We start from the raw sequence: 59180 nt of genomic DNA on the forward strand, positions 1-59180 counted from the left end.
TTCTCGAGTGTTAAATTCAGATGGGTTACCATGTGTTAATATATCTCCAAGTTCTTCGTCTTCTGGTTTATCAACATCTTCACGTCCCTGATCTATTCGTTCCAATCTAAAGCCATAGTAACAGTAGGGTAATATACTCCAGAAAATTCAACAGTAGCTGTATGAAATTTATGTAAAAATTTAACAACATCATTAATGGCCTCCCAAGTATTAGTTGTTAACATACGGTTTGGATCAGTACAATGCGCATTAGCAACTTTAGTTATCGGCAATCTATATTTGTAGCAACATTTTAAAAATAAGTATGTATAATTCCATCTAGTAATAATTTCATCTGGCATGAATATGGGGTTAAGGTTATGCTCAGTACACTTAGCCTTAAATTTCCTAATTCTAGATTGTCTATTATTTTCTTGAATAACACCAACTGCTCTTCTAACATGAGTAATCTCAGTCGAAAATAAATCAAGGCCACTTTTAATAATTAAATTATAAACATGACATGCACACCTAACATGAAAGATTTCGTCAAGTGGTGGTTTCAAATGCAGCCTTAATATTGAAATAGCGGCATTATTGTTAGAAGCGTTATCAAAAGATACACACAATACTTTTTTATTAAGATTATAAAATGCAACAACTTCGCAAATAGTAGTACTTATAAAAATAGCAGTATGACTTTGATCTTCATCATATTTAAAAGCGATAATACGTTTTTGCATACAATAATTATTATCTATCCAATGACATGTAATTGTCAAATAATCATTTCCATTAACAGCATGGCAAATATCAGAGTTAAGGAAACTCTACAAGGAAGATGGTCAAACAAATAACACATGTATGTCTGATATTGTCCATGAAGTCTAAAGATATCAGATCTACAAGTACTTCTAGGGATATCTTTAAATAAAGGATTATAAATCCTTTGAATATACATAATAGGATATGATGAAGAAGCAAAAGAAAAAGGTAGACAACCCAAAGCAATCATTTTTGCTAACTCCTCACGATCCTTCATTTTATCATATTTCATAAGTCCTCCAGTACTAGGGTTTAGAGTTCCTTGATTTTCATCTAAATCAGAGCCCCATTCTATAGGATGAGTAATTCTCATATGTCTACTAAGTATCCCAGTCCTCCCCTAAACTTTCTCCAGTCTTATGTTTAAAATCACATTTACAAATTTTGCATCTAACTCTATCAGAATTCTCTATTTTCTCAAAATATTTCCAAACTTTACTTCTCCTTCTCCGATTACTAGTCGGGGCCACAAGTGGTCTACTTCTAGCATGACGACTACCACCCCTGCTACCAACTCTAACACTACTAGGTGTAAGTAGTACCTATTTTTCTATTTCCTCGATTACCAACATTATTACAAACTCTTTTTGCAGCATTAAACATATTGTGAAAATTTAACTATTAATAAAAATTAAATATGCAAATAAAATAGTAAATAAGAGAAAGAGTTGGAGCGAGTACACCGAATTCCGCAATAAATTGAACAGTTGATGATTTTTGAAGTCTTGAAATTGAATTTCCCAACTCTGATGTTACCACGAAGAAACGTCAATTGTTCAAAGTTCAAACTTCAAATAATACCATAAATAAAATTCCAAAAAAAATGAGAGCCAAATAGTTGATTGCAATTTAGGTGAAGAATGAGAGAATGACAATTGAGAATTTGGGTTTGAGAATTGAGAGATGAGTGAAAAATGAAGAAGAGGGGGGTATATTTATAGTTTTTCAAAGGGCTAAATTAGTAAATACTAAAAGTGTTATATTTGAAAAAAATGATCAAAAAAGGGTATTCTTGCAAAATAGACGTTAGGCAACGGTCAAAATGGCAGCTGACCGTTGCCAACGATCAACTTAATTAAAAAAATCTGAAATAATCATTGAACCGGTCTGGGCCGGTCCGGTTAACCGGTTCGACTTTGACTTGACAGTACCGGTTTTGACCGGTCCGGTTAACCAGTACTTCGAACCTACCCGGCACAATCTATTTCCCGTCTCAACCCAGCCCTGCCCCTACCTACCAGAGTGGTCCGGTCCGGTCTATAAACTGTCTGGGCCGGTCCAGAACCGGGTCAACCCGGCCCGTTAGACACCCTTAAATGTCACCCCTCCAACTTCTTCTTTTTCACGGGTCTTAACAACGATTTCAACCATACATCAGCTTTGCCCAGATTTTCTCAACAAATTCCCACCTTCGGGGATTTCAATAACAACTTTTTTCATATCCCGCCTGCTGCTAGAAGGCTAAGCTTCTACATGAGGAGCAATAGCGGGAGCAACCATTGGAGGAACACCATGTAAAGACACATGGGGGCTAAAAGTGAGTAAAACTAGAATGGAAGCGAGAGGCAGTTCTTTAGAAACGGGCTCGAGGCCTTCCTCACCCTCAAAGCTATGGGCGAATAACCTTTCAAAAGGACTTGGGCGGGATTGGCTGAGTTACCAGCATCTTCATCATAAATTTCTAAAGGAGCACTCTATAGATCATCAATGAGTCTGAAGGGAATCGAACTTGATGGGGGATCATGAGAGACATGGGTTTATGGGTTTCATCATCTGAAATCACAAGTCTTCTGACACGCGGTTTTCTCACTAAGGAACCTTTTTCGGCATCCTTTTCATCATCAGACCCACGGGCTTCAACAGTTTTTCTCTTGGAGGAAGAAGCACTCAAAATCCATTCTTGAGCAAGACTTACAGAAAGCCTGGTTGAGGGAACAGATGCAGGATTGATGCCACGAATAGCAAACCCTATGTCACAACCCAAACTCCATTAAAGATCGTGATGGCGCCAGACGCCGCTGTCAGGCAAGCCAAAAATAAATATTGATTTGGTTCTTATTTAATATTTTTAAAATCATATTTCCTTAAATTAAATAGTAAAAGATGGGATTTTCAGAGTAAATAATAATATTTTTAACAATTTCAGTATAGAATAACCCATAATCACCCCAAAATCCGGTGTAACAAGTGCATGAGCATCAATTAAGAATATAAAATAAAATACAGCATCTGTCCGGAATACAAATTTGGACAGGAAAAATATAAATACCACTGAAGGAGACTCTGCCGGTTGCGGGTCGTAATATGGAATGCAGCTCACGTAAGTCCCCGCATGCATACACGGCTCTGCTCTCACCAAACCACAAGTCACATATGTGCCTGCACAAAAGTGTGCAGCATGTGTAGTATGAGTACGTAATCAACGTGTACCCAGTAAGTATCTTGCCTAACCCCGGAGGAGTAGTGACGAGGGGTCGACATCGACACTTACTAGTGGTCTAATAATATCATGTACAGTAAAGAGGTAAGTAAATATGAGGCAGCGTAAATAAGTGAGATAAACAAGTATAGATCATGTGGTATCAATACCCCTCTTAACGAGGAACTCAAGCTCTCCATTAGAAATTCCCTCCTTAACCGGAGCATATATATGAATATAGTGGATCTCATCAGATAGATTTTCATAACCCAAATCGAGAAAACTTACAGATACTCTGGCTTCTTGCTAAATATTACGCACGATTCCATGAGGATATGATATAGGAAATGCCGAGGCGTACGACCCGCTCCAACATAAAATTTAAATTGTGCACTGCCGAGGGTTGAACGACGCGAACCATAGATGCATCTATTAAACTGCCTAGGCGAACGACCCGCTCCCCTGAGAGTGTGGTACATAAATCCTGCCGAGGCGAACGGCCCGATCCCATTAGAATAAAAAGTTTTGACGGGTCTTTGACCACACTCACAAATAAACGTGTGAGTTGTAATTTCTTTTAACCAAAAACCTTTCAATGAAGTGTGTGTGTATATATATATATATATCATGAAAACATGCCGTAAGGGGAATAAAGTTATTCGGTGACTAATCATGAACTCGTGAAATCTCTACAATAGCAAGTCTAGTCTCAACTAGAAGTGTAAAGCAGCGGAATTTAATAGGCGAGAAAATGCTCAAATAGTGCAGCTACATCATGATGTGAACCTAAGCCTACCTGGACAATAACATGAATGTAGCTACGTACGGGCTCTCGTCACCTCGCGCGTACGTAGCCCCCACAACAAGTAGCACACATCAATATACAACACCTAGGGGTAATTTCTCCCTCACAGAGTTAGACAGGAGACTTACCTCGCTCCGAAATTCCATAACCGGCTCCAAAGCCTCTCTAACACCTCAAACCGATGCCCGACGCTCCAAACTAGTCATTTAAGATGCAACCCAATCAAAATGTACTCTAATACTCATAATTAATCAATTTATAACAATTTTCAATTCCGCTCGAAAAATCGATAAAGCAACCCTCGGGCCCATGTGCCCGGATTCCGAAAATTTTCGAAGACAAACACTACTCATAGCACTACGAACTCAAATATATAATTATTTCTCAATTTCATGCTCAAATTCGTGATCAAAATCAAAGAATACCAATTTCTAGGTTTTTCTTCAAAATCTCAAATTTCTACCAAATTTCCATGCTTGAATCCACATAAAAACCATGTATTTGACTCAAAATAGGTGGGAGTTACTTACCTCATATTAGATGATGAAATCTCCTCTTCAAAAGCTCTACTAATGGCCCAACCAAAATGAAAAATGGGTGAAATGAACCCAAACCCCGCTTAAAAGCATTCTGCCCAGCCCGACTTTCGCACCTGCGGCCTCTTCGCCGCATCTGCGGTCTCGCAGGTGTGGCCAAAACCTCGCACCTGCGCATTCCCTCTGCCTAGCACGACTCCGCACCTGCTCCTTTCCTTTCGCATCTGCGCCTTCGCAGGTGCGGACATCCCCTCGCACCTGCGCTCCAAGACTCTTTTCTCACTCTCGCACCTGCGACGCACCTCAGCATCTGCGACCTCGAGGTACGGTCAACCCTTCGCACATGCGGTCAATGCCCAGCTTTTCCCAAACCACACCTGCGACCATTGGCTCGCACCTGCGTCCATTTTTGCACAGGTGCGATCACACCAGATATCAACTGCCCCATTTTTTCTTCCAATTCCAAACTCGATCCGTTAACCATCCAGAATCCACCCGAGGCCCTCGGGACCTCAACCAATTACACCAACACATCCCAAAATACATTACAAACTTAGTCGAGCCTTTAAATCACATCCAACAACATTGAAACTACGAATCACCCTCCAATTCAAACTCAATGAACTTTAGAACTTCAAACTCCTACAATTGATGCCGAAACCTACCAAATCACGTCCAATTGACCTCAACTTTTGCACACAAGTCATAATTGGCATTATAGACCTATTCCAGCTTCCGAAATCGGAATCCGACCCCGATATCAAAAAGTCCACTCCCGGTCAAACTCTCCAAAAACCTTCAAATTTCTAACTTTCACCAAATGACCCCCTAAATGACCTACGAACCTCCAAATCCACTTCCGGACGCGCTCCCAATACCGGAATCACCATACGGAGCTATTCCCAGACTCGGAATCCCAAACGGACATTGATAACATTGAAATGCACTTCAACTTAAATTAATGATTTCTTTCAAAATGCCAACTTCCATAATAGGCGCTGAAACGCTCTCGGGTCATCCAAAACCCGATCCGAACATACGCCCAAGTCTAAAATCATCATACGAACCTGTTGGAACCTTTAAATCCCGATTCCGAGGTCATTTACTCAAAAATCACACCTTAGTCACTCTTTCCAACTTAAAGCTTCCGAAATGTGAATTTTCTTTCCAAATCAAGTCCGAACTTTCAGAAATTAAATTCCGACCACGCGTACAAGTCGTAATACCTGAAGTGAAGCTGCTCAGGGCCTCAAACTGCCAAACGACATGCTAGAGTTAAAAAAAACCCAGTCGGGTCGTTACATTCTCTCCCACTTAAACATACATTCATCCTCGAACGTGCTAAGAACTGTTCCGGAGTTGTCCAAAATTATTGTTTAGCACCTCGTGCACCTAACCGTGCTACCACAACCCAGTTGAGCATATTAGCTTGAGCCAGTTTGAAGATCCTCCCTTTTATTTAGTCAAATAAGCCTTAGAGCCAAATTCCAACATCTGAAATTCTCTAATAGGCCTGTTTCCAACATACAAACACCGTATCAATCACTCCACGATGCACCAATACGAGATTGCATACCTCTGCTGAATTCACACCATGCACCGCATAAGTCACATGACCAAAGTAATATCCTCCGATAACAATAGCCAGAATTTCACGAATCTGATGCCGACAACATACATCAAAACACATATAAGTCTTGTTCCAATTCTTGCAATGCAGCGACGACGGAAGAGATGTGTAAACATTCATGACCAACTGCTGAATCAACAAATCATTGAGTTTTTCTCCTCTTGACAAGAGCCATTATCTTATTATGAACCAAATAATGATATTTGCTTTTTAATATGCTTCATCTAAATCTGATTGCACTAATCCCAAGTCCAATAATCTCGTTTCACCCGGTATAGGCTGCTCAAGCAATAAACCACCTCAGATACTGCCAAAAATCTCACATGATGCCACAATGTGCCAACAAGCTACAAACTCAAATGTGATACATAAGGAAAACGAACTCTGGAAAGAACTACTCAACCCACGTAACTAATTTAAACAACTGAAAAGATGTTATGAACCATCCTCAGGAAGCGAGAAGCAAAACACATAATAATAGCTATGGGAAACTGTACTCAATAACATATTGTTGCGGCGTGCAACCCGATCCACATATGATACTGTTGCGGCGTGCAACCCTATACAACCATGATACTAGTGGCGGCGTGCCACCCGATCCAAACAACATATCCGTGGCGGCGTGCCACTCGATCCAACCATAATAATCTAAAGAAAACACACATCGTGCCGAAACGCTTATACTCATGAAATGCCCGAATATCAACCATAAGCACGCCAAGTGCATAATACAAATCCTGGGGAGACAGGTAGCGTCATACGCTATAAAACTCAAGCACGACTAAGGTGCGATATATGATCTGCATCTCGAGAGCCATCCTGCTCACATAATATCGCCGATACGCGGGACCTCAACACATTGTACGAATAATTAAGCCGTCTCACAACCCATATGGCACAACAGGGTAATTAATGAAATAGCCGGCGATAAAATTAATGCCACATGCCCAAATACTCTTCCATAAGGAATGCTATGCTGAATGAACAAACACAGGCTGGTGTAGAGTACACATCCACATTTGGACCCATGAGCAGACGTCAAACCGATCCTGATCATACCATGCTTGGGCAAATAACCTCTCAAGGATCCACAATGACCATTTTCCCGTGACATGCAAGAACAACCATCGATTCCGAAACAAACTTCCACAACCCACAATTAAATGAACTGAGCGCCTTTCTGGCATAAATTCTCACATTAGCGATAGTACCATAATCTTCATACTTGGTTTTAAATCTTTAATCAATCAGGTGACTATATGTCACACTTATACAATATTCCCGTGGGATGCACTCACACGACCTTCCGCACCAGGTAACAAGTTTGCACCTCCATACTACCGGCCACATTAATGCTGTAAGGCCAATCAAAAATCCGTAAATCAGTACACAAAGCCTCTCACGCAGGACACTGATCCCAGGTGACGCTAAAGACGAGACCAGCTTACTCTAAACATCTGAATCCTTCCCTGCTCATCCGAGCTCGTGACATCCCTGTCGACCTCAACTGCAATATTGATCCTCAACTTTCCAATTCCCATGCCGCTCACTACACCTAACATACCAATACGCAAGAGTACAAGAATTTCATCATAACTCCCGAACCACCAATAGGGTATACACTTCATCATATAGAAACCTTTCATTTAACCTAATCCAGGAGAACCATTGCCACACGTGACTGAATTCCCATAACCGTAGAAAATACAACCCCACGTAGTGGTCTAAACCACTATGTACCTTCTGGGATCTATCTACTCACAATAGGCCATAATAACTGAATACTTCCAAATAAATCAAATTACGGTGGCCGTCAAGCCTCGCACGTAGCGCCACAACCACCTGTAAAACTTAACACGTTGAAGGACCCGATCATTGCCACATCATGCCGATTCAACTATTGCTAACTAATCTGACTTCTTCTAATTTACCCTGGACTTGCCTTAGGAATAATAATAGCTTTATTCAACATATAACGAACCCAATCTGCACTCATCTTGGGTGACCTTATTTCACGAGACCACGTCGTTTCAATACATATGAACCATTTCATGTTCTCCTTAAGCGCACAATAACATCGTCAACCGGTACACCCATTCTGCAAGACCTTTCGCGAATCCGAAGCTACTTCTTCCCTTCCTTCAATACTGCACCGCATACCCAATGATAACATAAAACATTCCAAGCCCCTTTTTCATAATCCACTACCAAAGCCCGATACTTAACCATACCACAGACTCGAAATCCTTAGGCACCGCACTTTAATTTTGAACCTACTAGAACCATTGTTGAGAGCCACCCACTCTGACTTGGTCCCGAATACAATCAATTACCAGGCTCCGTTAGCACATGAATGCCCTCTCAAAGAAGCACTCGGCTTAATCACCTTTCTTGTACATCACATCTACACGAAGCATAATTCTTGAGTCTTCCCAAAGCCTGGACAAATATGGATAAGGCCAATTATAAAACACATTCCTCAAATCCTTTTCTCAAATCACCACCGATGTTCTCTTTCCTTAGCTGTAATAACCCATCAATATGCCAATAACCAGGAACCTCCCAAGTAAACAACCATGCAATCCAATCGTAGGCGGTGGGGCTCTCCCACTTAGCTTGAAGCTACAATTACATAGCCCTGGAGCCCACCAAGATTCCTTCTTCCTCATTGACATAATCTAAAGGTGCGACAATACATTCCAAATCCAAAGTCATGTTGTATCCTTCTTCATACCAAGCAACTCATTTTTCATTGTATCCAACCTTCTTCCGCATAGTGGCCAATATTTACAATCAAGTTCATAGACTTAGTCACTGTTCACCATGAACCCCAAATCACCCTAAAGTTTTCCTCAACGCGTGTAGCTATCCTGCCACAGAACCCATATAATACTCTGCAACTCTCCCACTTTAGTCAAACCCTCCTCCTTTAAGCAATACTCAACTTATGTTTTCTTACACTTGGCCTTCTAGAAGTTTAACCACCGCAAGATACCTCCCACGTGTCCTTCCCCATCCTTCGCTTCCCAATTGTTGCCTTAAATAAAAATTTATCTCTGCAACACCTGAACCAACAGATCGCCTCCAACTCTAAACCTCCCCGAAGATCATCTTCCTTGAGCCATCAACATTAGGATCACCGATTTGATCCTAAACCACAGCACACTGCAACCTCTGACAACCGCTTCCTCGACACCGTTCACAATACTCTGCCCCAAAGGCGATTTGAAGAAGGTCGTAACACCGTCGAACTTAACACATTCAATCAAGGACGACGACACCACATCACGGATGAAGATTCCACCACGCTCAAAAATAATAAGTCTCGTTACTCCATCAATTCAAACCTGAACATCCTTAGTCCGATTACCTTTCCTCCGCTGGTAATAAAATGCCGAACCCCTGAATCATGTACTGAGTAAAACCTCATTTCAAGTTATTCACTGCCTCGATGCATAGGCAAGTGCCCTACCATTCCACAAATACTGTGCGATAACAATTCATGAATATCATAGCAATTGGTGCATAGCCCCAAAACTATCAGAAATACAGCTACTGACGTGAAATGACAGAATATCTTTCCGCAATGCGACGACATTAACCCAACCGAATATGCAGGGAGAAACATCTTGCACTACTGATGTAGTGCCATTAAAATTCCTCGATTTCCAATTTATAACAAGCGCTTCACGTCGCATAAGATTGAATAGGAAGGGAATGAAGGCATAAGCCTCAAAGGTATCAAATCGCATGATGAGGAATCAGGAAGGGAAGTGATCCTAACAGTCCTGTAGCCTCTCGAAGATAAGTCCAGGCGTCTCCGTACCGATCCGCAAGACTCTACTAGACTTGCTCATGACTCGTGAGACCTAAGTGAACCTAGCGCTCTGATACCATGCTGTCACAACCCAAAATCCATTAAAGGTCGTGATGGCGCCGGACGCCGCTGTCAAGCAAGCCAAAAATAAATATTGATTTGGTTCTCATTTTTAATAATTTTGAAATCATATTTCCTTAAATTAAATAGTAAAAGATGGGATTTTCAGAGCAAATAATAATATTTTTAACAATTTCAGTACAGAATAACCCATAATCACCCAGAAACCCGGTGTTACAAGTGTATGAGCATCAACTAAGAATGTAAAATAAAATACAGCATCTGTCCGGAATACAAATTTGGACAGGAGAAATATAAATACTCTGAAGGAGACTCTGCAGACTGGGGGTCGTAATATGGAATGCAGCTCACGTAAGTCCCCGCATGCATACACGCCTCTGCTCTTACCAGACCACAAGTCACATATGTACCTGCACAAAAATATGCAGCAGGTGTAGTATGAGTACGTAATCAACGTGTACCCAGTAAGTATATTGCCTAACCCCAGAAGAGTAGTGACGAGGGATCGACATCGACACTTACTAGTGGTCCAATAATATCATGTACAATAAAGAGGTAAGTAAATGTGAGGCAGCATAAATAAGAGAGACAAACAAGTATAGATCATGTGGTACCAATACCCCTCTTTACGGGGAACTCAAGCTCTCAATTAGAAATTCCCTCCTTAACCAGAGCATATATATGAATATAGTGGATCTCATCAGATAGATTTTCATAACCCAAATCGGGAAAACTTACAGATACTCTGGTTTCTTGCCAAATATTACGCACGATTCCATGAGGATATGATATAGGAAATGCCGAGGCGTACAGCCCGCTCCAACTTAAAATTTAAACTGTGCACTGCCAAGGGTAAAACGACGCTAACGATAGATGCATCTATTAAATTGTCGAGGCGAACGACCCGCTCCCATGAGAGTATGGTACATAAATACTGCCGAGGCGAATGACCCGATCCCATTAGAATAAGAAGTTTTGACGGGTCTTTGACCCCATTCACGAATAAACGTGTGAGTTGTAATTTCTTTTAACCAAAAACCTTTCAATGAAGTATATATAAATCACGGAAACATGCCGTAAGGGGAGTAAAGTTATTCGGTGACTAATCATGAACTCGTGAAGCCTCTACAATAGCAAGTCTAGTCTCAAGTATAAGTGTAAAGCAGAGGAATTTAATAGGCGAGAAAATGCTCAAATAGTGCAGCTACATCATGATGTGAACCTAAGCCTACCTGGACAATAACATGAATGTAGCTACGTACGGGCTCTCGTCACCTCGCGCATACGTAGCCCTCACGACAAGTAGCACACATCAATATACCACACTTACGGGTAATTTTCCCTTCACAGAGTTAGACAGGAGACTTACTTCGCTCCGAAATTCCATAACCAGCTCTAAAGCTTCTCTAACACCTCAAACCGATGTCCGTCGCTCCAAACTAGCTAATTAAGATGCAACCCAATCAAAATATATTCTAATACTCATTATTAATTAATTTATAATAATTTCCAACTCCGCTCGAAAAATTGATAAAGCAACCCTCGGGGCCACGTGCCCGGATTTCGAACATTTTCGAAGACAAACACTACCCATAGCACTACAAACTCAAATATATAATTTTTTCTCAATTTCATGCCCAAATTCGTGATCAAAATTCAAGAATATCAATTTCTAGATTTTTCTTCAAAATCCCAAATTTCTAACAAATTTCCATGCTTGAATCCACATAAAAATCATGTATTTGACTCAACATAGGTGGGAGTTACTTACCTCATAAAAGATAATGAAATCCCCTCTTCAAAAACTCCAAAAATCTCCCAACCAAAATGAAAAATGGGTGAAATGAACCCAAAGCCCTCTTAAAAGCATTCTGCACGGCCCGACTTTCGCACATGCGGCCTCTTCGTCGCATCTGCGGTCTCGCAGGTGCGGCCAAAACCTTGCATCTGCGCATTCCCTCTGCCTAGCACGACTCCGTACCTGAGCCTTTCCTTTCGCATCTGTGCTTTCGCAGGTGCGGACATACCCTCGCACCTGCGCTCCCAGACTCTTCTCTCACTCTCGCACTTGCGACGCACCTCCGCATCTGCGACCTCGCAGGTGCGGACAACCCTTCGCACCTGCGGTCACTGCCCAGCTTCACCCAAACTGCACCTGCGACCATTGGCTCGCACCTGCGACCTCACACCTGCGGCCCTTTTTGCGCAGGTGCGATCACACCAGATATCAACTGCCTCATCTTTTCTTCCAAGTCCAAACTCGATCCGTTAGCTATTCGGAATCGACCCGAGGCCCTCGGGACCTCAACCAATTATTCCAACACATCCCAAAATACATTACGAACTTAGTCGAGCCTTTAAATCACATCCAACAACATCGAAACTACGAATCAACCTCCAATTCAAACTCAATGAACTTTAGAACTTCAAACTCCTACAATTGATGCCGAAACCTACCAAATCATGTCCGATTGACCTCAAATTTTGCACACAAGTCATAATTGGCATTACAGACATATTCCAACTTCCGAAATCAGAATCTGACACCGATAACAAAAAGTCCACTCCTGATCAAACTCCCCAAAAATTTTCAAATTTCTAACTTTCACCAAATGACCCCTGAAATGACCTACGGACCTCCAAATTCACTTTCGGACACGCTCCCAATACTGAAATCACCATACGGAGCTATTCTCAGACTCGGAATCCCAAACGGACATTGATAACATTGAAATGTACTTCAACTCAAATTAATGAAATTCTTTCAAAATGCCAACTTCCATAATAGGCGCCGAAACGCTCCCGGGTCATCCAAAACCCGATCCGAACATATGCACATGTCTAAAATCATCATACGAACCTGTTGGAACCTTCAAATCCCGATTTCGAGGTCATTTACTCAAAAATAATACCTTAGTCACTCTTTCCAACTTAAAACTACCGAAATGAGAATTTGCTTTCCAAATCAACTCCGAACTTTCCGAAATTAAATTCCGACCACGCGTACAAGTCATAATACCTGAAGTGAAGCTGCTCAGGGTCTCAAACCGCCGAACGACGCGCTAGAGCTCAAAACGACCGGTCGGGTCGTTACACCCTAATAAAAAAAAGGGTGATGAAAAAGTGATATATGAACGAGTAAAGAAGGAAAGAAACTGCGAGAATAAAGAGTACAATGAGTTTTCACTTTCCAACCAAATTTCTGTGAAAGAAATTTCTAAGATCTTTTGTCCATGGTGTTGATACCCAATTTTGTCCTACTTTTCTTCTGATTAATTTTTTAGTGCTTCCTAGTCATTAATAATCCAATACTCTATATTTACTAATATTATAATAATTATGGATAGTACTAATATTACTATTGGTATACTACTATTAATTTTATCGTTGTTTACTATTGTAATTACATATTTATTACTAATCATCATGGAAGAATCATATTTTACTCTTGTTTCAAACTAATCAAGTAAATAATATTTTGGTTTCATAAATTTGGCTTTTCTTATATTCCGTAAATTCTAGTATTGTAAAATCTTCATGAAATATAATTCATATAGGAGTAGCGGGCCCATTTTTATTGATTCATGACTACTCTATTTGCTAAATAACAACGAATTATTTTAATTATTATTATTCATATAATTTCTAACTAGAAAGCCCAAAAATTATTTTGAAGAAGAAGAAAAATCGGGGGATTTGCAGTCGTACCCTATATTTGTGCCACCTTTTAACATGTACCCTATTTTTAAAAATTATTGATTTGGTAGCCAGTTGACAAAAAATCCGAAATAATATGACAATTACACCCCTGATAGTATTAGCATTAGCATGCTACTTTGGAGATGACCTCATTTGCATTAGCATATTGTAAAACAAGCCCTGATGAACGTAGCAGCATGCTAACGTTTGGAGATGACGTTGTTTTACAGTACCAGAGGTTATTCATTAGCATGCGAGATGGTGTAAAACTTCAGCCAATTACAATAGCAGCTGAAGTTGTTTTACATTGAAGCTAAAACTTCATGCTAATGGATGCTGAAGTTATTTATCCTGCAGTCAACAGTTTTGTCATGAGTTTTATCCAAAACTTCAGTCTAAACATGCTGAAGTTATTTAGTTCATTTGCTAAAACTTCACATTAAACATGCTGAAGTTATTTAGTTCATTTGCTAAAACTTCAGTTTAAAATGCTGAAGTTATTTAGTTCATTTGCGAAAACTTCAGACTAAACATGCTTAAGTTTTTGTCTTGCAATATGTAATTTTCTAATGAGTTTTTTCTAATGCATGCTGAAGTTATTTAGTTCATTTGCTAAAACTTCAGACTAAGCATGCTTAAGTTATTTAGTTCATTTGCTAAAACTTCAGACTAAACATGGTGAAGTTATTTAGTTCATTTGCTAAAATTTCAGACTAAACATGCTTAAGTTATTTAGTTCATTTGCTAAAATTTCAGACTAAATATGCTTAAGTTATTTAGTTCATTTGCTAAAATTTCAGACTAAACATACTTAAGTTATTTAGTTCATTTGCTAAAATTTTAGACTAAATATGCTGAAGTTATTTAGTTCATTTGCGAAAACTTCAGACTAGACATGCTTAAGTTATTTAGTTCATTTGCTAAAATTTCAGACTAAATATGCTGAAGTTATTTAGTTCATTTGCGAAAACTTCAGACTAAACATGCTTAAGTTTTTATCTTGCAATATATAATTTTCTAATGAGTTTTTGCTAATACATGCTGAAGTTATTTAGTTCATTTGCTAAAACTTCAGACTAAACATGCTTAAGTTATTTAGTTCAATTGCTAAAACTTTAGACTTATCATGCTTATGTTACTTAGTTCATTTGCTAAAATTTCAGACTAAACATACTTAAGTTATTTAGTTCATTTGCTAAAACTTCATGCCAAAATATGCTGAAGTGTTGTCTTGCAATCTACAGTTTTGTCAATAGTCCTGAAGGGCAAAATCGTCTTTTTAAAATACTTTTAACAAAAAATAGGTACGGATGCAAACGGAAAAACAAAACGGGTATAAGTTAAAAGGGGGCGACCGCCCCATGCAATTTTTACAGAAAAGTCACTCTAACGAGCCCAAATTGTTTGACCCATCAGACCAAACCCCAGTCCAATTAGCCTAATCCCTAAAATTCTCCGCCCATCCCATTCTCCTCACTAGCCGCCACCCTTGTCTTCTTCCCATACTTTCCTCTCTTAAACAAAAATCCATTCTCTCTCCAGCCATGGCAGAAGTTTGCCTTTCCAATTTCGAGTAAGCTTCTCATCTCTCTTACTTTTTATCTATCCAAAATATCATGACTTTTCCTATCTCTCAATCCGTAACAAGATTTGTTCACCACAAGAAGCCAAAGAACTTTTAGATTTTGATTCTCTATGGCAGAGATTTAATTTTCAAACGGCTCTCTTGAGGACCAACAAATCCCAACCAGTGACTCCTCTGATTTTGGATTCGAATTTCAGATCAAAAATCTAGATGTTTCACCTATAAATACCTCTCTAAGTCTCATCTGAATTCATCTGGGAAATCCCGAAAAAAACTCAGTTTATATCATACTCTGCTTTCTTTTAATTTCAAGCTTTACAATCTGTGGAAAACTTCTCAATTTTTAGTCTTTATTTTTACATTCTCGACAACTGAGGAGTGGTAGATCTGATCCCTCAAAGTCCTAGTTCACTGCCCCACAAAAGGTAAATTCTACTCCACTCTGTTTATTTTTGTTGTTAAAATACTGTGCTCTAGAAATCGTAGCACCTGGGCTACAGATTTGGATTGTTGGGAGGAAGAAAAAATAGAAAGAAAGAAAATTAAGCAATTTCAAATTCATTGATTCCTTCTTTCTGAATACAAAGTAAGATAAATAGGGGATATTCAGCTAGCTATAACTGTCTTCCTAAAAAATTAGTACTATAATTGGACACTTGTCCTTAATTGAGGCTTATAGCCCTTTAGGGAATAAAGACCAACAAGATAAGAGCTAACTAATAATGGGCTCAATACTGCAATTGACATTGGGCCTTATAATAGGTTAATACTCAGCCTAAAGCAATACAACTGACCCAATGTCACGATTATAATCGTGACATCCCATCCTCCTTCCAAACAGAGCACTTCTTCTTCTGTCAAGGATCAAACTCAGGAAATTGAGACTTCAAGAATGCATAATATTCCCATGTCGCTTCTTCTCTTGAGAGGTTTGCCCATTGAACTAGCACTTATACCACTGCTTTATTTCCTTTTTTGACTATTTTTCTGTCCAGAATTGTAACTGGTTCAGCAAGGATTTGACCATCATCAGAGCAAAATGGAGGTTCTTGGGAGGGAATTACTCTGTCCCCAATCTTCTTCTTCAATTGAGACACATGAAATACTGGATGAATCTTCGAGCTTGGGGGTAATTTTAACTCGTAAGCCACCGGACCCAATTTACGAATTACATCATAAGGACCGTAAAATCTGGCTGCCAATTTCAAATTCCTCCTCATTGCTACTGAAGTTTGACGATATGGTTGCAATTTCAGGAAGACCATGTCTCCTACCACAAATTCTCTCTCACTTCTTTTGGAGTCTACGTACTGTTTCATACGATTTTGTGCCTTGGTCAAATTCTCTTTCAAGCTTTTGTAAGTGATTTGTCATTCCTTCAACAACTGATCTACTGAGTCCAATTTTGACTGAGAAATTAGCTCAAAGGTCGGCAAGGGTGGTTCATAGCCGTACAATACTTTGAATGGAGTCATACCAATAGCTGACACGTAATTGGTATTATACCAAAACTCAGCATGTGAAATTCACTTGCTCCATTCTTTGGGTCTATGATCAGTCATACAACGCAAGTAAGCTTCCACACATTGGTTTAGTCTCTCTGACTGCCCGTCAGATTGTGGATGATACGCCGTGCTGAGTTTTTGTTCAATGCGCAAGCCTTTAAATAGCCCTTTCCATAACAAACTTGTGAAGATGGGATTGTGATCCGACAGAATTGAGCTTGGGACCCCATGAAGCTTGCAAATGTGATCCAAAAATAACTGAGCTACTTGGGTTGCGTTGTAAGGATGAGTCAATGTGAATATGTGAGAATACTTGGTGTACCTGTCAAAGATTACCAGAATAATATCCTTCCCAAATGACCTTGGCAGTCCTTCGATGAAATCCATGGTTAGGTGTTCCCAAGCTATTGAAGGAATTGGAAGAGATTGCAAAAGTCCGGGATAAGGAACATGTCCTGCCTTGTTTCATTGACAAACCTCGCAACTCTTGACCCTCTCTTTTACTTCAGTCAGTAGCCATGGCCAAAAGAATAAGGCCCTTAACCTCTGTTGGGAGCCCAAAATTCCTGAGTGTCCTCCCCAAGGGGTGGAATGCATTTGTTCAATAAACTTCTCTCGTAATTGACCCTTATTCCCCACAAATATCTTGCCATCTATTCTGATCAATCCATTTTGTAAGGTGGTGTTGGGTAGGGCATTGCTATCGACTGCTAGTTGTGTTAGGATGTGTTGAGCCTCAAGGTCACCCTCATAGCTCTCTATTATTTTAGTGGCCCATTTTGGTTGCACAATTGTAAGTGCATTGCACTCTTCAGTGAACTCAAACCTGCGTGACAAAGCATCAACAACTACATTATCTACCCTTTTTCGGTATTGTATTTCATAACTCAGCCCCATTAATTTTGTGATTCCCTTGTGTTGAAGAGCTGTGGTGATTCTATGATCTCTCAAGAATTTAAGGCTGAAATGGTCAGTACGAATGACGAAATGGTGGGGTTGAAGATAGTGCCGCCACTTTTCCACTCTAGCAATAAGGCAATCGATTCTTTCTCGTATGTAGAGAGACCCAAATGCTTTAGGCTAAGAGCTTGACTCATAAAGGTAATTGCCCTGTTATTTTGAATCAGAACAGCCCCCACGCCCGTACCACTCGCATCCACCTCTACTATGAATGGTATGGAGAAGTCAGATAAGTCTAATACTGGGGCTCGGATCATGGCATTTTTCAGTTTATCGAAGGCCTCCACAACTTTTTCATTCCAATTGAATGCTCCTTTCTTTAACAATTCTGTCAGCGGTTTGCTAATGATAGCAAATCCTTTAATGAAATGCCTGTAGTATCCAGTGAGTCCTAAAAACCCACGCAACTCTTTGATTGTGGCAGGATAGGGCCAACTAACCATTGCCTCAATTTTTGTTGGGTCAGTACTTACTCCATGCCCTGAGATAATATGCCCTAAATACTCAACCTGGGCCTCGGCAAAGCTGCATTTAGATAATTTGGCGAACAAATGATTGGCCTGTAACACCTTAAAAGCCACTTCTAGATGCTGGACATGATCATTCAGATTAGTACTATAAATCAGGATGTCGTCGAAGAAAATCAGGACAAATTTACGCAAGTAAGGGCTGAAAACTTCATGCATCAGTGCTTGGAAGGTGGCAGGGGCGTTGGTAAGCCCAAATGGCATTACTTTGAATTTCCAAAGTCCATGATGAGTCCGAAAAGCAGTTTTAAACTCATCCCCTGGCCTCATTCTTATTTGATGGTAGCCCGACCTCAGGTCCAATTTGGAGAATATTTCAGCCCTATTGAGCTCATCCAAAAGATCTTCCACAACTGGAATCGGATACTTGTTTTTTATCGTAATGTCGTTCAACCTACGATAATCCACACAAAATCTCCATGTAGCATCTTTCTTCTTGACCAATATGACTGGGGATGCAAATGAAGAAGTGCTAGGTGAAATTGTTTGAGCTTCCATCATGTCCCTAACTATTTTTTTGATAGTATTTTTCTATTCAAATGAGTATTTGTAAGGGCGAATGTTAACAGGCTTAGATCCTGGTAGCAGCTCTATTGCATGATCACAAGTTCTGTTTGGGGGAAGGCTTTTGGGCTCCTGGAAAATGTCCACAAATCTGGACAATAAGCCTAGGACTGGTTCTGGTGTTCCATCATTTTTGGACACGGCTTCCATTTTTGTTAGTTGGGCTGAAATGATGCATTGGCCCATCCTTAACAACTTCTGAATAACCTTTTCGTCACAAGATTCACTCGGCCCAGAGTTATCATAACCTATAAAGGTAATGATTTTGTCCCCTCTGAAAAAGGAAATACTATGCGGTGTAGTGTGTAAAACAATTGGGGCCATCGTATCTACCCAATCCATGCCCAATATAATATCCGCTCTTCCAGCGTTTAAGAGTCTCAAATCAAAAGAGAACACTTCCTCACTCATTTTCCATTTGAAAATGGGGCACAATTGGGTGCAACTCATAATTTGTCCAATAGCTACCCGTACCTTCATGGGCTTAGTCACGAGCTCCGTTCTCCATTTGAGTTTCTTCACAATGGCTGGGTCTACAAAGCTATGCGTAAACCCACTGTCGATCAAGACTGTAATGGGCTGCTTCTTGACCCATCCTCTAATTCTGATTGTGGAAGGGGCATGATTGAGGCCCAGTAATACATTTAAAGAAATTTTGACCTGGTCCACTTCTTCCACCCTTTCAATCGCCTCTCCTGGTTCCTTCTCCTCTCTTACTGCCTTCTCCTCCTGCCCTTCCATAGCATTTAGTACCTTTGGTTTGCGCTGGTGTCCCAGGAAATATTTATCGTGGCACTTGTAACATAAATTCTGCTCAGAGAGTGTTTGGAGGTTTGGGACCTTTTGGGCTATGGTTTTGTTGAGTAATGCAGCATTTGGGCCTTTGGTTAGTGGAAATGGGGTTTGGGTTGTGGTTTTATAGGAGGGGTTATATGTGGGTGGCTTAGAAAATTTGGCAGAGGAATTTTTTGCTTGGGCATTTAAAGACTGCTTATAGAGTTTTGCCATATTGTAGGCAGCAAGTAGTGTTTGTGGATTTGCGACCTTCACCAATGGGCCAATCTCCTCTCTGAGGCCCCCACGAAACAGGTTATAAAATAGAGCTCATCGAAATGAGGTCTGACTACTTGGGGTCGACAGCGTAAATCCTCAAAACGTTTTTGATAACTTGTTACATCGGCCCATTGTTGTAGCCTATTGAAGCATGCATACAAGTCCACACAAAATTGGTTCCAAAACACCTGCCCTCCATGATCAATGACGTATGAATCAAACCAGCTATCAAATTTATCCTTGACACTCACTGCTACATATTTTATTTTGGCAGCGTCTGGGACTTGGTAACAGTCAAAATAGTACTGGCAACGGCGTATCCAACCCCTAACATTATTTTTATCAAATTCTGGAAAATCCAACTTAGCCTTTAGAAAACGCAAGTTATGGGTCGTAAGGTCAGAGTGGGAAAACAAGGTTAGGAGTGTGAAATCAATGTGTGGGGGGTAATTGGGACATAAACATTGGTGCTTGAGTGGTGAAAATTGGCATTTGTGACATGTGGGCTGATGATAATGGAACAGTAGACGTATAAAGGGGTAATTGGGCTGAAGAAAAAATTAGTGTGTGAGATATGGGAGGTGATTGGGAACCCACATAAGTACCAAAAGTTAAATGATGACTTGATAATAGTGAAGAAGCATACGGCCCACTGAAAGCTGAAAAACTAGTGAAGGGTTGCGAAGCACTGAGGGAAACAAGGATAGTGAAATTTATAGTAGAGTGAAAGGTATGAGAGAAATAGAGATTCATTGGACCATGGGGTTAGTGCCTCAGTGAAGCTCGGAACAGAGCTTACACGAGGAACCATGGGATTAGGCGTACTCAAAACCAGGCCACGACTTGTGTTTGAAAAACTTGGGGTTACCGCCGCTGAGGGGGAGTAAATGGGAGTCGCCGGCGCCGACGCTGGGCGAAATAATCCCCCACCGATGACTGACCAGATTCAACATATGAGCTTCCCTGGGCTGTCGCCATAAACGAACGTGCAGCTGCTCGAGAATCTTCTCGCCGGTGTATATCCTTCACCATCGTTTCCATTTATTCTATCTGTTTCGTCGAAGCTTCCATAAACGACTGAAGCTGAAGCTCGAGAGTCGGAGTTCTTTCCTCTTCAGTAATTTCATGTTGTGGATCCACCATTGGATCGATGCTCTGATACCAAATGTAGCACTTGGGCTACAGATTTGGATTGTTGGGAGGAAGAAAAAATAGAAAGAAAGAAAATTAAGCAATTTTTAATTCATTGATTCTTTTTTTCTGAATACAAAGTAAGATAAATAGGGGATATTCAGCTAGCTACAACTGTCTTCCTAACAAATTAGTACTATAATTGGACACTTGTCCTTAATTGAGGCTTATAGGCCTTTAGGGAATAAAGACCAACAAAATAAGAGCTAACTAATAATGGGCTCAATACTGCAATTGGCATTGGGCCTTATAATAGGCTGATACTCAGCCCAAAGCAATATAGCTGACCCAATGTCACATTATAATGGTGACACGTGTTAGAATCTTTGTATTACAGAATGTTGTTTATGTTTGTAGATTTGCTTCTGTTGTGAATCTTGAATAGCATACCATCATAAAGAAAAAAATATTTTGATTCTTTGAGTTGTCGATGTCTTAGAAACCATGTCTAAAGTCTATCTTAAATAATCTTCATGCCTAGATTTATTCGTGATTGTGTTGATTTGCTGGAACATTCTTTGTCGATGAATACTTCTTTCCATAAAATATTGAGATGCTCATAAAAATTGCTCTATTCTGCCATATTTCTTTTTTCTGTTTTTTAACCCGAGATATATTATCCAGAAACGAAAGTGTTGATTTGGTATTCTTGTTTCCTAGAAACCTTTACTACAGGACAGCAGTTTGGCTTGATTGAATGATAATAAAATAAACAAAAAAAATAGCTTTAGTTTCTTTATCTGGTAGAAGCTCGATTTGCTTATATAATTTTGTAATGATATTATAGACTTAGCTTTCTTAGTCATAAAATTTGAATTAAGTAAAACTTTGTTTAAATAAATTTATTACTTAAGAAGTTAGTTGGCTTCGCTGCTTGTTTAAAGGTAACGCCCCAGTTGCAATGGTATGATCATAGAGTAAAACATTTTGAGTTTTAGTGTATTAGTTTTCAGATAAGTCAAATGGCTTTACTAAAGTTATTTAAAACTGTACATGTGTATGTCAAATAGCATTTTCTTTAGGATATCATTAAACAGGTATATAGCCTATCTCTTTCATGTTTTTTTAATAAAACACTTGTTAATTACAATGCCATTGTTTGAAATACAGCATGTTAAGTTTCTAGGCATATGCAAGTTTCATGATGGGTTTAAGTCGTTTATATATTGATCAAATGTGCATTCTATGAATCTTTTATTTTGGCTTTCATGTATTAATAAGAATTAGGTTCCTTAGTTTCTAATCCTTCTTATTTCTTTTGTCATGTACACCTTTGGAGCAAATTGGAGCCTTCGTAACACCGTCTCGCATTCTCATACTGCCTGAGACAGCTACAAGAAAATTATCCCTTTGGGATGTTGCCAGTCAATTGCTCTTTTGAATTTTCATATTACTTGTTTCCTTTTGTTTGTGTTTCATGATTTTTCCCTCTAAATATATGGTTGTGTTGGGACCTTAATTATTTGATATGTGATACTTTATAGGCATACTTTTATTACATAGGAATATAGCACCGAAGTATGAAAACTTTAAATCAACAATCTGATTATTTCTTCACCCTTTTTACCTTTTTATCACTATGGTATAAAATGACAGCTTAGGATAATAAACTGGTTTGAAATATTTGATTGGGTGGAATTTGATTATCTCAATAAAATAGGCCAACCCAACCAATTTAGAATTCGACCCAGAAGAGACTCAACTCCTTTAAACTTTGTTTTAAGCTAATTATGTCTATCAAATCTGGCATGTTTTGTTAAGTTTGGTTTAACTATGTACAAAATGGTTTTTGGTCTTTATCCTAATATGTTGAGGTTCATTTGCTTCATAAAGATATGATCCACCTCATGATAACTTATTTTGAGTCAAGTTACTGCTATACTAATTTAATCAATTATATTGTAGTTATTCACTTATCCTTAATTAACTTTAGTCCGATCAGTTAATCATTTAATATGGATCTTAAAGGGTGCCTTAAAAACCTTCCTTTTAGATTAATTAAACCCTTACTTAGAATCTTTAGGTAAGTAGATCATTAACAGAGTTATATTTAATTATTTTTATTTTAATCAACTTAAGGTGTCCTAATTCACCACAATTAATTAGGTGGCAATTTTTTAGTTAATAATTAATTCAGGAACCAATCTGTTGTACTCTAATTGTTAAAATGGGGTATAACACATGGGAGCAGCAGTCAACATTTTTTCTACCCAAGCACGGAAGTCGGAAATTTCTTCGAAGACTTCCATGGTTGCTGAAAATATTATATGCGATTATATAAAGGAGCTCACGATATCAAATAAAGAAAAAGAAAAAGAAAAAAAACTTACGTGCAAAGTTACATTTTTCTAGAAAAGGCATATTTTCTTCACCTACTAATCCATCAGTGGGTGCATCAACAAAACGGGCGTACCAGCCACGGCCACGGTCATCCTCGGGACAAACTAAAATCCTTTTACTTTTAGCCACGAGGGAAAAGACACCTTCACTAAACAACTTAGGAGAGTAAAGATGAAGTAAATGACGGAAAGTAAAAGGAGATGAAACTAAATCCGACAAATAGCGAAGGCATACTACTGCCCTCCACAAAATGGGACCAATTGGGCCAAGGCAAATATTAAAATAATGACAGAACTCGATGATCACTGGGTCAATGGGAGGTTTAAACCCTAAAGTGAAAGGGTAGGTATAAACGAAAGAGAAGCCAACATGGTAAGAAGTGATTCTTTGGTTGACACCAGGAATTAAAACTGGAAAATCTTGTTTCCAATGACATTTTCGTCGAACTAAAGAAAGAAGACCAGGAGTGATCAAACTCGGGTAGTGTTCAACAGGGTTAAGGGAAGCTATAGAAGAAACTTGATTTTTCATGGCTTCACACTCTGATACAAAGGAAAACTCTTGAGGAACAATCTCAGAAACAGTAGGCTCACGCTTGGGTTCATTCTGATCCCTATTTTTAGAAGAAGATCTAGGGGTTAAAGGAGCTCTAGGTCTAGAAGAAGATGGTTTGACGTAACTACTTTGAGAAGTAGAACTGCGAGTAAATAACGAACCAAGAATGCGGAGTCTACCACCTTTCCTACTCCTGGTATGGGGAGTAGAACGAGCAAGCTCATCGACTATCATAACTTTGCGAGGGTCTAGTGTTGAAGAAGACATGTTTAACAAAGAAAATACAAAGGAAAGATATAGGAATATGAAGGAAGGTTAAGGTGATGGATACAGAGAAGAAGGAAAAGGGTTTCAACAACTCAAGGGAGATGAAGTATATATAAGGAGATGCAACCGTCATCAAAGTTGATCATTATGAAGTGTCATAATAGAACCGTCACTTTATGATTGATGCAGCCGCACAAAAACTGCAGAACCAATCAGGTGAAAACACGTGGCATAAGCATTAAATGGATGTGACATACGTCACAATCGTTTCTGAAAAGAGCATAATGATACTCGAGAAACGACGGCAAGAATTCCCGCCATAAATATTTATCACTTTCCGTATATTCAGTTGAAAATATTCAGAAAGTGGGGGGACTATTTATATTAGTAGAAAAAAGGAATAACACGTGGTCTATCATCGAGGTGACAGGGCATGTTACGTGGACCATCAATATAGCAACAAGTGGCGTTCCTAATTAGACGAGTTAAAGAATGCGAAAAAGGCACGGGAGGAACACCCTCGGGCTTACACTGAGAAAAGAGTCGAACGTGACTGCTGTAAAAGGAGAAAGAGGAGCGGAATGAATAAAGGCCGTTAAGAAGGGAATATGCATGAACCTGTCATAAATAAGGAAGGGAAATCGATACGGTTAGAGGAAATCTTTAGCCATAAATACTTCTGTTACAATTGTATATGGTAACGGGTGATCAAGACAATTAATGCCATTAGTGAGCCCGAATTAAGTAAGAAAATCGTTACAATTGTATGCTCATTTACAATATCATCGAATATTTATTAAAATTTATGCAATCATTCTTTATTTTATTCTCAAAGTTCTAAACCGTAATTTGGGGAGTGATTATCAATCTGTTTCTTAGTTTCTTTGTCAATTTTTTCCATTCCTTGATTTATTCTTCAAATTATTGGGAAAGTGATATAAATCTTGATTATCAGTAACCCGATTTCTTCTAGATTTTGACTTTGACCGAGAAATCTATTTTTGGGTTAAACAATAGCCTCAACCCAACGTTTGTCTTTTACTGATTCATGAAAAGTGGTTGGTTATACCTCATTGGAAAATTGGGAAAGATAATTGTGGTACTTGGTGGAGATATGATCATATCTAATAACATCAGACAAAGGATACATACAATTGTTGGACTGTCCTTGCTTTTCTGGTCTCATATAATCACTAAGCCATATAGGTGGCTTAGATACTCGAGGGGATTTCCTGACAGTGTCCTGTGGTGCAATGTGCACAGTAGATTCAGTAACAGGCAAAACTCCTTCTGTAGTTGGATGCAGTGTCTGATGAAGAATTGATTGTGTCTGTCAAAGAAACAGATCCAGGAGAAGGAACAAGACAATGCAAGGGAAGAGTGTTCACCATAGGTGCAGGTACATCTGAAGGAACAGAACAAGGTAAGAAAGTATCTCCTGCCCTGGCTGGACTGTCAGTATTAAAGGATATGCTTTGAGTAGCAATCTCAAGAAAGGCATCTTCATAAAAAATCACATCCCTGCTGACAAACAAAGTATTGTGCTCAAGGTTCAGCAGTCTATATTCCTTTTGATTTACACCACACCCAAGTAGAACACATTTCACTGCTCGGGGATGAAACTTATCACACTTAGGCAGAGTTGAGGCAAAGCAAAGATAACCAATGACTCTCATGTGAGAAATAAAGGGTTGCCTCTTGTACAGTAGTTCAAATGGTGATTTGTTTCCAAGAACAGTAGAAGGGATCCTGTTGATTATGTAGACAATTGACTCATTACACCCCCCCCCAGAATTTAGTAGGTAGATGGCCTTGAAATTTGATTGCTCTGGCTATCTCCAAGATGTGTCTATGTCTCCTTTCAATCACCCCATTTTGTTATGGGATGTAGGGATAAGAGCTTTGGTGCAAAATATCATACTGTTGAAACAGGTCTTTACAAGATGTGTTAAAGAATTCACTACCATTGTTAGATCTGAACATTTTAATTATTTTGCCAAATTGAGTCTGAATCATAGTAATGAAATTCTTAAGCAAAAAAATCACATCAGATTTAAGCCTCATAAGAAATACCCAAGTCCACCTTGTATAGTCATCAACTAAGGTAAGAAAAAACTTCATTCCATTACGAGTAGTTTCCTTATCGGGTCCACATACATCCATATTGATCAATTGAAAACTACTTAGTCTTCTACTATGGCTAACTGGAAAAGGAACTCTAGTTTGCCTTGCTAAAGGACAAATCTCACACTTATGTAAAACTTCACATCTACTGAAAGTAGACATTCTTCTAATGACTTGCATAGGCACATGCCCCAACCTTTTATGCCAAATGTCCCCAACTTCCTTCGCTATTGCTGTGAATGCTTGATAAGTCCTCCATTTCTCTTGTTTGGTTGCAGAAAGCATTGTGTATAGACCATCTTCCTCTACTAATCTCTATCATCTTCCCAGACAAGAGATCCTGAAAGACAAAGAATGTGAGAAAGAAAAATGCAAAGCAGTTCAGGTCTTTGTCACCTTTGATACAGACAAAAGATTGAACTTGAATGAAGGTACACAAAGAATATTCTTGTTAGTGTCACCTCCTGTTAGATGACAATCCCCAACACGTGTGACCTTAGCCGAGTCTCCTGTAGGCATTTGTACTTGACCTCCATTACCTACTGACATTCCATTATCCAATAATTTTTTATCCCCTATCATATGATTTGTAGCACATGTGTCCACAATCTATTTAGGAATGTTGACATTGCAGCAGAAAAGAGTACCTGCCATTGCTGCTACATTCTGAGTAGTCTTCTCCCCAAGGGAGGAGTTGTTCAACATTTACAAAATTTGAGCATACTGCTCCCGAGTGAACGCATGTGGTGGTATAACTCTATGCTCAATATCCTGTGTGTTGTTGCCCTGTAGTTGTATTGTATGTACTTTCCTCTTAGACTTAAAGTATGTAGGATAACCAAATATCCTATAACAATTCTCCTTCAAATATCCTGTTTTGTTGCAGTAGTCACACTTCATGAGTTTGTAGCAACCATCTCTAGTGTGCCCCTTCATCTTACAGAAATCACATCTCAATTCATAATTGCTCTTCTGTTTGGGTCTAGCTTGAATTGTGAACATAGCAGTAGGTTCATTATGATTAGGCATTCCAAAACTATTTTCTGTCATCATCCTAGGACTTTTATCTTGAATTACCATTGCATAAGCCTGGTTAATGGTTGGGATTGTGGGCATCATAAGTATTTGGCTTCTAGCTTGCTCAAAATTATTATTTAGTCCCATTAAAAATTGGAATAGGCGTTGGAATTGCAACTGTTCGACATCATCTTTAGCAGGTGGTGGTGGAAAAATTGAGTCATATTCAACCCATAGATCAGTCAATTTAGTAAAATAAACTAATACTGATGAAACTCCTCGAGTAGAAGTAAAAATTTCTTTGTGCAGATAGTAAAGTCTAGATGCGTTTACTTTGTCAAAACGTTTCTTAAATTGTGTCCAAACTGATTGTGCACTTTCAGAAAAGAGAGCTCCCATTAACAAATGCTGACTTACATTGCTCATCAACCATGAGGTCACAATCGCATTACAGCGGTCCCATTGATGTGCTAATGTTGGTCCAAAATATGCTTTGGAAGTGGATCCATCAACTAAACATAATTTGTTCTTCCCTAGCAATGCTACTTTCATTGCTCGATTCCAAATTGTGTAATTGTCCATTCCAGTTAACAGTAGACCCACAGTCATCGATCTTGGTCCATCAGACGGATGGAGATATAATTGATGATTATGATTAAGAATTACCGCTCCGCCACCGGTCATACCTGTTCCGGCAGTCGTGTTTTTCGATTCATCATCAATTGCCATGGAATTTGCACAAACAAAAATCAATTAGGGTTCACAAAAAAAACACAGAAGCAGAGTCGATTCTCTCGATTTTCTCTTTAATTATACGAAGAAATTCCTAGAATCACTCCATTGATAGCTCTGATACCATGTTGAATATGTGAATTGCAGAAATTGTAATGAGAAGAAGAGAAGAGTGATTGGGAAAATTTTCACTATTTTTATTAAGCTTCTAGCTAGACTATTACACGTATATGTAGAATTGCTCCACTAACCGCTACAACTAATTAATTGTTGTACATATAACTAACTAACTCTAATTGACAAACTATAGTTAACTTAACTAACTATGGTTAAGTAAAACTATCCTTTAAATCATCGTTACTCATTGTTTTATATTGTATTGTATCGTATCATATCGTTTTATGAATACAATGTTTGGATAGATTATATTGTTTGTTGTTGTTAAATAACTTTTTGATGTTTGGTTTGACTGTGTCGTACTATACTGTAACTGCTAAGTTTATTAAAATATCCTCAATTATTTAAAAATTATAAATTTATTAAGAATTACACACAAAATAAGTAAAGGGCAAATTAGTGAAGGGCAGAACCCGAAGGCCGATAAAAAAACAAAGAAAGGAACGAAGAAACAGAGAAAAAATGGCATAAAGGAACAAAGGAGCAAAGAAAGGGCCGAACCTATTCTTGTTATCTTTGACCGTGAAGTCGGCAACGGCAAAACCAGTTCTGGAAAAAAAGAGACAAAGTTAAAGTATTATAGATTGGAGGTTTGGAGTTAAAATAAAAAATAAAAAATAAAAAGATAAATGGTAAAATAGAATTATGGAGTAATAAATTAAGGCATAATTGGAAGAGAAAAAAAGAAGAAAAGGAAACAATCCCACCACACCAAATCGGTTGTTTCAAAAAATGGAACTTTTCTTAGTTCCGAAATAATGAATTTCACAATACAATACAATCAATTTTAACTAAACAATCAAAACAAATATTATTTTAAGATAACAATACAATACAATACAATGGGTAACAATTATCCAAACAAGGTGTTAGTGTGGGAAGACTTTTTGTTAAATAGTGGCTGTGAGACATGAATGCAAGACCTTTGTTTGTTGTGATCACCTCATATAAAATCTTAAATCATTAGGAGGTCTTAACGAGCTGAAATAATCATGTTAATTTCTTTCAATTGACTCTTTTTTATTTCCCTACTCTTTTCTGTCAATCCCTATTCAATATTCTTGAGTATCAACAGTTGTAGCATCTTGCAGTATTTGAATATCAACAATATGTACTTATACAGTACCTTGCCCATTCTATGCATCCTTATGCATGGACATTTTAATTAGTGAGGGAGCAACACATGCTCTGGGAATTTCATTATTCATCTAAATAGCAGGCCTTAATTGGATAAATTGCCTATATATGTTGATATAATAACGTAACTCTTCTGTCCTTAGATGCATAATGCATACAATAGGGACGAGTCAACGACAGATTCAATGCAAACCTGAAACGGTAACCATTCAAGTATAACTTTTCAATCACTAAATCCATTGCGAAAAAAGAAACTAGGAAAAAAATACAAAATTCGTGATCACGAGTACCATTATGAGCTTCTGAAACTCTGTCAGATATTTCCGGTATAAGATGTTCAATGTTGAAATATCAGCAATCCTATGTACTGCAGCCAATTTATTGAATCTAGGTGTATAATTCATTTGACAAATGGAGCTATAATTTAATAAGCCCCTGGTAACAAACAAATCATGAATGATATGTCGGGTAATAAGAAAAGCAACAAGCTAAGATCATAACCAGAAAACTCAGTAGAAAAAGAGTGAGCCATTTCCAGTAACCCGTCTGGTAATAGATGTTGTTGGAGGATCAATGGTTAAATGAGCTGCATGGAAGAATGATCTGAAGTACAAAATTCCTGCTAATCTAGAAATGAAATAGAGGAGAAAGAAGAAGGGTCTGGTTTCTGGCCATTACAACTCAGAGTGCCTGTTCTTCTCTATCTCATTCTGGAGCTTCTCGAAAACTTCTTCAAAAGGAGGGTCGCCTGGTCTTCGAAATAGTTGGTCCCCTATTTTAATCTCATATGCTTCTTCTTGTTCTAGCAAAAACTCTTTTAACTGCAAAATGGACAAAAAAAATCTCAAAAACTCCAGCATGCAGAATCTCATGTTCTATCACACGCAACTGAAGACACTTCCAATCATAGGAGAGGGTTAAACCAGCTCAAAACATGCATCAAGCATTTGGAGGGGTAAAATGACCGAATACTTTAATGAGAAAAGAAAATAAAAAGGATTTGCATGTGCAGATGCCACATTAAGCAAAAGTTGAGTCAAGTCAGAATATTACAAAATAGGTTAACCATGACAAACAGCTATAATACGGCACAGATTGTGATCATCCAACAATTAGCAACATTGTCACATTAATGTTACCATCCAAACAATGAGAGAAATGCTTCCTGTCATTCATTCTGTTTTCTTGATGATCATCATAACAACACCAAAAAATTAATTGTAGGAGTAGTTCCCTAGCAGATTTGGAAGTAATAATAAACAAACCACATGTTACAATTTGCATTTGATAGTTCCTCCCTTGAACAAAAGAAAAATGGTTTTATCGGCAGCATGCAATGAAATTGATAAAAAATGCAGGATGCACCTCAAGTTGCTCGACGTAATCTCTAGAATGGAGTAATTCAATACCTTTACAGTTATTCTCTAAACGACTAGTTAATGTTTTCAGTCTAATCTTCCCCTGCTACACCACTTCTGTGTGCATTGAGCTTTGAGGATAAAGGGCTAATAGTTAGAGAGAGTTCAGGGATGACGTGAAGCACGTGTAACAAAGGGAAAGTGTTATCTTTTTCTTGCTTTAATCCTCATATTGTTCTCCTTTCCCTCCGTGTTTCTCTGATGGTTCACTTTTCATTTTCCTCTTTTTGAATTCTCCAAATCTGACGATAGAGTTCCTTCAAGTGATTAAGAAAAGAAACTAAAATAGTAAGGCTACTTTTCTGAAAATTGTCGGGGGAACTTGAGATTCAACCTAAAATCAATCTGTTCTTCATATGTGCTGTGTATTCTCCGCCATCATATTCTTAAGTGGTTAATGTTGAAAAATAGACCAACACTTTACGAAACTCCCTAATAGTTTAAGCCTTTTGAACAAGCTCTCTTCTGGAAGCACCAATAGGCAAATTCAGCAGTTACAGAAGAAGACATCTGATTTAGGAAATAAAACAAACCTGTGTTGTGTCTTGACCTTTTTCCATGGTGAACATGATCGTGCTCAAATCAACACCTATGAACTTTGTCTCAATTGCTCCAGTTCTTGCTAGATTGGTCCACCTCTTGGCAATATCAGAAACCTTATCCTGAAAATGATTTTAATTTAGACTAATAAGTTCTATTACCGTGTACAACAATATGCAACAAGAGAATAACATTGACATATCAATAACTAAAATGTTGAGGAATCTTTTTCAATTAGTGAGACTATTTTGTGTAGCTTGAGATTAGAGTGGTAGCTCAGTCATAAAGCTCCTACCTTCTATGTCCAAGTTTTGATCCTTACCAAGTCCTTCTCTTTACCTCCCTCACAAAAAATCAATTAATCACTATGGCTCAATCCCAAACTTGTAGTGACTATATATAGAAATCCTCTATATCTAGTCTCTGTATTAAGGCATATTTCATCCAATATTGTAGAATTTGTCTATTAAGGTAATTTAAAGGCTCTCTAGAACTAGAGATTCTCAATCGAGATCTCACGTTATCCCTACATCAACACAGAAGTTTCTAACTAGACACAATATAATATACGTGTAACAACAACTAAAGCCTTAAGTACGTGATAATAACAAAACTTGTGTCTTAATCTTAAGTCTTAACTAGTTAGTATCGCCTATTCAGATCCTTTGCTTCCTTTGTGTCCTATTCTTAGCTAAGTACTCCATCATCGAAGCCGAGATATTGTAGCTCTTTGAAAAAGACATTCTTTTATAACCAAAAATCTGAATAGAAAAGAAAGATCTCAGTACCATATTCCACAGCTGATCAAAAGTGTTCAATTTTAGCAAAGCGATTAATTTATCAGCTGATTATTATTCCATAATCCAAAACTAATAAGGATATATCAAAGCAGTTAGCATTAATTAAATTATCAATTAATAAAGCATTCAAATTACGGTAAAAAAGAGATACCGGAGTCCGAAGAGTTCCAAGCCGGAGCTTAACGAATCCGAAAACGGGTCCTAGAACCCGCTTCATCATTTCAGCTTGGATATCCTTCGGGCTCATTTTGCTTACATCATTCGTTGGCGGATCGAATTCGGAATTGGCGGATTTCGTGTTGCCCCATTGTTTCCATTGTTGGTCCTCCTCGTTGTCTACGACGTCGTTAAGGTCGCCGGAAACGTGGATCCTGCGTTGTAATCCCTCCCCGAAACGGTGAAACCTTAGGGTTCCAGTGATAATCAAGAATAGCAACAAGCAGATCGTGTAACAACATCTACGCAATTCTTTTAACATTGTACCACAGCTAATTAGGTGCTTGCATGTGTGCAGATTTGGGAATGAAGTGCTGGACGTGAAGTGTGCATGTTAGAATCTAGATGTAGAATATTATGTGAAAGTTTTGTTGGGCAAAATTGACCCGTCGTCCGAGCATTCGGTTATATATATATATATATATATATATATATATATATATATATATATATATATACTATTATTTTTGAAAAGGGCTAAAATATGAAATATTTCTCAAGTTTTTATTATGTGAGATTCTTGTTACGATGACGGCTCCCCTAATTTATCGAATGATACGCTACAACACAATACTATATTATTAGAATTTGAAATTGGAACCTCCAATTGTTATAGTTATTTATGTATCAACCATTTTACATATCCCCTTGGGACTTGGTAGGATTACTACATTACGTCATTTTGCAAGTGAAATTACAACCATTAGATTATAATTCGGATTTTAGTTTTTCTTTAATTATGACAATACCTTTTCTTTAACCGGATTGGATAGGTGATCGTTTGAACATTCTTACGTATGTGAATACGTGACAATATGAAGGGACAAAATTTGGAGGGTGGGTGCAATTTACCTGTTACAAAGTTGCATGAAAGATCTTTCTCATATAAAAAAACAAACCATTTTTATTGAAATTAATCTCTCCTTAATCTTTTCAACATCTATAGTTTCATGATTTCATCGAAAGAGGGACAAGCAGACGCACATATTATTTCGATTGAGCTTAATATAATAAGATGGCAGTTTAAAAAGTTTAAAGAAATTGGCGAATAGCGAGGATTAGTAGCCAATCACTGAAAGGATCAAAACCCTCAATTAAACGGTGGATTCAACAATGACCTAAGTTTCAATACAACTGATTAGTGTTTTACGACCGAATCATATATATATATATATAACAACAACAACAACACACTAGTGGGGTCTGGGGAAGGTAGTGTGTGCGCATACCTTACCCCTACCCTGGGGTAGAGAGGTTGTTTCCGATAGACCCTCGGCTTCATCTCTCCAAGAACTCCCCACCTTGCTATTGCTCTTGCTCTTGGGGTGACTCGAACTCACAACCGATAGTAATGCCATGGCATTGGATGGCATCATATTTGAGGTACCTAAAATGTGTAATAGCTGATCAGCTAGTTATGATTTAAAGAAGATAGATTTTTTACCTCTTGTGTAGGTGGTTTATCCATTTGGGAGGAAGCAAGGTGTAGAAAATTATAGTTTTAGGGCTATCCCTTGAGTCTTGTTTAGTCCAATAAAATTTTGGAAGCAACATCTTTCATCCCCTTCCCGCATAAGAGCTGATATCTTCAAACCTGTTTCTTTCTCTTTTGTTCGTTTGTTAGTCGTTTATTTATCATTATTGGAGCTTATCAGATGTTACCGGATAATTCTTTATCCAACATCAAGTATATGTTGTTACGTTCAACTGACTACTCTGTGCGCCTCTGTGCACGCATTTTTTGTCCTGGGCGCACCCTGTAAGGTCAGAAGACCGAGTGATTACAATCCTTCTCTGGCTGCTACTCTTGGTCCTAGCCAACCAAACCCAAACCTCAACATGTAATGTTCGGTTCCATTGTGTGGTTCTGATTTTGAGATAAACAATAGTCATCCAGGATAAATGTGTGTTCCATTGAATTCATATCTTCAGTTGACTAAATGTGGGGTTTATGTATATCTTGTGAAAATGATTTACATGCTTCTACATTTCAATTTACTGTAGGCCGAAGAACATGATATGGAGGTGAAACTGGAGGAGTTCTAAGTTGAGGTAGACAATGCTAATGTTGTATTTCAAAGGTCATAGGATATTGTGTTTAAGAAATATTTGATTGTGTTAACGCTTGACTCCTTTATGAGTACAGTTCCTTTTTCTTTTAGAAATTAATATCTTGATCCAACTGAAGTTTTGAAGCTGTAATATGGCAGGTTGAAGAATGAAGACGACTTGATATTCTATCCCAGGGGAAGAGGACAAAACATGTCAAAAACAAGTATAAACGTTTAGGGAGGATGAATTGAAACCCATGGATGCAGAGCAACTGAGAAAGTATGGTCACAAAATGGTGAATTTCATTGTTGATTATTACAAGAACAATGAGAACAATCAAGTTCAGATTTTCACAGCATCTATTAATTATTTCCTAGTAAAAGGTTTAGCCCTAACATGATAGTATTATTTTGGCAGAATTTATGGAGACTTAGCGAGCAAATAGTACTCCATTCTATTCAGAATAAAATTAATAAAGCTCAATCTTGTAATGATACATACATTTTTACTATCTTAGTTGGTTGGTGACCATATCAGATATCATTGTTCAGGATAAATTTTTTGTTTAATTCCGTAAGAATTTGAATTTGTAATGTTTGTCACTATGGTTATTTTTTATGAAATTTGATTTGTTGTGGCGGAAATAAAGTTCCACTATTTTTTTTTAATATTAATATCATATTGTAGCGGTTATAAACCCCACATAATTGTTTTTTAAAAAAATATTTAAATCCTATCGTGGGGGTTTAAAAACGGCCACAATTTTTTTTTGAACCATTATAATCATATTGAGGGGGTTTATAAACCACCGAAGTATTTTTTTTGACACGTTGAAATCATATTGCGGGGGTTCTAAACTACCACCAATTATCTTTAAGAACTCCCACAAATTCAAAATTTATTTTGTGGCGGTTGTCGTGGAGGTTTTAAAAACTCACCACAAAATGCTCGTGGCAAAGATAAATGTGGCACTTCTAGAAACCGCCACAATTCTTTTTGAGGGGGTCAAAAACCGTCACAATTTGAACAATCTCTCCCCCCCTCACCCCCAAAATAAGTGTTTTCTTGTACTGAATTTCTAAAATGAACCTTTTAAGGTGCTATAATTTGTTAATTAGAACTCGATAATCAAAGAGTAATTTCTTTTTCAATTGCATCGAATAATAAGAATTAACGGAAAAAAGCTTTTGTTAAATTTTAAATTTGTTTGTGCGGCAATTAACTATATATCTATTTTACATTCGTCTTATACCGACGTGGCATTGATCATGATAAAATATGATAGCATTACATTGATATATAGTAAAATAGAAGGGTATGTGACAAAATACATACAAAATTTTAGTTCTGTCATTTTTGTTTAATCTAACTATTCGAGATTCACTGAACCGGCTAATTTACATTCATTCTAAGTAGGTCATTTTCATGTCAAGACCTTTGATACGATAGAGAAATTCTAATCATTTCACCGTACCCTTAGTGACTTTAACTGTGTCATTCACAGTTGACGCCGCTAGTTTATTATATGGTAGTACTGGCATTAATATTTTAAATAAAATGAAGGATGAAAATTAGTGAGATCATATGTCCCCAATTTTCTATGGTTGTGACTTTTGTATGCAATCAAACAGAGTTAGATTCATTATTTAAACTTTATAGGTTCAGATTAATAATTCTATCATTATTTAACATATTTAATGATTTATTAGGAAAAAAATACAGAGTATGAACGAAACCAGATGAATCCATATCCTCTATACTAAATAAGTCCCCTGATTTTTTTATCAAAAAAAAAAACGTCCCCTCATAAAATCCGCGGTCCATTTCCAATTCTTGGTGTAGAATAAAAGGCTTTTTTTCTTGCCTTATCCAAATGGCACCAATTCAGATCTTGTCATATTTTCCCCTGAAGGTTGAAATTGACATGAACTGGCATTCGGCTGGGGAAATCCAATTGGATTTGAAAATGGAAAATGTAAATAGAGTTTTAACTTTTAAATGGACCACCTCCAACGAGCGACTGTGACATATGTGACAATTCTTTTTTTTTTTGTTCTAATCTAACTATATGGGGCTTATTCTATCTGTTGAAATTCTCTACATTTAATAAATTTAAATTACAAAATGGGACTTTTTTCCCCCTCTCTTTTTGCTTAAAATGGGACTTGGGACAATAAAACTAGAAATTTGCCTTTGAGCATGCAGAAGAGGTGCATGCACTGATTGATTACAATTCAGCCGTCATAGGTGTCCCACATCTATATATGATCTACCATTCTACTTTGCTTGCATTTTGAGATTAAAAAGTGAATTATTTACTTTACTTAAGCATTCCTAAATCCTACTATAATATTTTCTTTTCATCTTTTCTCTTTAACCCGAGGAAAATGAATTTTAAATTTAAGTTAGCACATGAAAATAATGAGTACTCATTGGATCATTTTCTTCATTATTCTTAGATTTTACCACATTTAATGCGGCCGTATTCCCTTTTTCTTCTCTAACTCTATGAACGGAAAGGCCCTCAACAAAGACTCCCGTTTAAAAAATCCATGTGACCTAGTGGTATAAATTAAAGTAGGAGCAAACTCTGAAGATTAGGGTTCAAATTCTAAAAGAAAAAAATATATTAGGCGATCATCCGCCTGAGTCGTGATGTAAAGTTACCTGAATATGTGTTGATTGAAAATAGCAGATACCCAATTATATTATATTTGAGGCCGAGGTGCTCCCGTACACTACAATTATAAAAAAATTAATAAAATAAAAAGTGCATGCCTTTCGGCGAATGGCAATAATACAGATGGCTTTATTTCTCAATATTTTTCAACACAGACGGCTCATTTTATTATTATTTTTTAATTCATTTGCTAAAAACTCGTTCACATGGATGGCGATGGTGATACAACACAGTTGTGAAATCATTCGCCAAATCCTTAGTTTAAGACTTTAAGGCATTTATTCAAAAAGCAAAACAGGTTAAAAGATAGGGAATATATTAATGACAAAAGGTCTAGCATTAATGAGATCTTGAAAATCTTTAATAACAATACTCCAACGTACGTATTCCCTTAGATCACTAGTAAAATAAAAAAATTACGAAGGAATCTAACCATTCTTTAATTATAATTTCTTGTTTAGCTATAATTTCCTACATTCTTTAAATATTTTTACCAGAACAATTGTGAATTTGCAGCATTTTTTTATGTGAATTTCTAAATATATAAATTCTATCAGATTTAGTAAATCAAAATCCATTTTACGAAAAAATTACATGCAAATAATTATAGTTATTAAACTTAACCTGTATATATTCTGAGTTTCGTCATTCTTTCTAGACGGAGTAGTACAAATTACATAGGAACAATATCATGTGAGTTAGCATCCACGAATTGAAGATCGTACTAAAGTGATAAGTATTCCTTTATCCTTAATTAGTGGTCTCGAGTTCGAGTCTTGGGTATAGAATCACCTTTAGTAAAAAGCGTTTTACTCTCAATATGAGACTTTCCGGCGTGAATCCAAATTTAATTGGGCCCTAATATGAATATCGAACACTATGTGAAAAACCTTTTTTACAACTTGGCAATTTTGGTTGCTAGCTTATTTGATTTTTTTATTGAAATTGGGAAGAGTCCAAATTCTGTCCGTAATACTAACTCTATATACCTAACAGATTGTGTGGGAGAGAGAGGGAAAAAAATAAAAGATACAGCAAAGAAGTCCGATTGGATAATCCAAAGGTTAGACTAAACGTTTCGTTATAAAAAGGGTGTCATATCTTTCAACTGTGAGGTACACAAAAAAAGCTAAGTGATCATATAGAGTAGTACTTTTGTGCAAACTTTCAAGTGCAATATATAGTTGCATCTTTTCAAGAGCTGAAGAGACAATTTCTCTGAGCTGTTGAGAATTCATTAATGGCGACTTTAAGCAGATTGTTAAAGAGATCAAGATACTGTAATAGTAATGTTGATTTCATCAAAGTTGCTAGTACCAGATTGTTCTCTACTGAGCCTTTACTTCATACTCCCAAATTACAACTTCCTGTTACTAACATCAAGACAGAAGTTTCTCAAGTTAGTGCAATTAATTAATTCCCTCTCTCTTTCTCCCTATTTTCTACATTTATGCTCTCATTATTTTCGTGAATTCTTCCTAATATTTTTTCTCTATCTTTGTCTTCTTATTTAATTCTTTTAAATTTTGGTCTCTTTCTGGATTTTACGTATGTTTATATACGAGAGAGATCATAGCTGAAATTAGTTTCCGGCTATGGCATTTGAGTCTCCTTTCTTGTGCTTGTATTAAAAAAATGAAGTGTCCTAAGTCATAACTCAGTGCCGAAGAGTTAACCTTTTTTATCAATTTATATATAGTTCAATTACTTTAATGTGATAAAAAATACTAATTTTGTAACTTTAGTCGATCACACAATTAACCCGGCAAAGAGGAAGAAAATCGAAATTCTCTAGTTATTACTCGTCCTTTCTTTCTTTCTTTTTTCCTTCTACAAATTATATCTTTTTCTTTCCTGTATGAGAAATGACCATGAAAAGGGACGGTAAGGTAAAAGTGAATCTTAAACTAACGATATTTTCGAGGAGCTCTTGGACAATATATTAAGTACTACTATTTGAATTGCTTGTTTTTATTTTTCATTTTCCTTATAATATTCTTTAATTTTAAACCTTTGGGATTTACTTTGTTCTTTCTAAATGTAAGATTATGTAGAGTAAAAAGTGGTATATACAAATTATGAAATTAAGGGAATATTTCTAGTTTGCTCAAGTTCTTATTTCATAAAGATTTTTTTTAAAATAGAGAAACGTGGATTAAGGAAAACAACGTAAAACATTGAGTTACTCTGATTTGATGAGAACTATAATTGGGATCAAATTAGAAAGTTGGATAGTATTCTACGTTATTTGAAGATTGATAGTTGGCAAGCTTCAAGATTGGCCGAACACTAAACTATTGCCTATTGGATTACAGGATTAGGTCGACACTTTTGTCAGTATGTTTTATAGGCACTGAAAATTAGTCAAATAAGAAAATTTTGGTCGGATACGAACTTGCACCTAATTGGTTGTCCAACCCTCATTTACATAATTTTTCTGTCACTCTTCCTGATTTTTAGTTCTATAAATTTTGCTTTATGAAGTTGGGATGGATGGTACTCTCTTCACAATAATTTTCTCAAGCTATCCATTTCTGTTGGAATCGAAATATAATAAAATAATATTTGGTTGAAGTTTTAAAAGGAAGCATTTGAAAATGAAGTGGAAAAAATGTAAATGGAAGTTGATGTTGTATTTGAATATGAATTTCATTTGAAAAGATAGTTAAAGTTTTGTGATTGAAAATCATTATTTCACTTGAAATACTCATCGAGCAAGCTTTTAATATTTCACTAGTATTTGTATTTGAAATACGAATTATTAAGAATGATTTCAGTTTACAAGTGAAGTCACGATCAAACACTCCCTAAACACTTAAATTTATCTTCATGTCAGCCGGCCTAAGTTCAATTCTGGGAAATATTATATAAAATGACCATTGAATATAATTTAGGGGACATGTTATATGCTTATGTGATAAATTGACACACTCCTATTAAATTTCAACTTTCAGCTAATTGGAAAAACACCAATGGTTTATCTTAACAAAGTGACAGAAGGATGTGGAGCTCACATAGCTGTGAAACAAGAGATGTTTCAACCTACTTCTAGCATCAAAGACAGGTATCTTATCTTCTTCATACTTTTCTCCTGTCTATGTTGAGTATTTGTTCGTAACTGGAATGGATCTCATTTGTCTAATTTGTACATCACTTCTTTGCTTCCACTCTGTACTAAGAAAAAAACAATTCCCTTGTATTTTCACCAGACCAGCATTGGCAATGATCAACGATGCAGAAAATAAAGGCTTAATATCACCTGAAAAGGTAAGTAAATGCAACTCTATCCAGACACTAGCAGGAGTATAAGAAGTTATGACACTGCATTTTTCTCTTATCGTAACATATGATTGTATAAGTATTTTTATGTTGTCAGTGCATAGATTTTAAACTTGACTAGTATATGTTATCTTTGACCTACTTCTTGATTATATCTAGACGACATTGATTGAGCCAACATCGGGAAATATGGGGATCAGTATGGCATTTATGGCAGCAATGAAAGGCTACAAAATGGTTTTGACAATGCCATCATACACAAGTTTAGAGAGGAGGGTGACAATGAGAGCATTTGGAGCTGATTTAGTCCTCACTGATCCAACCAAAGGAATGGGAGGCACTGTTAACAAAGCTTATGACCTTTTGGAATCTACACCTAATGCTTTCATGCTTCAACAGTTTTCTAATCCTGCAAATACTCAGGTCACTTTAAGAAACCTTATTTAATCCTATGTTCTTTGTTTCACTATAGGATTCTCAGCTGTTTCACATTGAAAACAGATTCATTTTGAGACGACTGGTCCTGAGATATGGGAAGAAACTCAGGGTAATGTTGACATATTTGTCATGGGAATTGGAAGTGGGGGCACTGTCTCTGGTGTTGGACAATATCTGAAATCCAAAAATCCTAATGTCAAGGTAAATATATATCATCTTTTTCGTACGCTAAAATTTGACGAGCGCAAAACACAACATGAAATTACTGCTCGCTAGCCAAAGATAGTATAGTTTAATTATCGTCTCCACATGGATTGAATTTAAATAATGTTCGAGTAATTTCTGGCTTAATTGCTATTCAGGGTGATCAATACTTGATTTGAGGTAATTACTAACTACAATTAACTACTAATTAAGATTACGGCTAATTGAGATTGATCACGGAGAGTGAAAGTTGAACTAAAATGGTTGGCTATCAATATGAGAAATAAGGGTCATGGCAGGATAGGTGCAAGATAGTCATTCGAGATTTAACTATATTTAAATTTACTTCTAATGTTCTAATGATTCTCGTGAATTCACTCGATAATTAGCTTAAACGTAAAGTGAAGATTCCACTCTCGATTAAATCTAAACTCTACGAGATAAACTAATATGAAGCCCTGTGAAGATATGCAAGAACACGTTAATGGACTAGTCTTTAGGAAAACTTCACTCGAATATTCTCCTAACTTGATTTAATCAATAATTCAAAAAGCTCTCTCGAATACTTAGAAGAATCACTAAATTAAACTAAATAAAATAATGCAAAGATAATCACCAAAATATTCCTCTTTTGATTAAATAAACCGGTGAATAATTTCGCAATCAATTTAAAGCTCCATAAATGTATTCAAACAATTCAACTAGAGTTAAATCTACAAACAACACTCAAAATATCATATCCATCAAAACCCTAGGGAAATTACTCCATAATCATGGAGGAAGTCATCACAAATATAATTAAAGAATAAGAAAACATTAATCTAACGTTATAATCCAAACCCCCGTATTGAATTGATGGAAAGATGATGAAATCCCGTGTCTTGTTGCCTCCAATGCTCTTCCAAGGTCAAAAGTCCCTTCTAAAACGTCTTTTTATTGTATTTATACCATGTAGGAATGGTCCTGGACGAATCTACCCTTTCCAAGCCAAACTAGAAAAAATACTCTAAGAAATTTGTACACGCGTGCCGCCCCATGCGGCGCGGCTGTGCAAGTTTTACAAAGTAACTTCGTTTCGTCAATTTTTGATATCCAGACTCGGTTCTCGACCCCCGAATGCGATCCCGGTATAATACATTGAGCTTTTACTCAGACTTCAAAGCTCTAGCTTGTTCAATTTAGCTCACGAATATCTTTTTAACTTGAAATCACTTACTGCAAGGCATAACACACATAATAAGTGCAATACACTAACATTTAAGCTCAAATACAAGTAAAATACAGTAATTAGGGTGCAAACGACGACTAAAACACAGGATTCTAGCATACCATCACGTTCCCGAACAAGTTTTAACCTATTTAACTTATATATGATTATCAATGTATTTTTACTTGTTTTAGCAGGTACCTGCCTTATTAATTGTGTTAAACAACTTAGGTGACCTCTCACACTGCCTATGTATAGAAGTTAAAACTTCATAAGTTAACATAACACATAGAAGTTAAAACTTCATAAGTTAACATAACACCATGCTTATATTTTCTCCTCTCTTGCTAGATATATGGAATTGAGCCAACTGAAAGCAATGTACTGAATGGTGGAAAACCAGGTAACTTTACTTTCGTCTTTCAATTTGTGTGTGCCATCCTAGTATTTATGAAGTATTCAAATTACTGCATGTTCTTATAAAATATACAATAATCTTTAAACGGCCACCAATACAGGTCCTCATCACATAACAGGGAATGGGGTTGGATTCAAGCCAGATATCCTGGACATGGATATCATGGAGGAAGTTCTGATGGTATGTTAAATTCTTTGTTAATCTGCTTTCTTCTGAAACTGGAAATATCAACAGAATTATGTGATTACCATGTGTTCCATTGAATAACAGCTAAGTCATTCTAGTAATTGTACATGATATGCGCTTGCTCCTGTATTGCAGGTTTCTAGTGAAGACGCCGTAAACATGGCTAGGGAGTTGGCAGTCAAGGAAGGGCTCATGGTAAAGTTTAAGAAAAACGCATCTTTCTTTCCACTCTAAACTACATAGTAGTATTCGTCTATAGAGTAAATTTGTTGTGATTCCTTTATATCATGTTATGAAGAAGCTTATCTCAATTGTATAGGTTGGAATATCGTCGGGAGCTAATACAGTAGCAGCTCTTCAACTTGCTCAAAAACCAGAAAATAAAGGCAAACTCATAGTGGTATGAATATGTCAGATTTAAGAGATAGAACCAACCTCAATATTTTTTCTTTGCTCATTTTCAGAATTTATTACTTTGTTGTAGATGTAACTTATTCATTTTCAATTTCAGACTATACATGCAAGTTTTGGAGAGAGGTACCTGTCATCTATTCTGTATCAAGATCTTAGGAAAGAGGCAGAGAACATGCAACCTGTTTCAGTTGATTAATGTTGCGATGTTACTAATTATGGAGTTTATAGTCGAAGGCTCTGCAAGAAAAATGTTTTTTTTTTTTCTAAATGATGTTTAAGCTTGTTTATTGTTGATGATTCAGCTTTCTGAAGCCTGCTTATGCTCTGCTCTTGTTGTTGCTATGTCATACATAATATGTAAATCAACGAATTTATTGTGAGTTTTGGATCACTGATTGCAACCTTAAATTAAATGGATTGGTGCCTATAGATTGTTATCTCATAGTATATTGACATCGTCGTCTTTACCGTACATGAACACTCACATTTTCCGCTAAATCTTTGACGTAGAATTTCAAAATTAACTAGCTTCCTGTCCTTTTTAAATTTGTCCGCATTTACTTTTCTTCTAACTTTACCAAATAAATAAAAGTAAATTCTCGACATCCAAGGAAACGAAAGGTATTAAGTGGACGTTTGGACATAAGAATTGTAAAACATCTTGAGTGAAACCGCTTAAGGTATTGAGTGATTTGAGTAAAAATTTGAAAAACATCTTTTGGAGTTTTTGAAATTTTCGAAAAATTTCAAAAGATCATCTTCAAGTGAAATTGAAAATTTTATGGCTAAACACATACGTATTTCGAAAAAAAAATAAAAAAATTCTTATGTCCAAACAGGGTTCTAGATGTAGAATTCATAAATTTTGCTACTTGACCAACAACCGACCTTAGCTCAGTTGGTAGAGCGGAGGACTGTAGTATGTCTGCTGAAATCCTTAGGTCGCTGGTTCGAATCCGGCAGGTCGGATTTTGTTTTCCTTGTTTATTTTTCACGCCCAAAAGAGTTAATACCAATTTTGTTTACGTGTAATTTGTAAATGTGCATTTTGTAAACGGAAAAGGGCCAGAACTACCCCTGAAGTATTGAAATTGGTATAAAATTGCCCTCCGTCCACCTATTTGAATAAAAATGTCCCTACCGTTATTTTGTTTGGCTCAACATTGCCCTTATTACTAATAGAAAATTCATTAGAAAAGAAAAATTAAATAATATCCACATGTCATCGTCCCATTGGTCTAACATAAACCCCAACACGTAACCCGCCCAGATATTGACCCGCCCAATTTTAAAACATAACTCTCTCTCTCTCTCTCTTTCTCTTCGCTATTTCATATTAGTGAGCATTTACTTACGAGTGTATGTCTACTATTATTCATGAGGCAAACTCAAAATTGAGTTCTCTATTAGAATTATTTTTACGGAAGATGGAAGGAATTGTCATATTCTTCTTAATGCAAAAAGTTTAGATTCTTTTTGTTTATGCAATGGTTATTCTTTATTATATAATTTTTTTTATTTGAAATTTGTGGGAGGATTTCTTCACTATTTTTTGTCATTCTTCCGTGAAAATTTGAGGATTTGCTTTTTAATTTTTTTATTATTTATGTGATGTGTATTTCTAATTTTTATTTATATCACTATTTATTCAATTAATATGTAAGCGTTTATACTCCGTGTAACGGGTATTGTGCAATTGTCACATTTCATACACAATGGGGTCATATGATGTACTATAATAGTTAACATTTTTTTTAGATAATTTCTTTAGTATTTATTTTCTTATTTTGATTGTTATATTCAATATTCGGACGGGTTAAAGGTGAGTTTAGTTATATTTTAATTGAAGTTTAAGTTAGACCAATGAAACAGTGACACGTGGATATTAATTAAATATTTTTTTCTTTTAGAATGTTCTGTTAGTAATAAGGGCAATGTTGAGCAAAAAACATAACGGTATGGGTATTTTTATTCAAATAAATGGACAGAGGGCATTTTTGTACCAATTTTGATACTTCAGGGGCAGTCTTGACCCTTTTCCGTTTTGTAAATCTTTGAAACGTTTGTCCTACACCTACTTTCCCATCTTGCAAATCGTGTTCGTTTTTTTTTTTCTATTAATATTTCCAACAAATACAATAAAGGATGTTTTTCAATTTAATTTTTTTGTACAAAATAGATTGTCCACATATTTTCTTTTATAATGAAAAATTTACAAAAATATTGATGCGCTTCAAAGTTTTAAAGACCTGTTTTTATTTACTACTCCATTACTTTTACTTTCTTTTTTGGTCACATAATTAATAGGAAGTAGCAAAAGCCAACTAAGCAGCATTCAAATTCATGCACTGAAGTCCCTTTTTTGGGATAGTCTTAGCCACTAAGACATTATTGCTTTACTATAAAGGGGTATCATCTCATATAGAGTAATACATTCAAACTTCTCTATAATAATCTCGTTTGTTTTGATATTTTTTGGCTTTTATAGTGAATGATTGTTATACACATATAACAGCATTTGACGTTTAAATATTGTTTGGCTATTATAGATAAAAATTATCCAAAAATTAATTATTTTTCCTTTTCTAATATTAGATACTCCAAAAAAGATAAGAAATTATTCAAATTTAAAATCTCAAAAGATATGCATGTTTCACTAGTTAAATATTGAAGAAAATTAATACATTATTAATAAATTCATAACTAAAAGTATAAAGATTTAAACTCTAAGGCACACATTCTAAAGCTACCTAGAAAAATAATTTTTTTCAAGATTGATGGAATAACTTTGTAATTGTAGTTTGTTTCGTAAATTTCATTCTCTTACTAGAGATATATCGCTTGAATTGGCGCGTGTCCAAATTTTTAACAAAAAGGTATCTGATAGTTTTCCCTTAAAGATAATCTAAGAGTTTAACAGTTAAATCTTCTATGTAAATATTTTTGGGAATAGTCTAATGGAAAAGATATCAAGTACAAATTTTCAAATCTTATATCTTATGCAAGATAAAAATTGTGTTCAATGAAAAAGATTGTGTACATATTTTTAGAATTACTATTATTAATCTTAAAGATTCTATATGGCTGTTATAGAAGAGTAAATTTACAAAGAGCCTTCTGCTATAAATATGGCTATTGTTGTTATAGGTAAAAGGTTGTTATTGAGAGGTAAAATATAACTTAAAAAATCGGTTATGAGAAAAACTTGACTTTTATAGTGAATGATTGTTATATAAGGATGTTGTTATAAATATATCTACTCCGTAGGTGTTGTTTATATACTTTAGATTTAGTGTTTGACCTCCCATTTTTCCCTATTTATATCTCTTTTTCACAATTTTTGGTTTTTGTAATCTTCTCTTGCAGATAAACCATATTTCTCAACTCATGTTACCTTTTTTTTGTTGATTTTGTACTTTCTTAAAAATATTAACACCATTCAACTTATTAGATTATTCTATATAATTTTCACAACTTTAAAAAAAAATATTTAACTATTATTATAAGCATCATGATGAGATGTTTCTCCAAAAAAACTAACCATTTAATACTCTTTATCCAATGCAGTTGAATTTAAGATAAATGGCCAAATATACCCTTATAATATGAGAAAAATGTTTAAATATACCACTCATTATACTTTGAGTCTAAATTTACTGACGTTATACTATTGGTTCAAATATACCCCTCGTCCGTTAAATTTGTCCAAGTAGGACATCCGTTTCTACGTGGCACTAATATTTTACGAGGTGGACGCCACGTGACATGCCACCCCATTGTCCCTAACCCATTTTACACCTCCTTTCTATTTATTTTTCCGCCACCAAAATTTGCTTCCCCTCCACCAGCCATAATCGTCACCACGAATAATATTAAATTTCAAAGTTTAGTCTTTTATATAGGTTTTAAGCAACAAGGCAAAAAAGAGGTGTATGGACTAATACAACTTCATTAAGACCTATAACTTCAACTAAAGGGACTGAAAATTTGATAACTTCCGAAGCCAGAAACATACCAAGAAAGAAAGAAAGTTGTGTTTCAGTTGAAACTCATGACCACTGCATCTCTCTCCCCTTAGTGAATAAAATTTTTCTTCTAATTGGGTTTTTGTGTTCAAGAAAACTGCAAAGCAGTTAAAACATTGATCAGTTTTTGACCTTTATATGATAAATTTCTGCTAGCGTTAGGTATTGCCTTTATGCTCATTTGAAGCAAAATCAACAACAAAAAACATGTTGATGGAGTCACCGTTGGATTCAGCTGCAAGCACATGTATCCAATTATTCTAGTAAGACTGGGCTTTTTCAAACTTTTTCTTTAATAAGGTAAATTAATTTATTAATAATGAAAAAAACTGGGCCTTTCGTTTAATATTACTGAGTCATTACACATGAAGTGACTGAAAATGCACCGTGCAATTTTCTATCTTACCCAACTGTGAACCTTACAAAATCTTACAGGTACAACCTGTGGGAAAAGTATGTTAGGTTCTTTCGAACAAAATTAATACTAATTTAGTATATTTAAGATGAGCATCTATGCCTTGTAAAATAAGTCATTAGAAACGGTCCTCTATACGGTCAAAATCGGTTAGTCCTTCGTACGAACTGGACGAAATGGTAATACATTGGATCGAAGATCAGGTTGAGGTCCGAAGTCAAGTCATCAAGCTTCGAGCCCTAAGGACCGATCAATGTCGATCTCGATATCATTATCGAGCTCGAATCCAAATCGAACTATGATGAAGTTATCGAGCTTACGAGGCTCAGACCAACCAACATTATCCCTGAATCAATACAAGGCCTCGAATCAGAATAGAGCTCGAGTCAAGATAGAGAGCTCGAGTCGATATCGAGCTCGAGTCAATTTCGAGCTCATAGACAAGAGCCGTTGCAACCGCACTAGGGGAGAGAATCCTGGTAGGAATTATGGAAAACTGATTTATCATGGGTCTCCCACTATGTATTTTAATTGTATCTAAAGTAGAATCTCTCCACTATAAAGGGGTTGGTTATTATTTCTAGAAGGGACCAAGTTTTTGACATACATTGTAATTGAGATATCATACACTCATATATTGAAGAGTTATCATTTTTTAGCTTCATAGATTGATTCATCTTGCCTAATCCATAAATCATCTTCTTTCCAACTTTGCTTATTTTTCATTCTTTGCAATCAATATTCGATATTTTCATTTTACTCTTATGATTTATGTCGGGTTATACCACGTACCCTTACAACTACGTACAAATTCAACTCTATCCATTTTTCGGATAAACTGTTTGGCGCCCACCGTGGGGCTAAGGATAACAGTAGTTATTTGGTATAAATTCGCAAAACTCGCCATTTTACACTTGTTTCCGGAAGCGTCTTTGATTTCGGATTAGCAACGACGAGCTATCAATTAAATGACCTTACCTATCAACAACGAAGTTGGTCTTCAAGATGAGAACAACAACTTAACGCCCAGGACCGAAATGCCGCTTGTCGACACCATTGAAGCTCGAGTCGAAGTGCCATTAGACGTTAATTCGCATATGGTCATTGAGGCAAACCTACATTTTGAACATGAAAATAGCATTCATGGTAGCACTCGATCTGCAGCTCGAGATACCCATAACGTTGAAGAAAATGGTGTCAGCTTGCGCATGATTTTCGAAATGTTGCAAGCTCAACATGCAGCAATAGCTCAGTTGCAGAGTTAAACCCAAATACCGAACAGGGCAGAGCCCAGTCCACCCCGAGAAATCGCCCACAGAATGGAACCAGCTATAGTAAGATCAAATGAGCAAGAGTCAGGGACTAATCCCGAAATTGCTAAGATGTTCGAAGAACTGACCAAAAGAATAGAATCAAGTGAAAGGAGGATCGAGGCAAACGACAAAAAAGTGGAAACATATAACTCCAGGGTTGATCAGATCCCGGGGGCACCACCGATATTGAAGGGCTTAGATCCTAAAATATTTGTACAAAAGCCTTTCCCCCCAAAGCGCGGCTCCTACACCGATCCCAAAGAAATTCTGAATGCCCGAGATTCCTAAATATAACGGAACTACCGACCCCAACGAACATGTCACCTCTTACACATGTGTCATCAAAGGGAACGACCTAGAGGATGATGAAATCGAATCCGTATTATTGAAGAAATTCGATGAACCCTGTCAAAGGGAGGAATGATATGGTATCACAATTTACCATCTAATTCTATCTATTCTTTTGCTATGCTTGTAGATTCCTTCGTAAAAGCACACACCGGGGCCATAAAGGTCGAGACCAAGAATTCGGACCTGTTCAAAGTAAGACAAAAGGATGACGAGATGCTAAGGGAGTTCGTATATCGTTTTCAAATGGAACGAATGGATCTGCCACCAGTCACAGACGATTAAGCTATTCAAGCTTTCACTCAAGGTTTGAACGAACGAAGTTCGACGGCTTCACGGCGGTTGAAGCACAACCTGATCGAGTACCCAGCTATTACTTGGGCCGATGTGCATAATCGGTACCAATCAAAAATTAGAGTCGAAGACGATCAGTTGGGGTCTGAACCCGCTGCTCGAAGGGATATCAATCGAGAACAAGGTCCGATCAGGGACCGATACCGACCGTATAGTGAAAACCACAGAATCAATGAATCGAGATGTAACCCCGGAACAGGCAACAAAAGAAGTGATTGATGTCAAGGGTCTCGGGGGCTGATGAACAGAAATGGGTTCGACATGCCTATCGGATCTAAGGAAGCACCACGGTTATCGGAGTATAACTTCAACATTGATGCATCTGTCATCGTGTCGGCTATCGGACACATCAAAGACGCTAAATGGCCTCGACTCATGCAGACTGATCCTGCCTAGAGGAATCCCAATCAAATGTGCGAATATCATGGCACCCATGGCCACAGAACGGAAGATTGCAGGTAACTAAGAGAGGAGGTAGCCCGGTTATTCAATAAAGGGCACCTTTGAGAATTTTTAAGCGACAGGGCCAAGAACCATTTCAAAAACAGGGATTTCGGCAAACAAAAAAAACAGGAATAACCACAGCACATCATCTACATGATCATCGGCGACGTTGATACCCCTCAAGGGCCGGTGATTAAACACACTAAGACATCGGTTATGAGAGAAAATCGACCTCGAACTCAAGATTACGCACCCATAGGAACTTTGTCCTTTAATGATGAAGATGCAGAAGGAGTCATGCAACCTCATAACAATGCAATGGTAATATCTGTACTTATGAATAAACCTAAAGTTAAGCGTGTGTTAATTGATCCAGGTAGCTCGACCAACATTATTAGATCGAAGGTTGTAGAACAGCTCGGTCTACAGGACCAGGTCGTACCTGTAAAACGTGGCCGGGACCATCCAGGAAATGAAGTTCTACGTAATCTAAGGCGACATGAGGTACAACGCGCTTTTTGGAAGGCCATGGATCCACAACATGAGAGTTGTACCTTCGACCCTACACCAGGTTCTTAAATTTCCAACATCGAAGAAAGTCAAAACAGTGTACGGAGAACAACCGGTCGCGAGAGAAATATTTACCGTCGAAGAAGCAATTCCAATATCCTCACCTTCGTCAACAAAGGGGTCAGACTCAAAAGGGGAACGAGATGCCAAATAGCAATCACAAGCGTCATCTTCAACCCAACCAGAAAATCAAAAGATCGATGAAGATGATGATCAAAGGATCCCTCAATCCTTCGTGGTTCCCGATGATTCCGACGCTACCCAATCAACGATTGAAGAATTGGAGCAAGTCATACTAATCGAGCATTTGCCCAAACGAAAGGTATACCTAGGAACGGGACTAACCCCCGAACTCAGGAAAAGGCTTATTCAATTTCTTATCGATAACATAGATTGTTTTGCTTGGTCCCATTTAGATATAACAGGGATCCCACCGGATATAATGACGCATCGGCTAAGCCCGGATCCTAGGTTCAAACCGGTGAAGCAAAAGAGAAGACCCCAGTCTGAGGTAAAGCATGCATTAATAAAGGATGGGGTAACTAAACTTCTTAAAATAGGGTCCATTCGAGAGGTGAAATACCCCGAATGGTTAGCCAATGTAGTTGTAGTCCCTAAAAAAGGGAACAAACTTAGAATGTGTGTATATTATAAGGATTTAAACAAGGCGTTCCCCAAAGATTCTTTTCCGCTGCCCAACATTGATCGCATGATCGATGCCACGACCGGCCACAAGGTCCTTACTTTTCTCGATGCCTATTCCGGGTATAATCAAATCCAAATGAACCCGGAAGACCGGGAAAAAATTTCATTTGTCACCAAGTACAGAACATATTGTTATAATGTGATGCCCTTCGGGCTAAAAAATGCATTAGCTACTTACCAACGCCTAGTAAATAAAATGTTCGAGGAACAAATAGGTAAATCAATGGAAGTTTGTATTGATGACATGCTAGTTAAGTCCCTGCGCGCAGAGGACCATTTGGCTAATTTGCAGGAAACATTCGAGATTTTAAGGAAATACAACATGAAGCTCACCCCCGAGAAATGTGCTTTTGGGATCGGTTCGGGCAAGTTCCTCGGCTTCATGGTATCAAATTGGGGGATCGAGATCAACCCTGATAAAATCAAGGCTATCGAAGACATCGCCATTGTGGACAGTGTAAAAGCCGTGCACAAGCTAACAGGACGGATTGCTGCCTTAGGCCGATTCATTTCAAGGTCGTCAGATCGAAGTCACAGATTTTTCTCTCAACTCAAAAAGAAGAACGATTTTGCTTGGACCTCGGAATGCTAACAGGCATTAGAGGAATTAAAGCGATATCTATCGAGCTAACCACTGCTTCATACTCTAAAAGCAGACGAGAAACTTTGCTTGTACTTGGCAGTATCAGAAATCGCAGTCTCGAGCTAGCTAAAAGCTTAGGAGCAGAAGTCGTTGAAGCCAAGTGTGACTCTTTACTTGTGGTAAATCAAGTAAACAAAACCTTCGAAGTTCGAGATGATAGACTGCAAAGGTATTTGGACAAACTACAGGTAACTTTGCACCGTTTCAAAGAGTTGACTTTACAGAATGTACCTTGAGAACAAAATAGTGAGGCCGATGCACTTGTAAATTTGGGATCATCGGTCGAGGAAGATGAGATAAGCTCGGGGACTGTCGTTCAACTATCGAGATTCGTGATCGAGGAAGGTCATGCCGAGATAAATTCTACAAGCTTAACTTGGGTTTGGAGGAATAAGTATATTGAATACTTGGAGAACGGAAAGCTCCCATCGGACCCTAAAGATTTGAGGGCCCTACAAACCAAAGCTGCTCGATTCACACTAACTACAGATGGAACATTATATCGAATGACATTCGATGGACCATTGGCAGTTTGCTTAGGTCCAGGAGACACAGACTATATCCTACGTGAGATTCACGAGGGTACTTGTGGAAATCATTCCGGTGCCGATTCATTAGTTCGAAAAATAATCAGAGTAGGATATTATTGGATCGATATGGACAAAGATACAAATGAGTTTGTTCGAAAAATGTGACAAATGTCAAAGGTTTGCACCGATGATCCATCAGCCCGGAGAGCAACTTTACTCAGTCCTATCCACATGGCCATTCATGAAACGGGGAATGAATATTGTCGGCCTTCTGCCATCGGCCCCAGGTAAAGCTAAGTTCGTTTTATTTATGACATACTATTTCTCTAAACGGGTTGAAGTACGGGGCATTCGAAAAAATAAGGGAGAAAGAGGTTATAGACTTCATCTGGGATCATATCGTATGTCGATTTGGGATACCCGCTGAAATAGTGTGCGACAATGGTAAACAATTTATCGGTAGCAAAGTGACGAAATTCCTCGAATACCACAAAATAAAAAGGATATTATCAACACTATATCACCCTAGTGAGAACGGACAAGCCGAATCGACAAACAAGACTATCATTCAAAACCTAAAGAAAAGGTTGAACGACTCTAAGGAAAAATCGAAAGCAATTCTACCCGAAGTTCTTTGGGCATATCGAACAACATCAAAATCTAGTACGGGGGCAACCCCGTTCTCCTTAGTATATGGCTCCTAAGCCTTGATCTCAGTTGAAGTCGGGGAACCCAGCACCAGGTTTTGATATACAACATAAGAGTCAAATCATGAGGCTATGAATACTAGCCTCGAATTATTGGATGAAAAACGAGAAGTTGCTTTCGTCCAATTAGCCACCCAAGAGCAGCTGATCGAAAGAAACTATAATCGAAGAAGCAATCTTCGCCATTTTAAAATTGGGGACTTAGTGCTAAGGAAAGTCACCCTCAGCACCCGAAATCCAAATGAAGGAAACCTGGGTCCAAATTGGGAAGGACCGTATCAGGTTCTCGAAAACGTCGGTAAAGGATCCTACAAGCTCGGTATTATAAACGGCAAACAACTACCAAGCAATTGGAATGTGTCGCACCTAAAAAGATACTACTACTAAGGTACGGTCCTCCCATGTTCGTTGATATTTCAAAACTAACTCTTGCAGGAGTTCTATCAGGAACAAAGATGGATGATTTAACACGAAGCCCTAGGTATGAAAGCACGCGTTGCACTCGTTTTTCCTTATACCGATTTTATCCCAAATGGATTTTTCGGCAAGGTTTTAATGAGGCAACCATCGATCGTGCTAACTTAGAGCAATTCAACAGTATCCAAGGCCTCTTTACAATCAACCTCGAATACTGGTGGGGTATTACCCTCAAATAAATCAAGTTCGATGTTCGATTATCAAGTTCTATGCAAGAAAGTTACTTCATAAACAACAGGGTTTCGATAGGAATAATTGTAAGAGCCAAATGGTCAAAACGAACCATGCTCGTGTAGATTGCATGATCCCTAGTACAAAATACATACACATGTACAACAACATGAAAAGAAACTTCTTTGCCCATATCTCATGTCTCATAACCCATCCTCTATTTTCATGATCTATTACGCAAACAGGCTCAAGGGCCAACCATTACCCCATAGTTCGAGCAAGCACTCGCTCGACTACTAAGCTTACGGGCTACATTACTTCGAGTTTGAATCACTCACTCGACTAATAAGCCTACGGGCTACATCACTTCGAGTTCGAATCGCTCACTCGACCATTAAGCCTATGGGCTACATCACTTCGAGTTTGAATCGCTCACTCGACCATTAAGCCTATGGGCTACATCACTTCGAGTTCGAGCAAGCACTCACTCGACTAATACGCCTACGGGCTACATCACTTCGAGTTCAAGCAAACACTCCCTCGACTACTAAGCCTACATGCTACTCTTATTTCGAGTTCGAGCAATCACTCACTCGACTATTAAGTCTACGGGCTACATTACTTCGAGTTCGAATCACTCACTCGACTAATAAGCCTACGGGCTACATCACTTCGAGTTCGAGCAAGCACTCACTCGACTACTAAGCCTGCATGCTACTCTTATTTCGAGTTCGAGCAATCACTCAATCGACCATTAAGCCTACGGGCTACATTACTTCGAGTGTGAATCACTCGCTCGACTATAAGCCTACGTGCTACATCACTTCGAGTTCGAGCAAGCACTCACTCGACTATTAAGTCTACGAGCTACATTACTTCGAGTTCGAGTAATCACTCACTCGACCATTAAGCCTACGTGCTACATTACTTCGAGTTCGAATCACTCACTCGACTAATAAGCCTACGGGCTACATCACTTTTAGTTCGAGCAAGCACTCACTCGACTACTAAGCCTACATGCTACACTTATTTCTAGTTCGAGCAATCACTCACTCGACCATTAAGCCTACGAGCTACATTACTTCAAGTTCGAATCACTTACGCATAAGCCTACGGGCTACATCACTTCGAGTTCGAGCAATCACTCACTCAACTACTAAGCATACGGGCTACTCTTATTTAGAGTTCGAGCAATCACTCACTCGACTAATAAGCCTACGGGCTACATCACTTCGAGTTCGAGCAATCGCTCACTCGACTAATAAGCCTACGGTCTACATTACTTCGAGTTCGAGAAAGCACTCACTGGACTAATAAGCTCACAGACTACTCTTATTTCGAGTTCGAGCAAGCACTCACTCGACCATTAAGCCTACGAGTTACATCATTTCGAGTTTGAGCAATCACTCACTCGACTAATAAGTCTACGTGCTACATTACTTCAAGTTCAAGCAATCACTCAACTCGACTACTAAGCCTATGGGCTACCTTATTTCAAGTTTGAGCAAGTACTCACTCGGTTATAAAGGCTACAAATTCCAAATTCGATCAAATTGCCTAAAGCCTTATGAAAACATTCATAAGACATGAATGAAACAAAATCTTCACAAGGCAGAAAATAAAACAGAGGCAAGTCAAGACAAAGGCAAGTCGGGAAAAGAAAGATATATATATATATACCAGATTATTTACAAGATTGTTTACAACGTCCGAAATGGAAACTAAGGGCTAAGTTTCTTGGTTATCTCCGAGGGCGGTCTCTTCTCCATCGGACTCCTCCCCGCTCTCAGACCCGCTCTTGATCCTATCATCGTCATCATCATCATCATTGGCCGTCATCATCGGAAACCAAGGCTTCAACATCGGCTTCGAGTGTTTTAGCCCTTTTTATCTCTTCAGTGAGATCGAAACCTCGAGCATGGATCTCCTCGAGGGTCTCCCTCCGAGATCGGCACTTAGCAAGTTCAGCAACCCAATGTGCTCAAGTGTTGGCGGTCTCGGCTGCCTCTCTTGCTTGTACCTGAGCAACTTCAGCATCCGCCCGATAGACGGCCACTAATACATCTGCATAGGACTTTGCTTTTTCGGCATCAGATTTGGCCTTGGCAAGTTCGGAGGCCAACCGAGCCTCGAGTTCCTATATTCTTCTCGCTTGAACCAAGATCTTTTCCTTCATGCCTTGAAGTTAGCTTGCAGTCGATGACAATTAAGCCCGAACAGTTTCCTTTTTTGCAGCAAGACGGTCCATGCCATCTTTCTATCCCATGGTCTCCGCCCTTATTATATCAACTTCCTGACGAAGCTTCCCGATCGTCTCGAGTTTCTGCTGCAACTGTGAGATCAAAATATTAGCCTCCAATCCTAAATCAAGCCCATGAGTTCTTAATATTATCATTACCTGCTCGGTCAAGTCGGTATGGTCTTGATGAGCCTTGGCCAACTCAGGTCGAAGGCCTTTGATTTCTTCTTCCCTTTGCCCGGAAAGAAATTTAAGGGCGTTCCTCTCCTCCGTAACATGTCGAAGGTCGGCCTCGAACTGATGCAGCTCAGCTCGAGACCGAGAACATGCTTCTCGATGAACCTTCACGACCTGCGAAGAAAGAATAAAAGAAGTTAGAAAAGAATAGCAAACACAAAAGTAATATAAACAAAGAGAGTTAAAAGCTTACCCGATTCAGAGCTTGTTGCACTTCACAGAAAAGACCCGACACATCACTAGAGCGAGCAACGTCCTCGACCCCAGTAAATAAATCACAGAAGGGGTCCTCCCCTTCATGAGACCGGCTCATCTCGAGGCCCCCCAAAGCTTGGGATTCCCGAATCGCCCTATCTAAAAAGGCAGGAAGAGTGGGCGAGTCTCTAATTACTATTGCCCCAAATGACTCGCTTGAGGCGTTCTCCTTAGTTCGGAGAGCTTCAGGACCGGCCCCTTCCGATGTACCCACCGTCTGTTGACTTCTCTGGGAAGCATCCTCGATCTCTAATGACTCGGGGACTCTGCCCGAACCTTTCTCCGATATCTCCTTGATCCGAGGCGGAGCCTTATAAATCACCATCAATTCAGCTACCTCTGGGGCATCGATGGTTTTCTTCATTCGGGCCGCCAACATGGACCCGCCATTTTTTTCTTCTTCTTCTTCTTCTTCTTCATCCCTTAGACGCATAACTGATTCTATGGTCAAAGGAATGGTATTCTTCCTCAGCTTACGAGCCATCATCGTCTTCGGTTTTGGATCTTCAGAAGCGGATGTCCTTTTTCTCTTATTATCCTTCACTGGCTTTGGAACAGAGGATTAAGCCTCTTCCTCGACGGACGAGGGCCTCAAAACCGCATCTTTGCCCACACCTACATACATGAATATTGATTTAAGTATATAGAAAGCATCTCGTTCGAACTACCAAAAATACGAGAAATGGGCTTACCATGATTTTTAGCCTCCCATCGGCCCTTTGACAAATCACACCATGAGCGCTCAATGTAGGTGGAGGTCGAAGCCAGATCCCGTACCCAGTTCTTGAGGTCGAAAACTGTACCAGGCATTCAAGGAATTGTTGTATCACAAAAATGGGATATCAGTGAGAAAGAAATGAAGGGGCAAATAGTAGGAGATAACAACAGAATTACACTTAAGTTTCATGTTCCACTCCTCGGGAAAATGCATCTTTTTAGTCGGAATCAGGTCCGAATTCTTTACTCGAACGAACCTGCCCATCCAGCCTCGATCCATGTCCTTGTCTATGCTCGAGAATAGAATCTTGGTAGCCCGACGCTGAAGTTTTATTAACCCGCCTCGGAAGAGGCGAGAACAGTACAATCGGATGAGATGGTCGAGGGTGAAAGGCATCCCCTTGATTTTGTTCACGAAGTAACGGATCAAAATAACGATCCGCCAAAAAGAAGGATAGATCTGGCCTAGGGTTATTTGGTATTGACGGCAGAAATCAATAATAACAGGGTCGAGAGGACCTAACGTGAAAGGGTAAGTATACATACTTAAAAACCCTTTCACGTAAGTGGTGATATCTTCTTCAGAAGACGAGATTACTATTTCTTTGTTCTTCCAATTGCAATATTTCTTTAGCTGTTCGAGGTGCCTCTCGGTTATCGAACACATATACCTCGATACTGTCTCACATCGGTCGGAAACCGATGAGCCTTTGTCGACCTTAAAATCAGAGGTAAGAACACACGCCCTAGGAACACACTCCTCCGGCCGTGGCTCTACCGGCGTTTTGTCAGCGGCGGGCTGTGAAGAAGAAGCTTTTTCTTTCTGAGGTATGTTTTTTGATGTTTTCGCCATTTTTTGATTTAAAGATCGAGAATATAAGGAGATAACAAAGATTTAGTATTTTTTAAGAAAGATTTTTGCAGAGAAGAATCACATATTTACGAATGAATTCAAAAGGTGTGAGAAAGAAGTTAGAAAATCCAGAGTTTGGAGATGTAAAAGTGATTAAAAATGAAAATGGGGTTATTTATAGGTAGAGCAATGGCGGTTCAATTTCGATAATGGCCGACCATCGTCTGACACACATTAAATGTCTAGGTAAACTGAACTGACAGGACAGCTCTCACGCACGTCATGATCGGACTCGATGCAAATGTCAGTATATATCTAATTGTACCGTTAAAAAATCATATCGTTTCTCACTACATCCTTCCTAAGAAACGAGGGGACTATCTGTATTCGGTCAAAACCGGGCTCGGCCCTTTGTACGAACTGGTCAAAATGATAATACATTGGATCGAAGATCAGGTTGAGGTCCGAAGTGAGGCCATCAAGCTTCGAGCCCTAAGGACCGATCAATGTCGATCTCGATATCATTATCGAGCTCGAATCCAAATCGAACTATGATGAAGTTATCGAGCTTACGTGACTGAGACCGACCAACACCGTCCCCGAATCAATATAAGGGCCCGAATTAGAATTGAGCTCGAGTCAAGATAGAGAGCTCGAGTCGATATCGAGCTCGAGTCAATATCGAGCTTATAGACAAGAGCCGTTGCAACTGCACTAGGGGAGAGAATCCTGGCAGGAATTATGAAAATGCTGATTTATCATGGGTCTCCCACAATGTATTTTTAATTGTATCTAAAGTA

General features: G+C 37.8%; 3 protein-coding genes and 1 non-coding gene across 5 annotated transcripts; 2 read left to right on the top strand and 2 right to left on the bottom strand.

Annotated features, from left to right (window-relative positions):
* Positions 1 to 27167: 27167 nt before the first annotated feature.
* On the bottom strand, positions 27168 to 28208 carry LOC142173624 (uncharacterized). The gene has a single exon (XM_075239249.1). The coding sequence runs from the start codon at positions 28206 to 28208 to the stop codon at positions 27168 to 27170; it is 1041 nt and encodes a 346-aa protein (XP_075095350.1).
* Positions 28209 to 30014: 1806 nt separating this feature from the next.
* LOC107788812 (uncharacterized) lies at positions 30015 to 32885 on the bottom strand. Of its 2 annotated transcripts, none has more exons than XM_016610539.2 (3): positions 32540 to 32885; positions 31477 to 31605; positions 30015 to 30346 (listed from the first exon to the last, which is right to left on the bottom strand). In XM_016610539.2, exons 1-3 carry the CDS (start codon positions 32759 to 32761, stop codon positions 30200 to 30202), a joined length of 498 nt encoding a protein of 165 aa, XP_016466025.1. In that variant the 5' UTR covers positions 32762 to 32885; the 3' UTR covers positions 30015 to 30199. The 2 variants fall into 2 exon arrangements, with proteins under 2 accessions (XP_016466025.1, XP_016466024.1); XM_016610538.2 differs by having other exon boundaries at positions 32435 to 32885.
* Positions 32886 to 38285: 5400 nt separating this feature from the next.
* Positions 38286 to 43819, top strand: LOC107788814 (bifunctional L-3-cyanoalanine synthase/cysteine synthase 2, mitochondrial). Its single transcript, XM_016610541.2, has 10 exons — positions 38286 to 38630; positions 40186 to 40295; positions 40441 to 40498; positions 40670 to 40933; positions 41012 to 41149; positions 42711 to 42762; positions 42878 to 42957; positions 43099 to 43158; positions 43283 to 43363; positions 43475 to 43819. The coding sequence occupies exons 1-10, from the start codon at positions 38472 to 38474 to the stop codon at positions 43571 to 43573; spliced, it is 1101 nt and encodes a 366-aa protein (XP_016466027.1). The 5' UTR covers positions 38286 to 38471; the 3' UTR covers positions 43574 to 43819.
* A 441-nt stretch (positions 43820 to 44260) lies between these two features.
* Positions 44261 to 44346, top strand: TRNAY-GUA (transfer RNA tyrosine (anticodon GUA)). The gene is given in 2 exon segments: positions 44261 to 44297; positions 44311 to 44346. It is a non-coding gene; the product is annotated as a tRNA-Tyr (tRNA).
* Positions 44347 to 59180: the final 14834 nt, after the last annotated feature.

This window comes from Nicotiana tabacum, chromosome 19, assembly GCF_000715075.1.
Source record: "Nicotiana tabacum cultivar K326 chromosome 19, ASM71507v2, whole genome shotgun sequence".
NCBI lineage: Eukaryota > Viridiplantae > Streptophyta > Magnoliopsida > Solanales > Solanaceae > Nicotiana > Nicotiana tabacum.

Bases quoted from the DNA above. Each gene is read 5' to 3' on its own strand.
- LOC142173624 (XM_075239249.1), bottom strand. From the start codon at position 28,208: ATGGCAATTGATGATGAATCGAAAAACACGACTGCCGGAACAGGTATG.
- LOC107788812 (XM_016610538.2), bottom strand. From the start codon at position 32,761: ATGTTAAAAGAATTGCGTAGATGTTGTTACACGATCTGCTTGTTGCTA. The intron at 31,606-32,434 runs GTATCTCTTTTT...AATCATTTTCAG, and splicing joins TTGGAACTCTTCGGACTCCG to GATAAGGTTTCTGATATTGC. The intron at 30,347-31,476 runs GTTTGTTTTATT...TCCATTTTGCAG, and splicing joins AAGGTCAAGACACAACACAG to TTAAAAGAGTTTTTGCTAGA.
- LOC107788814 (XM_016610541.2), top strand. From the start codon at position 38,472: ATGGCGACTTTAAGCAGATTGTTAAAGAGATCAAGATACTGTAATAGT. The intron at 38,631-40,185 runs GTTAGTGCAATT...TTCAACTTTCAG, and splicing joins TCAAGACAGAAGTTTCTCAA to CTAATTGGAAAAACACCAAT. The intron at 43,364-43,474 runs GTATGAATATGT...TTTCAATTTCAG, and splicing joins ATAAAGGCAAACTCATAGTG to ACTATACATGCAAGTTTTGG.